This window comes from Nicotiana tabacum, chromosome 23 (assembly GCF_000715075.1).
Source record: "Nicotiana tabacum cultivar K326 chromosome 23, ASM71507v2, whole genome shotgun sequence".
Classification (NCBI taxonomy): Eukaryota; Viridiplantae; Streptophyta; class Magnoliopsida; order Solanales; family Solanaceae; genus Nicotiana; species Nicotiana tabacum.
Genome location: NC_134102.1, coordinates 113,259,482 through 113,331,570, shown reverse-complemented (window position 1 = coordinate 113,331,570; position 72,089 = coordinate 113,259,482). Strand labels below are relative to the sequence as shown.

At 37.9% G+C, this 72,089-nt stretch overlaps 3 protein-coding genes, 1 non-coding gene and 3 pseudogenes across 6 annotated transcripts; 1 reads left to right on the top strand and 6 right to left on the bottom strand.

The window, feature by feature from the left end:
- Positions 1 to 25,595: 25,595 nt before the first annotated feature.
- LOC107787135 (receptor-like protein 7) lies at positions 25,596 to 26,764 on the top strand (annotated as a pseudogene).
- Positions 26,765 to 26,776: 12 nt separating this feature from the next.
- LOC107787134 (receptor-like protein 7) lies at positions 26,777 to 29,119 on the bottom strand (annotated as a pseudogene).
- A 369-nt stretch (positions 29,120 to 29,488) lies between these two features.
- LOC107787139 (CO(2)-response secreted protease-like) lies at positions 29,489 to 36,594 on the bottom strand (annotated as a pseudogene).
- A 1,687-nt stretch (positions 36,595 to 38,281) lies between these two features.
- On the bottom strand, positions 38,282 to 38,353 carry TRNAE-UUC (transfer RNA glutamic acid (anticodon UUC)). The gene has a single exon. It is a non-coding gene; the product is annotated as a tRNA-Glu (tRNA).
- A 1,049-nt stretch (positions 38,354 to 39,402) lies between these two features.
- LOC107787138 (la-related protein 1C) lies at positions 39,403 to 44,819 on the bottom strand. Its single transcript, XM_016608663.2, has 6 exons — positions 44,130 to 44,819; positions 43,388 to 43,928; positions 43,153 to 43,315; positions 42,901 to 42,991; positions 41,539 to 41,610; positions 39,403 to 40,222 (listed from the first exon to the last, which is right to left on the bottom strand). Exons 1-6 carry the CDS (start codon positions 44,607 to 44,609, stop codon positions 39,917 to 39,919), a joined length of 1,653 nt encoding a protein of 550 aa, XP_016464149.1. The 5' UTR covers positions 44,610 to 44,819; the 3' UTR covers positions 39,403 to 39,916.
- Positions 44,820 to 45,740: 921 nt separating this feature from the next.
- Positions 45,741 to 47,766, bottom strand: LOC107787136 (peroxidase 64-like). Its single transcript, XM_016608661.2, has 4 exons — positions 47,247 to 47,766; positions 46,936 to 47,124; positions 46,526 to 46,688; positions 45,741 to 46,356 (listed from the first exon to the last, which is right to left on the bottom strand). Exons 1-4 carry the CDS (start codon positions 47,466 to 47,468, stop codon positions 45,959 to 45,961), a joined length of 972 nt encoding a protein of 323 aa, XP_016464147.1. The 5' UTR covers positions 47,469 to 47,766; the 3' UTR covers positions 45,741 to 45,958.
- A 1,672-nt stretch (positions 47,767 to 49,438) lies between these two features.
- LOC107787137 (expansin-A11-like) lies at positions 49,439 to 54,092 on the bottom strand. 3 transcript variants are annotated; one of them, XM_075245224.1, is made up of 5 exons: positions 53,937 to 54,092; positions 52,755 to 52,800; positions 50,989 to 51,133; positions 50,537 to 50,858; positions 49,511 to 50,092 (listed from the first exon to the last, which is right to left on the bottom strand). In XM_075245224.1, the coding sequence occupies exons 3-5, from the start codon at positions 51,128 to 51,130 to the stop codon at positions 49,783 to 49,785; spliced, it is 774 nt and encodes a 257-aa protein (XP_075101325.1). In that variant the 5' UTR covers positions 51,131 to 51,133; positions 52,755 to 52,800; positions 53,937 to 54,092; the 3' UTR covers positions 49,511 to 49,782. The 3 variants fall into 3 exon arrangements, with proteins under 3 accessions (NP_001312358.1, XP_075101325.1, XP_075101324.1); XM_075245223.1 differs by lacking the exon at positions 53,937 to 54,092 and having other exon boundaries at positions 52,755 to 52,832; NM_001325429.1 differs by lacking the exons at positions 52,755 to 52,800; positions 53,937 to 54,092 and having other exon boundaries at positions 49,439 to 50,092; positions 50,989 to 51,181.
- Between the last annotated feature and the right edge of the window lie 17,997 nt (positions 54,093 to 72,089).

The window sequence follows — 72,089 nt, the reverse complement described above, 5'->3', positions numbered from 1 at the left end:
ACCTCGATTTGTAAGGGACCTCGATTTGTAAGGGACCTCGATTTCTTAGGGACCTCGATTTGTAAGGGACCTCAATTTGTCACGGACCTCGATTTGTAAGAGACCTCGATTTGTTATGGACCTCGATTTGTTATGGACCTCGATTTGTCATGTACCTCGATTTATTAGGGACCTCGATTTTGTCAGGGACCTCGATTTTTTTTGACAGCATTTCCAGCAGAAAAATTGCAGCAATTTTTGCAGCAGCTAAGTCCCACTTTTGATTCGTTAACCATCTGAAACTCACCCGAGGCCCTCGGGACCTCAACCCAAAACACCAACAAATCCTAAAACATCATACGAACTTATTTGAAACCTCAAATCACATCAAACAACGCTAAAATCACGAATCATACTCTAATTCAATCTTAATGAAACTTAGAATTTCCAACTTCTACATTCGATGTCGAAACCTATCAAATCAAGTCCGAATGACTTCAAATTTTGCACACAAGTCATAAATGATATAACGGAGCTGTGAAAATTTTCAAAACTGAATTCCGAGCCCGATATAAAAAAGTCAACTCCCCGGTCAAACCTCCAAACTTTAAATTCCTATTTTAGCCACTTCAAACCTAATTTTACTACGGACTTCCAAATAAAATTCCGATCACGCTCCTAAGTCCAAAATCACCATACGGAGCTGTTGGAATCATCAAAATTCTATTCTGGGGTCATTTGCACATAATTCGACATACGTTCACTATTTAAAATTAAACTTTAAATTTTTCATCAAAATTTCATATCTCGGGCTAGGGACCTTGGAATTTGATTCCGGGCATACGCCTAAGTCCCAAATAACGATACGGACCTACCGGAACTGTCAAAATATTTATCCGAGTCCGTTTGTTCAAAATATTGACCAAAGTCAATTCAGTTGAGTTTTAAAGCTCTAATTCACATTTTAATCCATTTTTCACCTGAAAACTTTTCGGAAAATTTTATGGATTGCACACGCAAGTCGAGGAAGGATAAATATTGCTTTTCGAGGTCTTAGAATACAGAATTAATTATTAAATTTAAATATGACATTTTGGGTCATCACAGTATCAATATCACAATATATCACAATTTGCACCTCAAGTGCTCAAATAATTTAACTTGCCAAAATAATTCAATAACAATATTTTTCCACAATAAAGAGCTCACAGCTCATGCCAAAATAAATTATCAATAATAGTTTTCCACAATAAAGAGCTCACGGCTCCCTCACAATGAGTATAAAAATATTCAGGAGTAAATAATTTAGAAAAATAATATTTCAAAATCTTTACTACGTTGCTTCAATATCAAGTTTTAAAATGTCAAATACTTCATATTAATAATATTTAATTTAAAGAAAATCAACCTTCAAATAATGAACAGAATAAAAGAAACCAAGTTTCAACTAAACAGGTAAAACAGTTAGTAAGAAAAGATCAAATAAATTTGAAATATATATCTCAGATCAATGATGAAGAATATAACAAGATAAAATAATTTAATAAATACGCAACAGTGATCTACACAATTTAAAAATATAATCTTTCGTAATTTAGCCCGTGTACACACTCGTCACCTCGTGCACACGACTTTAAACACATTTCAATAATCACATCAATACCAATCCCAGGGGAAATTTCCCTCACACAAGGTTAGACAAGTCACTTACCTCGACTTGCTCCAATTTAACCAAGTATTATGCTTTTTTCTCGAATTTCCGACTCCGATCGACTCATATCTAGTCATAATTAATTCGATACAGTCAACAAAAATTATAGTAATCACTTTCATAAGAAAATATTACATTTTCATTAAAATCCGAAATTAGCTCCAAATTTGCCCGTGGGGCCCACATCTCAGAATCTGGCAAAATTACAAAATCCGATAACCAGTTCAATTACGAGTTCACCCATACCAATTTTATCAAAATCCGATAACAACTCAACCTCCAATCTTAAATTTTCGTTTTTGGAAGATTTTGCAAAAATCTTGATTTCTTCCATTTAAATCCGAAATAAATGATGAATATGACCATGGATTTATGAAATATAATCACATTTGGATATAGGACACTTACCCAAGTTGAAGTCTTGAAGAAATCCTCAAAATCGCCCAAGAACCGTGCTCCAAAACTCCAAAACGAAATGAAGAAAATGACCATTTTTGGTCCTTAAGTTTCTGCCCCAAAAATACTATTCCGGTCGCTAAAAGTCCAATCCCGTCGCTAAAAGTGTCACATCTGGTCGCTAAAGGTGCACACCAGGACTATTTACACCAACAATTTTATTTCACTAAAAAGGCTCTAACTCCATCATACGAACTCGGAATTCGACGATTCTTGTTCCTATGAGTCACAAATAAAACTATGAACCCATTCGTTCAATCGAAACTCAATTCAGAACTCATTTGCTCTATGTGATACCAATTTCGCTCGTTAAACAATTAACTCATATTTCGCACTTAAAACCCAATCGCGACTTGATGAAATTAGACCAAACTTTCCAGATCACTCCTATAATTCATTATCAAAATGTCGAAAGTCTCAAAATCGAATTTCAATCTCTAGAACTAAAAATGGACTTTTGGATCATTACATGCTTATGTTGAAAACATCAAACTCTTCCTCGACAGCCTGTAGCGTATCAATCATAACTTTTTGTACTCAACTCCAACTGCTAAAAGGTTTAAAGTTCTGCAAACTAGATACAAAGTACTACAACTTTCATGTTTTTCTCATCGCCCAACTCCTTATAGATTGCTAGATATAAGCTCCCAAAGTCAGCCCTGTGCAGCAGAAATTTCTGGCGATGCACACTGCTGTAGCAAACATCTGCAGTACAAGCTTCAGTCAATCAATCATAACATTTTGTATAAATGTCTGAATGATAAATGGTTTATCATTCTGGAAACTAGAATCAAAGGGCTACAACTTTCATGTTTTGATAATATTCATATTCCTTATAGATTTCGAGATATAAGCTTTCAAAGTCAGCTCTGCGATTGCACCGGTTGCTGTCCAAAAATAGCTTCTGCAGCAGAAATATTTCAGCAGTTCCTTTTTGTCCGAAATCCATTCCGTTAATCTTCTGAAATCCACCCGAGGACCTCGGGACCTTAACCAAATATACCAACATGTCCCAAAACAACATGAACTTAGTTGAGGCTTCAAACCATGCCAAACAACGCCGAAATTACGAATCGCGCATCGAATCGAATTATGAGTTTTCAATTCTTCCAACTTCTATATTTTGCGCCGAAACATATCAAATCAATTCTGATTGACCTCAAATTTTGCACACAAGTCATAAATGACATAACTGAGTTATGAAAATTTTCAGAATCGGATTTCGACCCCAATATCAAAAAGTCAACCCCTCGGTCAAACTTCCCAAAAATTCAACTTTCGGCATTTCAAGCCTAATTCTACTACAGACTTCCAAATAAAATTTTGATCACGCTCCTAAGTCCAAAATCACCATACGGAGCTGTTGGAATTATCAAAATTCTATTCCGGGGTCGTTTGCACATAATTTGACATCCGGTCACTATTTGAACTTAAACTTTTAATTTTTCATCAAAATTCTATATCTCTGGCTAGGGACCTCGGAATTTGATTTCGGGCATACGCCTAAGTCCCAAATTACGATAAAGACCTACCAAAATTGTCAAAATACTGATCCGAGTCTGTTTTCTCAAAATGTTGACCAATGTCAACTTAGTTGAGTTTAAAGCTCTAATTCACATTTAAATTCATTTTTCACCTGAAAACTTTCCGATTTTTTTTTATGGACTGCACACGCAAGTCAAGTAATGGTAAATAGTGCTTAGATTATAAAATTAATCATTAAATTTAAAGATGATATTTTGGATCATCACAAAAAGTGTTATAGGTTGCATGGGTTCCCCCTGATTTCAAGTTCACATAGAATAAGAAATATGTTGCTTATGTTCGAATGGAGGGAATTTCCCATGAGAATCTCATCCCTTCCACTACTATATTCAATGACTCATCGGCCCATGGTTTTCAGAATCCATAGCAAAAAGGAGAGAAAAGCTTGGAGTCCCCCCCCCCCCCAACCAATAATGCAAGTAGTAGTCTAGCATAGAAAGATTTCTACATAACCACTTTAGCAAAAATCGGCACCGACGGTGTTTGTGATTTTCCAAAACCAATAGATGTGTTAATATTTATGCGGCAATATCATAGAATACTACAATACTACCAAGTCTTTGCGTGGCCCAGCTCATCATCATCTTCTTTGAAAGCTTGAAATGCTTCCCCGTTCAGCTTGAGGGGGGAGTGTTGGCCTTCTGAGGCCCAATTGTATATTTTTGTAATAGCTAGAATATTTATTTTGTATAGTTTAGGCCCAATTATTCCTGTTATATTGCATATGTAGTTTTTACTATGACTCGGTCCACTTGTACATATAAGGGTATTCTGATATTTCTAGAGACAACTGGTCATATTATAAAAAGATGAAACAAAATAATATTCTCTCTCTATTTTCTTCTCTCATTTTAATCTAAGGTTTTCGTTCAAATTTTCATCAATTCTTGGCCGATTTCAATCTTGACATGGTATCAGAGCCAAGCATTGGATCCATGTTGTTTGACGCTTTTATCCTATGGTAGCCATGCTCAAAGTTTCGTTCTCTGTTCAAAGTCGGTCGTCCCGACATTCGAAGTTTTGAGATTTTCTGTATAATTTTCTATTAAAAGTCCTTACTTTTTCAGGTTGCGAAGAAGACTGGGGACGACTCGACATAATTGGGGGCCTAAAGCATAACTACAATTAGAGTCCCAATTTTTTTGTAATCGATTTTTTTATGTAATTATTTTTCAATTAATAATGTAGCTAACCAATTTAATCACTCTTGAGACGTTGATCTGATTATATTTTTATTTTGAAATGCTTCTTTCTGTTGAGAAAACTATTAAGTATTTGAAAAAGAATCAATCTTTTTTATGTAAATAAATATATCGAAAGAAGTATTATCTTCTATATACTGTTTTTCTTAATATTAGTTCGAAATATAAGTCTAATCCATCAATATTATAGTGACTATTATGCTTTACAGATCATCAAAGGTTAACACAATTTTTTTTAAAAAAGAATTCTAATCATTTAGCAATATCTAAATTTTAAAATAATAATTATAGGTTTTAGTTGTCAGAATGCAAAAAATACAAAATAAAAGTTACATTAAGTTTAAGAAAATCATAAAGATATGTTTACTATATCCTATAGGACTTTCTCATCCCTCAACAGTCACATCAATTTCACAATGATAAATTTTTACTATAAAATATTTAAACTTTCTAAGGAAAATTTAACACTAACTTATTCCTTTTGAAATTGGGGCCCTTCAAAATTGGGGGCCTAAGGCATATGTGTCACGGCCCCAAATTCCCTCCGTAGGATGTCGTGATGGCACCTAGTCTCTAAGACTAGGTAAGCCTATCAATGCGAAATAATAATAAATATCTAAAATAAATAAACTACAATTCAAACAAATTCAACTCCCAAAACCCGGTAGAAATAAGTCACAAGCTTCTAAAAATTTATTCTCAATGTCTCTATATGTCAAGGTCTAAATAAAATATAAGGAAGTAACATAAAATGATAGAAGGGGACTCCGGAGTCTGCGGACGCTGGTAGATATACCTCGAATTCTCCGTGCGCAGGTAACTCACTAACGTCTAGGCTGGTAAAATGTACCTGGATCTGCACAAAAAGATGTGCAGAAGCGTAGTATGAGTATACCACAGTGGTACCCAGTAAGTGCCAAGCCTAACCTCGGTAAAGTAGTGACGAGGTCAGGTAAGGCCCTACTGGAATATAATAATGGCATGGTAAAATGTTTATCAATGTAGTAAAATAAAATGACATTGGAAATGAATTAAATAGTATGTCACATTTAATGACACCAAATAATTGCAAATAATATCTCATGGAATCAAAACAGAATTTCCTTCAACTTTATGAAAATCACAACAATTAATCAAAAGCAACTATGGCCATAAATCAATATCAACAAGGGCACTACCGAGGTACCGCCTCGTAGTCCCAAGTTATAAATAATTTCACAATATCTCAATTCCTTATATCACCGCGGGAGCCTTCACAATTTATTTAAAGAAAATATTTTTTCCGAAATAGCATCCCGTGTTTTAGCCACCCTTATCACACCGCATGACTTCTAGTAGTTCCCCTACTAGCCACGCGTATCAAGCCACCCTTATCTCACCGCATGCGTTTCAACACCCAGACCTTATATCACCGCATGCGTATCAATATCACAATTTGCACCTCAAGTGCTCAAATAATTTAACTTGCCAAAATAATTCAACAATAATATTTTTTCACAATAAAGAACTCACGGCTCATGCCAAAATAAATCATCAATAATAGTTTTTCACAATAAAGAGCTCACGGCTCATGTCAAAATAATTCATCAATAATATTGTTCCACAATAAAGAGCTCACGGCTCATGTCAAAATAATTCAACAATAATACTTTTCCACAATAAAGAGCTCACGGCTCATGTCAAAATAATTCAACAATAATATTCTTCCACAATAAAGAGCTCACGGCTCCCTCACAATGAGTATAAAAATATTCAGGAGTAAATAATTTAGGAAAATAATATTTCAAAATCTTTACTACGTTGCTTCAATATCAAGTTTAAAAATATCAAATACTTCATATTAATAATATTTAATTTAAAAAAAATCAATCTTCAAATAATGCACAAAATAAAAGAAACCAAGTTTCAACTAAACAGGTAAAACAATTAGTAAGAAAAGATCAAACAAATTTGAAGTATATATCTCACATCAATGATGAAGAATATAACAAGATAAAATAATTTAATAAATGCGCAACAGTGATCTACACAATTTAAAAATATAATCTTTCGCAATTAGCCCGTGTACACACTCGTCACCTCGTGTACACGACTTTCAATACATTTTAATAATCACATTAATATTAATTCTAGGGGAAATTTCCCCCACACAAGGTTAGACAAGTCACTTACCTCGACTTGCTCCAATTTAACCAAGTATTATATTTTTTCCTCGAATTTTCGACTCCGATCGACTTGTATCTAGTCATAATTAATTCGATACAGTCAACAAAAATTATAGTAATCAATTTCATAAGAAAATATTATATTTTCATTAAAATCCGAAATTAGCTCAAACTTTTCCCGTGGGGCCCACATCTCGGAATCCGGCGAAACTTATAAAATCCGATAACCCATTCAATTACGAGTTCACCCATACCAATTTTACCAAAATCCGATAACAACTCGACCTCCAAATCTTAAAATTTTATTTTTGGAAGATTTTGCAAAAATCTTGATTTTTCTTCCATAAATTCACGGATTCATGATGTAAATGAGTATGGAATCATGAAATATAATCAATATAGGATAAGGAACACTTACCCCAATGTTTTTCCGTGAAAATCACCCAAAAATTGCCCAAGAACCGTGCTCCAAAAATCCAAAACGAAATGAATGAAATGACCATTTTTGGTTCTTAAGTTTATGCCAATCCGTCACTAAAAGTCTATTTTTCGTCACTAAAAGTCCACCAGAAACAGCTTTACCAGTCTTACTTCAATTGATCATAACTTTATGTACAAATGTCCAAATGATAAATGGTTTAACTTTCTGGAAACTAGAATCCACCGACTACAACTTTCATGTTTTGTCATTATTCTGATTCTTTATGCATTGCGAGATATAGGCTCCCAAAGTCGGCTGCATGCATCAGAATTTCTGGCGAAACTGCTCTACCAGCCTTCATTCAATCCATCATAGCTTTCTGTACAAATGTCCAGATAATGCATAGTTTAACTTTCTGGAACCTATAATCTAACGACTACAACTTTCATGTTTTGCACATTTTCTGATTCCTTATGAATTGCGAGATATAAGCTTCCAAAGTTGGCTCCACGCACGAAATTTCTGCAACAGAAATTTCTGCAAACAGAAATTTCCAGCACTTTGTCCGAAATCCATTCCGTTTACCTTCCGAAATCCACCCGAGACCCTCGGGACCTTAACCAATTATTCCAACATGTCCCAAAATACCATACGAACTTAGTCGAGGCTTCAAACTACATCAAACAACATCAAAACGAAGAATCGCACCTCAAATCAAAATCAATGAACTTTGAACTTTCAAATTCTATATCTTGTGTCGAAACACATCAAATCAATTCGGAATGACTTCAAATTTTGCACACAAGTCATAAATGACATAACTGAGCTATGAAAATTTTCAGAATCGGATTTCGACCTCAATATCAAAAAGTCAACCCCTCGGTCAAACTTCCCAAAAATTCAACTTTCGGCATTTTAAGCCTAATTCCACTACGGACTTCCAAATAAAATTTTGATCACGCTCCTAAGTCCAAAATCACCATACGGAGCTGTTGGAATCATCAAAATTCTATTCCGGGGTCATTTGCACATAATTTGACATCCGGTCACTATTTGAACTTAAACTTTTAATTTTTCATCAAAATTTCATATCTCGGGCTAGGGACCTCGAAATTTGATTCCGGGCATACGCCTAATTTCCAAATCACGATACGGACCTACCAAAACTATCAAAATACTGATCCGAGTCCGTTTGCTCAAAATATTGACAAAAGTCAACTCAGTTGAGTTTTAAAGCTCTAATTCACATTTTAATTCATTTTTCACCTGAAAACTTTCCGAAAAATTTTACGGACTGCGCACGCAAGTCGAGGAATAATAAATAGTGCTTTTTGAGGTCTTAGAATACAAAATTAATTACTAAATTTAAAGATGACATTTTAGGTCATCACATTCTCCACCTCTAAAACAAACGTTCGTCCTGGAACGGAGTTAGAAAAAGTACCTAAGCTGGTAAATAAGTGTGGATAACAGCTGCGCATATCATGCTCGGTCTCCCAAGTCGCCTCCTCGACCGGATGACCCCTCCACTGAACCTTCACGGAAGCAATGTTCTTTGACCTCAGCTTTCGAACATGCCTATCCAAAATAGCCATTGGTTCCTCAATATAAGATAGATTCTTGTCCAACTGAACCGAACTGAAGTCTAACACATGAGACGGATCGCCGTGATATTTCCGAAGCATGGAAACATGGAATATCGGATGACCGGCAAAGAGACTAGGTGGTAGTGTAAGTTTGTAAGCCACCTCTCCAACTCTATCAAGAATCTCAAAAGGTCCAATATACCTAGGGCTCAAATTGCCCTTCTTCCCGAACCTCCTCACACCCTTCATAGGCGAAACCCGGAGCAATACCCGCTCACCAACCATGAATGCAATATCACGAACCTTTCGATTCGCATAATTCTTCTGTCTAGATTGGGCTGTACGAAGTCAATCCTGAATCAACTTAACCTTTTCCAAGGCATCCTGAACCAAGTCTGTACCCAATAGCCTAGCCTCGCCCGGTTCGAACCAACCCACTAGGGACTGGCACCACCTACCATACAAGGCCTCATACGGAGCCATCTGAATGCTTGACTGACAACTGTTGTTGTAAGCAAGCTACGCAAGTGGTAAGAACTAATCCCAAGCACCCCCAAAATCCATCACACACGCACGAAACATATCCTTCAGTATCTGAATAGTGTGTTCAAACTGCTCGTCCGTCTGAGGGTGAAATGTTGTACTGAACTCTACCCGAGTACCCAACTCACGTTGTACTGCCCTCTAGAACCGTGATGTAAACTGCGTATCCCGGTCAGAGATGATAGATATCGGTATGCCGTGAAATCTGACAATCTCGCGAATATAGATTCGAGCCAACTGCTCGGAAGAGTAGGTAGTCATCATAGGATTGCAATAAGCTGACTTGGTCAATCTATCCACAATCACCCAAGCTGCATTGAACTTCCTCTGAGTCTGTGGGAGCCCAACAATGAAATCCATAGTGATCCTCTCCCATTTCCATTCTGGAATCACTAACTTCTGAAGCAATCCACTAGGTCGTTGATGCTCATATTTCACTTGTTGATTATTTAGATACCGAGCTACATACTCCACTATGTTTTTATTTATCTTCCTCCACTAATGATGTTGCCTCAAGTCCTGCTACATCTTCGTAGCACCTGGATATATGGAGTACCATGAACTGTGAGCCTCATGGAGAATCAATTCATGAAAACTATCTACATTAGGCACACATAGCCTGCCCTGCATCCGTAATACATCATCATCTCCAATTGCGACTTCTTTGGCATCACCGTGCTGAACTGTATCCTTAAGGACAAGAAAATGGATGTCAACATACTGACGCTCCCTGATACGATCATAAAGAGAAGACTGAGAAACCACACAAGCCAAAACTCGACTCGGTTCGGAAACATCCAATCTGACAAACTGGCTGGCCAAGGCCTGAATATCCAAGGCCAAAGGCCTCTCTGCTACCGGTAAATATGCTAAGCTTCCCAAACTCTCCGCCTTACGACTCAAGGCATCGGCCACTACATTGGCCTTCCCAAGATGATAGAGAATGGTGATATCATAATCCTTAAGCAACTCCAACCATCTTCGCTGCGGCAAATTAAGATCCTTCTGTTTAAACATATGTTGTAGACTTCGGTGATCGATGTAGACCTCACAATGGATACCGTACAAATAATGCCGCCAAATTCTTCAATGCACGAACAATAGCTGCTAACTCAAGGCCGTGGACCAAATTTTTTTTTCTTTCTCATATACCTTTAACTGTCTAGATGCATAGGCAATCACCCTACCACCTTTTATCAACATCGCGTCGAGACCAATACGCGACGCGTCATAATACACAGTATAAGACCTTGAATATGTAAGTAATACCAATGCGTGTGTCGTAGTCAAAGTGATCTTGAGCTTCTGAAAGATTAACTCACACTCGTCTGACCCTGTAAATGGGGCACCCTCTTGGATCAATTTAGTCTTAATAGTTGTTCATAATCAATAACAGAATCGTCATTTAACCTCATGTTAACAAAACTCTCGTTGCAAACCTTCACAATACTGATAACTAGATGCGAGGCATGAAGACTTCATAATTATTTACCCAAATTAACGAGTCACATTTAACGCCACCTAGGCGGGCACCTACCTCGTAGGTTAAAAATTAATAATTACAACACGAATTTGACAACTATGCACAGAGAATTTCATATAAGAATTTTCAAATAAGCCTAACAGGCATGACTCCCTATTAGTACTATAGTACAAATTTAATTTCACAAGGGAGAACTTAAACACAAGAATTTTTCTCACAAGGATCTCGTCCCTATATAACTTCCACCACAGCTCGTAGCCCGGTTTAAACATATCAATTTACATAAAAATGTGAGCATCTCGTCCTCAGTTCTGAATCATAAGTAATATGCACATCGTGCCAATTGAAAATTTCCATTTTCTCCTTTTAAATAATTTCGGTTACACCAAATCACAATACATAATGAACCCCACACTGGTAGGGCATATAATTCATAATTTGCAATTAATTATTTGGAATTTACATCAAAATTTACCGAAATGAGTAACAGAAAGCCACATTTAGCCTCGCAGCTCTTATTAGTGACCAACGCGAAATGATAGGCATAGTTATCTCCATAAAATCTCCCAACAGGGGTAAACACATAAGTAGATTATAGAATTATGAAGCTCACACATAAGTGGAGCACAATAGGAAGACTCGTTTTGATATTGAGAACCGAATCAACTTAAGAAAATTATTCCTTTATATTAAATCGAGGTCGTACCTGTAACGACACCATCTGATGTAGCGACCTCCGCCATACCGTAAAATAAATATATCAACGGCTGGGTCTCCACCTCTAGAAAGCCTTTTACCCGTCTGTCCTCCACCCCTAACTGGTCATGTAGGTGGTGTAGTAACTTCAATGGGGCACGTAGCCTGAGTTCTTTGATGAAATAAGTCTCTCCCAAGTTTTTGACAATTTTTCTCATGCCCCATCAAATTTTCTTCGGTACAACGTCCCGTCAGAAGCCAACGTGAATCGAGTAGCTTTAGTCCGTAGGGTCCTAGAATCTTTAGGGTAGGATTGGAGCTTTCCGCTTTTTTAGTATTCAATATATTTGTTTCTCCAATCCCAGGTTAAGCTTGTAGAATTTATTTCGGCGTGAACTTCTTCGATTACCAATCTCGAAAGTTAAACAACATTCCCCGAACCCAAGTCATCTACCTCGACCGACGATCCCAAATTCGCAAGTGCATCGGCCTCATTATTCTATTCTCGTGGAACATGTCGTAAAGTCCATTGTTTGAAATGGTGCAAAGTGACGATCAGTTTATCTAAATACCTTTGCATTCTACCTTCTCGAACTTCGAAGGTTTGTTTACTTGACTCACCACTAGCAAAGAGTTACAATTGGCTTCAATGACTTCTGCTCCTAAGTTTTTAGCTAGCTCAAGACCTGCAATCATGGCTTCATACTCGACCTCATTGTTAGTCAACCTGATAGTTTTAATAGATTTCCTAATAGTGTTACCCGTGGGTGGTTTCAAGACTATGCCCAGCCCGGACCCTTTCATGTTCGAAGCCCTATTCGTAAAAAGGATCCATACCCCCGATGAAGTACCTGATTTCAACAGGAGTTCTTTTTCGACTTCGGGTATGAGGGTTGGCGTGAAATCGGCCACGAAGTCTGCTAAAATTTGAGACTTGATGGTCGTACGAGGTTAATATTCTATATCGTATCCACTGAGTTCGACGGCCCATTTGGCCAGTCGGCCTGATAACTCGGGTTTGTGCAAAATATTATGAAGCAGGTAAGTGGTTAATACGCATATGGGATGACATTGAAAGTATAACTTTCTAGAGGAGCTTATCAGTACAAGTGCCAATTTTTCTAGGAGCGGATATCTAGTTTCCGCTTCTCCAAAGGTTCGACTCATATAATAAACGGGGAATTGCGTACCTTGCTCTTCTCGAACTAGGACACCGCTTACGGCGACTTCCGATACTGCCAACTACAAACAAAGTTTTTCGTCTATTTTTGGAGTGTGAAGTAGTGGTGGGCTTGATAGATATCGTTTTAGTTCCTCTAATGCTTGTTGGCACTCCGGGGTCCAAGAAAAATCGTTCTTCTTTTTTAGTAGAGAGAAACATTTGTGACTTCGATCAGATGATCTTGAAATGAACCGGCCTAAGGCTGCAATCCGACCCGTTAGCCTTTGTACGACTTTCACACTGTTCACAACGACGATGTCTTCGATGGCCTTGATTTTATCGGGGTTAATCTCTATTCCCCGATGTGACACCATGAAGCCGAGGAACTTGCCCGAGCCGAACCCGAAAGCACATTTTTCGGGGTTGAGCTTCATGTTGTATTTCCTCAAAATTTTGAACGTTTCTTGCAAATGGGTCAAATGGTCCTCTGCGCGCAGGGATTTAACTAGCATGTCATCAATATAAACTTCCATTGATTTTCCTATTTGTTCTTCGAACATTTTATTTACTAGGCATTGGTAAGTAGCCCCTGCATTCTTTAGCCCGAAGGGCATCACATTATAATAATACGTTCCATATTTGGTGACAAATGAAGTCTTTTTCTGGTCCTTCACGTTCATCTGGATTTGATTATACCCGGAATAGGCATCGAGAAAAGTGAGGATCTCGTGGCCGGCCATGGCATCGATCATGCGATCGATGTTGGGCAACAAAAAGGAATCTTTGGGGCATGCTTTGTTCAAATCCTTATAGTCTACACACATTCTAAGTTTGTTCTCTTTTTTAGGCACTACAACTACATTGGCTAACCATTCAGGATATTTCACCTCCCGAATGGACCCTACTTTGAGAAGCTTGGTTACCTCGTCCTTTATGAATGCGTGCTTTCCCTCGGACTGGGGTCTTCTCTTTTGCTTCACTGGTCTGAACCTGGGGTCCAAACTTAGCCGATGTGTCGTTATGTCCGGCGGGATCCTTGTTATATCTAAATGGGACCAGGTAAAACAATCAATGTTATCGATAAGAAAATTGAATGAGTTTCTTCCTGAGTTCGGGGCCCAACCCCATTCCGAAATATACCTTTCGCTCGGGCGCAACCCCGTTCCAAAACAATCGATGTTGATTTGGTGGCGTCGGAGTCATCGGGAATCATGAAAGATCGAGGGACCCTTTAATCATCATCCTCTTCGATCTTCTGGTTATTTGGCTGGGTCGAAGCCGATGTCTGTGATGGCTATTTGGTGTCCCGTTCTCCTTCTGAGCCTGATCCTTTTATCGGAGAAGGTGAGGACATCGGTTTAGCTTCCTCGACGGCGAACATTTCCTTTGCGGCTGGTTGTTCTCCGTACACCATTTTGACACCTCTCGATGTCGGGAATTTGAGGGCCTGGTGTAGGGTCGAAGGTACAACTCTCATGTTGTGGATCCATGGCCTGCCGAAAAGGGCGTTGTATCTCATATCACCTTCGATCACGTGAAACTTTATTTCCTGGATGGTTCTGGCCACGTTTATTGGTAGGATTATCTCACCTTTGGTGGTTTCACATGCCATATTGAACCCGTTTAGAACCAGAGTTGCGGGTACGATCTGATCTTGTAGGCCGAGCTGCTCTACTACCTTCATTCGGATGATGTTGGCCGAGCTACCTGGATCGATTAACACACGCTTAATTTTAGTTTTATTCATGAGTACGAATTTTACCAGTGCGTCGTTATGAGGTTGGATGACCCCTTATGCATCATCATCATCGAAGGACAAAGTCCCCATGGGTGCGTAATCTTGAGTCCGAGATCGTTTTTCCCTCACAATCGATGTTTTAGTGCGTTTAAGCACCGGTCCCTGAGGGGTATCGATGCCGCCGATGATCATGTGAATGACGTGTTGCGGTTCTTCTTGCTCGTTTTGCTTGCTGAAATCCCTATTTTTAAAATGGTTCTTCGCCCTATCACTCAAACATTCCCGAAGGTTCCCCTTGTTAAATAAGCGGGTTATTTCCTCTCTTAGTTGCATGCAATCTTCCGTTCTGTGGCCATGAGTACCATGATATTCACATGTTTGTTTGGGATTTCCTTGGGCAGGATCGGTCTGCATGGGTCGAGGCCATTTAGTGTCTTTGATGTGTCCGATGGCCGACACGATAGCAGATGCACCAACGCTGAAGTTATATTCTGATAATCGAGGTGCTTCTATAGGATCGGCATATTTATCGAAGCCGCTCTTACTCATAAGTCCTCGAGAATTTTGCCCTCGGTCATTCTTTCGATTGTTCTGAACTGTATTGCATGCTGAACCATTGTTCACCCGATTTACGACGTACGGTCGATATCGGTCTCTGTCCGACCTTAGTTCTCTGTCGATCTCCTTTTGGTTTTTAGTAGCTGTCCTGTTCTGGTGCACGGGTCCATAAGGAGCTCCCAACTGATCATCCTCGACCCAAATTTTTGATTGGTATCGGTTGTGTACATCTGCCCAAGTTATCGCTGGATACTCGATCAAATTTTGTTTCAGCCGATGTGATGATGTCGAACTTAGCTCGTTCAACCCTTGGGTGAAAGCTTGTACGGCCCAATCGTCTGTGACCGGTGGTAATTCCATGCGTTCCATTTGAAATCGGGATACGAATTCCCTTAGCATTTCATTCCCCCTTTGCTTTACTTTGATGAGGTCTGATTTCCTTGTTGCAACCTTTATGGTACCAGCATGTGCCTTTACGAATGAATCTGCTAACATGGCAAAAGAATCGATGGAATTTGGTGGTAAATTGTGATACCAGATCATCGCTCCTTTCGAGAGGGTCTCCCCGAACTTTTTCAACAACACAGATTCGATCTCATCGTCCTCCAAATCGTTACCTTTGATGGCACATGTGTAAGAGGTGACATGTTTGTTAGGATCGGTCGTACCGTTATATTTGAGAATTTCGGGCATACGAAATTTTTTGGGGATTGGTTTCGGTGCCGCACTCGAGGGAAAAGGTTTTTTTATGAATTTTTTCGAATCAAGCCCTTTTATCATTGGTGGAGCCCCCGGGATTTGATCGACCCTGGCATTGTATGTTTCCACTCTCTTGTCGTTGGCTTCGACTCATTTTGTGAGTTCTTCGAACAATTTAGTAATTCCGGGAGTAATCCCCGATTCTTGCTCGTTTGATTTCACTATGGCGGGCTTTGTTTTGGGGGTGATTTCTCGAAGTGGATTGGAATCCGGCCTGCTTTGTGCGCGAGTTTGGCTCTGTAATTGAGCTATCGCTACTTGTTGGGCTTGTAGCATCTCGAAGATCATACGTAAGCTGGCCCCGATTTTCCCTGCATTTTGGGTGTCTCGGGCTACGGATCGAGTACCGCCCTGAATGCTTCTTTCTGGTTTGGAACACTGATTCGCCTCCAAAGCTATTTGTGAATTGACATCCAATGGTATTTCGGCTCGAATTTCGGGTACTTCGATTTGAGCCTCGGTGCCATTGTTAATTGGCCTTCCGGCCCCGGGTGCCAAGTTGTTGGTTTCATTCCCCTGCGTTAGATTTGTATCAAACGATCATTGTTACCCTTGGCCCCACAGTAGGCGCCAAACTGTTTACCGAAAAAATCGGATAACGTTAGATTTTGTGTATGGTTCTAAGGATATGCGATACAATTCGATATAAATCGTGTAGAGAAATAGAGATACGTATATTCTTGACTATGAGAATGCAAATAGTGGGCAATAAGAATGAATGAGATAAAATAAAGCAAACACAAAGGGATATCATTCAATCTAAGAAGTGATTTTTTTTTTGTCTCTGCCCTTTAGCTTACAAGGATTCCCCCTTTTATAGAAGAGGGTCATTACAAAAAATAATAAAATAAAACATATAGTGGAAGGCTCATGATGACTTGTCTCTTCCTTGATTCCCGCCAAGATTCTCTCTCTTGGTGCGATCGCAACGGCTCTTGTCTGTGATCTCGATACTGACTCGAACTCATTACTGGGTCGGGTCCTCCGGTCTTGGTTCGAGTTCGACCTTCGAGATGGGCGTCGCGCATTTCCGACCTCAAAGCAGTGCCTTGCGGATCGATTCGGTCACGGGCTCGATAGAGTTATCGAGCCGACTCCTCAAGCGACCTTCGGGCTCGAGGCTCGTTAGTACCGACTTTAGAGCTCATTCCCAAAATTTCATTCTGACTTTTTAACACTCGAACTCGATCGAACGTAAGAAGATCGAAATCTATTTCGACAGTATACAGTGTCTTAGGTATATTCTTCTTATCAACTGCAAATGTATTGGTTGTAGATTTCTAGTGCAGAGCCCTATCAAGTGTTGTGTTCAACTCTAATCACTGTTGTAATATAACAAAGTCAGTGCCAACTTTTGTATTGTATTACTTTTCGCTCCAGAGTAAGTTCTTGAATTGTTTTTGTTATGTTATTATTTTCATTCATAAGGCAGTGCTAGTAACTTTAATTTGCATTAGCTGATTATTTATATAACCAATGGTAAGGTTAATTTATTGCTTATCAGTGAAAGGTTAAATCTTTGCATACGAAGTGGTGACTTGTAGCTTTGCGGTTGCTTATCTTTTCTACTAGTTGAATTATTATTGCATTTGTATTTATTTAGCAGACTTTTAAGACTTTTAGCCCTTAATTAACTGCAGAAAATAAGCTTACTAAACATGTCTAACATCAAAGTGAGTATTATATTTTTGTAGCTATCACTTAGCATTTCCATGGAAAGACTTGTGCATTGACTACTATATATCACTCATTTGGAATTGTCTTTCTTCACTAAAAATTCTATGAATGTGATGTAGAAATTGGAAGGAACAAGTAGCCCCCAGTCCAAGACATGTGCATTGACTTGAGCTATATGTGGCCAGTTCACTAAAAGCTTTCGTTTGAAATTTCCATGGAAAGACTTGTGCACTGACTTGAAATAAACATTGGCCTATCTATTTCTTATTGTAGTAATTAGATCAATATTGTTACCCTGATGATGAAACCAAATTCAAGAACATTAAACCAATTAGTGTTTATCTATTTGAAAGAAAAAAAAACAGGCATTTATTCTTATAATATTAATCAAACAGTCGCAGCAACTTTGACAAGTCAAAGAAAACTATCCTCCTATATATATTTGCGTAGCTTTTTCTTAATTTCCATAAACAACTTTTGAACTCCTTTTATGCAAACATGATCTCAGTTGTGCTTTTAGTTTCTCTATCATGAACTTGCTTTTTCTTCATCCACATTACCTCAATTGTGCCACAAAGATCAAAGCATTCCCCTTCTAAAATTAAAGCAAACGCTCTCATATAACAATTCTGATGCTTTACCTGACAGGATTGCACGGGGCATTACCTGAGAGTACTTTTCACTTGTCAAACTTGCAAGATCTTAACTTAGTTGTCAATGATCAGCTCAATAGTTATTTTCCTAAGACCAAATGGAACAGCAATGCATCTCTCAGGGAGTTATATCTCTCTGAAGTGAATTTTTCTGGTGATTTTCTGCCCGAATCTCTTGGCTATCTAACTTCATTGCAGAGTCTGGAACTTGATTCTTGCAATCTCTCGGGGCCGATTCCGGAATCTCTTTGGAATCTCACTCGTATAGTGTATATGGACCAATTCCTTTGTTTGCAAGCGGAATGCAGAATTTGAAGGTACTTTACCTATCAAATAACTCCCTGAATGGAGAAATACCATCCTGGATATACACGCTTCCATCACTAACTGAACTAGACTTGAGCTATAACCACTTTTCTGGTCAACTTGATTATTTCAAGTCCAATTCAGTAGTCACTATTGACTTAAGTGGCAATCAGTTGCAAGGCCTTCTTCCCAAGTCAATTCAAAACCTTGTGAATCTAGAACAACTTATTCTTTTCTTTAACAATTTTAGTGGCAATGTAGGCGTCAGCATCTTTTCAAACATCAAACAACTTCACTCGTTGGGTCTTTCATATAATAGTATTTCGCTGACCAATGAGAACAAAGTCAAGTCTACCTTGCCCGAATCTCTTACAGCCTTATCCTTGTCCGGTTGTGAAGTAAAATAATTGGATTTTTTTAGATCAGCAAAGGAACTTTTTGTTAGTCCCGCCAATATTGTTGTATTTGTAAATAATAATTCTGAAAAATATAAGTTATCGTAATGAAACAGTAATTAATTCGAGCCCACTGAATTCACAGTATTTCCTTAAGGAATTTAATCCCCTCCTAGTACCCAAGGTTATGGATTATTTCCTCCCAGGATAGAACGAATCACACACTGGTGTAGCGGTACTTCAAACCCCAGTATTTCAGCGAACACAAAGTTTGGTAGTAAATCACACTTACAGTTGCTTTGTTTGATGTTAAAACAATGCAGAACAAAGGAGTAGAAACTCAAAAAATCGTATGGAAATGCTGAGAGGAAGGAGTGCAATGTATAGCCAAAGTTGAGCGTTTTCAGTTTGGTGTTTTTTTGTGTTTCTTCAACAGCTGCTGCACATATTTATAGCAGTCAGCTTTGAAGATGAACGACCCTCCACCCTCCATGGTGGAGCATGCACTAGCTTGTTTGTGGAGCAAGCACTTGGCCATGGTGGGAAGAGCATTAGGCGGCTGCTATTGCAGCTGGTGGTCAATACACGGATTGAAACATATCCGTTACAAAAGCGGATAATCTTACATTAATATTTACTATTAACAAATAAATTTGTTCCAAAAAATTGATCAATCAATCATTTGACCAAATCCGAATCCGAAGCCGAAGCCGAAGCCGAAGCCGAGCCGAGCGAGCGAGCGACGACGACGGCGCGAGACTTGCTTTCTTCTTAACTCTTTAAGAGCTACAAAAAGAGCAATTATATATATATACCCACCAAAAATCTTTTCCTCTTCCAATATGGGACAATGTCTCATTGTCAAGAGGGGGAAACTTAAAATTTTACTCAAAAATTTTATTTTTTCCCTCCATTTCCCATTCACCCTCATTTTAAGACTATTTCATCTTAAATAACAAAAATCTCAACAATCCCCCACATGAATGGGGAATGGCTATATCACGGAAGTATGCATGGAAAAATTATGTGATTTGCAAGTAATGATTAATCGCATCTAGATAAGTAGGTTTCCCTTTGAACTTTTCGTAGTAAACTTATGTCGGATATACTCGATCAATCGGTAGATTTGATATCTTTGAACCGTCGATCTTTGGTGTATACCTAGACAACCATAAGTCACACAATCAACACTTAACCGTCTTTGGTTCTCATTGTTGTGTTCGTTTCAGCCATGAACACTGCCTGGTTTCATAAGTGCGTAGAGAACTGGCCTTACAAAGTTCTCCTTGAAGCGGCTAACACTTCACACTTACATAGGTGATTCCTAAACGTGTCATCCTGTAGATACACTATTTGATATACCCCGTATCAAATTTAGAAATCATTAAAAAGCCTTAATACTTTATCCTTGGTACTGAACATTGTCTCATTACGAAAACGGACTAAAATTTTATTTGACAATGTTGAACCGTCATTAATGACTTTGTTTGATCTCCTTGAACCTAGATCTTGGGATCTCCAGTCTTCTAGGTAGAGTTACCGCCACATGACTTGTTCTCGGCCATAGCCTCATTCCCCTTGATGATTTCTCAACTACCTCTCTAGTTAGGCCTTTTGTAAGTGGATCCGACACATTATCACTTGACTTTATATAGTCAATCGTGATAATTCCTCTAGAGAGTAATTGCCTAACGATTTTATGTCTTCGTCGTATATGACGAGATTTACTGTTATACATAACGCTCCCAGCCCTTCCAATTGCCGCTTGACTATCACAATGTATGCATATTGGTGCCAACGGTTTGGGCCAAAATGGAATGTCTTCCAAGAAATTCCGGAGCCATTCAGCTTCTTCACCGGCTTTATCTAAGGCTATGAATTCAGCCTCCATTGTAGAGCGGGCAATACATGTTTGTTTGGACGACTTCCAAGATACCGCTCCTCCACCAATAGTGAATACATATCCACTCGTGGACTTAGAATCAGTTGAACCGGTGATCCAATTTGCATCACAGTATCCCTCAATCACCGCAGGGAATTTACTGTAGTGCAAGTCAAAGTTCTGGGTATGTTCTAAATATCCCAAATCTCGTTTCATTGCCATCCAATGAGATTGGCCTGGATTGCTCGTATATCGACTCAGTTTACTTATAGCACAAGCTATATCTGGTCGTGTACAATTCATGATATACATTAAGCATCCCAACACACGGGCATAATCCAATTGTGATATGCTTTGGCCTTTATTCTTTGCTAATGCAAGATTCACGTCAATTGGAGTCTTTGCAACTTTAAAGCCCAAGTGCTTGAATTTTTCAAGTACTGTCTTAATATAATGAGATTGTGACAATGTCAGACCTTGAGGAGTCTTATGGATCTTAATTCCCAGAATTAAATCAGCAACTCCCAAGTCTTTCATATCAAACTTGCTATTGAGCATACGCTTAGTAGCATTTATGTTGGCAATGTCATTACTCATTATCAGCATATCATCCACATATAGGCAAACAATGACTATGATTTGGAACATTTTTAATGTACACACATTTATCACATTCATTTATCTTAAAACCATTTGACAACATTGTTTGGTCAAATTTTGCATGCCATTGTTTGGGTGCTTATTTTAGTCCGTAAAGAGACTTAACAAGTCTACATACCTTCTTTTCTTTACCTGGAACCACAAACCCTTCAGGTTGTTCCATGTAAATTTCTTCCTCCAACTCTCCATTTAAGAAGGCCGTCTTAACATCCATTTGATGAATTTCAAGACTATACACTGCAGCTAATGCTACTAACATCCGTATGGACGTAATTCTTGTAACTGGAGAGTATGTATCAAAGTAGTCTAGACCTTCTCGTTGTCTATACCCTTTGACTACGAGTCTTGCCTTGAATTTATCAATAGTGCTATCATCTTTGATTTTTCTCTTAAAAATCCATTTAGAACCCAAAGGTTTATTTCCAGGAGGAAGATCAACCAATTCCCATGTATGGTTGTTCAATATGGATTTTATTTCACTATTGACTGTCTCTTTCCAAAACAATGATTCCGAAGAAGTCATAGCTTCTTTAAATATTTGAGGCTCATTCTCCAATAAAAAAGTCACAAAATCTGGTCCAAATGAAGTAGACGTTCTTTGACGTTTACTACGTCTTGGATCCTCCTGATTACATATACTTTCTTTTGTTTCTTCCCGAGGTCGTTTAGATCCTTCACCAAACGACTCACATTCCTTTTTATACGGATATATATTTTCAAAGAACTCAGCATTATCTGATTCTATAACCGTATTATTATGAATGTCGGGATTTTTTGATTTATGAACCAGAAATCGATATGCTTTACTATTTGTCGCATATCCTATGAAAACACAATCAACGGTTTTCGGTCCTATCTTTATCCTTTTGGGTTTAGGAACTTGTACTTTTGTCAAACACCCCCACACTTTAAAATAATTAAAGTTGGGCTTCCTTCCTTTCCATTTTTCATATGGAATGGATTGTGTTTTGCTATGGGGCACTCGATTTAATATTCGATTAGTCGTAAGGATGGCTTCCCCCATAAGTTCTGTGGCAAACCAGAACTTATCAACAACGCGTTCGTCATCTCCTTTAATGTGCGATTCTTTCTTTCCGCAATCCCATTAGATTGGGGCATTTAAGGGGCTGTTGTTTGATGAATAATTCCATATTCTAAACATATTTCTTCAAAAGGAGATTCATATTCACCACCCCTATCACTTCTTATCATTTTTACTTTCTTGTTAAGTTGCGTTTCAACTTCATTTTTGTATTGCCTGAATGCGTCTATTGCTTCATCTTTACTATTCAGTAAGTAAACATAGCAATATCGAGTACCATCGTCAATAAAAGTTATGAAATACTTCTTTCCACCGCGAGATGGTATTGACTTCATGTCACAAATATCTGTGTGAATTAAGTCTAAAGAATTTGAATTCCTTTCAACTGACTTATAAGGATGTTTAACATACTTAGATTCCACACATGTTTGACATTTTAATTTTTCGCATTCAAACTTAGGCAGTACTTTCAAGTTAATCATTTTTCGCAAGGTTTTATAATTGACATGACTCAAACGTACATGCCATAAATTATTTGACTCAAGTAAGTAAGAAGAAGCTGAAATATTATTATTGTTTTCCACAACCATTACATTTAGATTGAAAAGGCCCTCGGTGAGGTAACATTTTCCTACAAATATTTCATTCTTACTTATGACAACCTTGTTGGACACAAAAACGCACTTAAAACCGTGCTTAACAAGAAGTCCAGTAGAGACTAAATTCTTTCTCATTTCGGGAACATGAAGGACATTGTTCAAAGTCATGACCTTGCGAGAAATTATTTTCAGAAATATCTTCCCATATCCTTCAACTTTTGCTGTTGAAGCATTTTCCATATAAACTGTCTCTCCGGGTCCAGCATGAGCATAAGTAGCAAATGCTTTTCTAACTGCACAAACATGGCGAGTGGCTCCAGAATCAAACCACCACAGTTTAGGATTTTTCACCAAGTTACATTCAGAAAGCATTGCACACAAGTTATCAACATCATCATGCTTTACTACCATGTTTGCTTGACCCTTTTTCTTGTCTTTCTTCGGAGCACGATACTCCGTAGATTTGTGTCCGATTTTCCCACAGTTGTACCAGTTTCCACTTAACCGCTTCTTGCTTGGGTTGTATTTTGGAACAGAAGCCTTCTTCCTCTTTTTGTTATCTTCAACAATATTTGCTCCCATTATTGTTGAATTTCCACGGCCTCTCCTTTCAGCAGCTTTATTGTTCTCTTCGATTCTCAACCGAACAATGAGATCTTCAAGGGACATTTCCTTTCGTTTGTGTTTCAAATAATTTTTGAAGTCCTTCCACAACGGAGGCAACTTCTCAATCATTGCTGGTACTTGGAATGCTTCATTGATGACAAGACCTTCAGCAAGTAGATCATGAATAATCATTTGCAATTCCTGAACTTGGGTAATAACAGACTTGCTATCTACCATTTTGTAGTCCAAAAATTTTGCGGCAACGAATTTCTTCATCCCGGCATCTTCAGTTTTATATTTCTTTTCAAGCGCATTCCACAATTCTTTTGACGTCTCCATGCCACTGTATACATTATACAGATTATCATCCAGTCCGCTACAAATATAATTTTTGTATAAAAAATCAGAATGCTTCCACGCTTCAATCACGACAAAGCGTTCATTCTCTGGAGTTTTATCTGGCAGATCAGGAACATCTTCCTTGATGAACTTCTGTAGACATAACGTAGTTAAGTAGAAGAGCATCTTCTGCTGCCAGCGCTTGAAATCAATCCCGAAAAATTTTTCGGATTTTTCTGCCGGTGTTCGGCTTGTCGATGCGTTGGCAGTCACCGTCGGAACAGCTTGGTTTTCGCTTTCAGTCGTCATTTTTTCTATAAAAGAATGACACAAATAAACGTTTGATAAACGTTTTCAAACTGGAGTAAAAATCACGTAGATTTTAATCTCCAACAAAACGCCACGAAGGCTTTACTCTCCAAAACGGGAGTACACAAAATCACAGAGGTTTTAGTTTGCAGAATAATAAGAATAACACAAATACAGAAATAAATATTAAATTTCTTAAGATTGTTAGTCCCGCCAATATTGCTGTATTTGTAAATAATAATTCTGGAAAATATAAGTTATCGTAATGAAACAGTAATTAATTCGAGCCCACTGAATTCACAGTATTTCCTTAAGGAATTTAATCCCCTCCTAGTACCCAAGGTTATGGATTATTTTCTCCCAGGATAGAACGAATCACACACTGGTGTAGCGGTACTTCAAACCCCAGTGTTTCAGCGAACACAAAGTTCGGTAGCAAATCACACTTACAGTTGCTTTGTTTGAAGTTAAAACAATGCAGAACAAAGGAGTAGAAACTCAGAAAATCGTATGGAAATGCTGAGAGGAAGGAGTGCAATGTATAGCCAAAGTTGAGCGTTTTCAGTTTGGTATTTTTTTGTATTTCTTCAACAGCTGCTGCACATATTTATAGCAGTCAGCTTTGAAGATGAACGACCCTCCACCCTCCATGGTGGAGCATGCACTAGCTTGTTTGTGGAGCAAGCACTTGGCCATGGTGGGAAGAGCATTAGGCGGCTGCTATTGCAGCTGGTGGTCAATACACGGATTGGAACATATCCGTTACAAATGCGGATAATCTTACGACAACGACGAAGGCGCGAGGCTTGCTTTCTTCTTAACTCTTTAAGAGCTACAAGAAGAGCAATTATATATATACCCACCAAAAATCTTTTCCTCTTCCAATATGGGATAATGTCTCATTGTCAAGAGGGGGAAACTTAAAATTTTACTCAAAAATTTTATTTTTTCCCTCAATTTCCCATTCACCCTCATTTTAAGACTATTTCATCTTAAATAACAAAAAACTCAACACTTTTTTCTTTGGATCTTTCAAATAACAATATTCAAGGAACAATTCCTTATTGGGCATGGTCTAGCTAATTGGATACATTCAGTGTATTATCTTAACTTATCCCACAACATGTTGACAAGTATTGACCATATTTCATCATTTTTTCAACTAGGTACTCTAGATTTGCGATCCAATTTTCTTCAAGGATCGCTACCTATTCTACCGTCCTCTCTAAGTTATTTTTTCATATCAAATAATAGTCTCAGTGGGAAGATCCCTTCTTATGTTTGCAATTTGACATCATTAATAGTTCTTGATTTGGCAAGAAACAATTTGAAGGGAGCAATTCCACAGTGTTTGGGTAACATGAGTGACCAACTTGAGGCTTTAGATATGCAACACAATTTTCTTTCTGGGAATCTCCAAACAAATTTTAGAGTTGGAAGTGGACTGAAAAGCTTCAACTTGTATGGCAATAAGGTAGAGGGAAAAAATCCCAAAATCTTTAGCCAATTGCAAACAGCTGGAAGTTCTTGATTTGGGAAACAATCACATCAATGACACATTCCCTATGTGGTTAGGGACTCTTCCAAAGCTACAAGTTTTAAGCTTGAGATCCAATAAACCGCACGGACCAATTAGAACTTCGGGGAATTAAAAGCATGTTTTCTCAGCTTCGGATATTAGATTTCCCATGCAATACATTTACAACAGAGTTGCCAACAAGTCTTTTCACCATTTGAAAGCCATGACGAGTATCAATCAAGCAATGAAGACACCAAGTGATGGATATTACCAAGACTCTGTAGATGTCGTAACAAAAGGATAGGAGCTTGAAGTTGTTAGAATCTTGTCTTTGTACACCACTATGGATCTTTCAAACAATAAATTTGAAGGACAAATTTCAAGTATTATGGGAGACCTCATTGCACTTCGTGTGTTGAACTTATCTCATAATGGATTGCAAGGTCATATATCGAAATCACTTGGAAATTTATCTGTAGTTGAATCACTGGACATTTCATTTAACCAGCTTTCAGGACAGATACCACAACAACTTGCTTCTCTTTGGTCTTTTGCATTCTTAAATCTCTCCCACAATCATCTCGTAGGATGCATTCCTCAAGGACCTCAATTTCAAACATTTGAGAATAAGTCATATGAACGTAATGATGGATTACGTGGATTCCCAGTTTCAGAAGGTTGTGGAAGTAGCAGGATTCCCGAGAAAAACAATACCTCGCGTTTTGGATGAAGAAAGCAATTCTACATTTTTAAGTGAATTTAGGAAAGCAATTCTAAGATTCCAATTACATTGAAGACGATAATGCATGCAGAATTGCTTTCCTAAATTCACTTGGAAATGTAGAATTACTTTCTTCATCCAAAATGCGTGTTGTTGTTGTTTGTCTCTGGCATCTTGTTACTCCCACAACCTTTTGAAACGGGGAATCCACGTAATCCATCATTACCTTCATATGAATTGTTCTCTAATGTAGAAAATTGAGGTCCCCTAAGTTAAGCAAGTTTTCTTGGTATCTCCCCTAAAAGCTGGTTAGATGAAAGGTAACGATTCGACTAGAGATAAATTTCCAAGTGATGGTGGAATATGACCCTGTAATACGGATTATGAGACAATTTCAACACCCAAAGCGAAATGAGATCTCCCAGAACACTAGGAATATGTCCTTCAAATTTGTTGTTTGAAAGAACGATCGTGGTGTACAAAGACAAGATTCTCACAACTTCACGCTCCAGTCCCTTTGTTACAACAGTTACTGTGTCTCTGCAATATAAATTCCCTTCATTAGTAATTGGTGGATTTATTGGTTGATCAATTCTCCACATGGCTTTTAATTGTAGAAAAAGACTTGTTGGTAACTCTGCTGTAAACGCATTATCAGAGAGATCTAGTATCCGAGGCTGAGGAAACAAGTTTTCAATGCTTGAAGTTATAATGGGTCTATGCAATTTATTGGATTTCAAGCTTAAAACTTGTAGCATTGGAAGAGTCCCCAACCACATAGGAAATGTATTATTGAGATGATTGTTTCCCAAGTCAAGAACTTCCAACCATTTGCAATTGGCCAAGGGTCCTGGGATTTTTCCCTCTAGTTTATTGTCATGCAAGTTGAAGCTTTTAAGTGAATTCCCAGATGTACAAGTTATTTGGAGATTTCCGGAAAGACAATGTGTTGCATATCGAAAACCATGAGTAGTTCACTCATGTTACCCAAACATTGTGGAATTGCTCCTTTCAACTTGTTTCTTGACAAATCTAGAATTATTAATGATGTCAAATTGCAAAAAGAGGAAGGGATCTCCCCAATAAGATTATTATTTGACATGAAGAAAAATTGTACAGAGGGTTATGGAATAGGTAGCGATCCTTGAAGAAAATTTGACTGTAAATCAATAGCATATAGAGGAAGAAGATGAATGTGGTGAAAACTTGTCAACATGTTGTGGGATAGATCAAGAACTGACATGGAATGCATCCAATTAGACCATGCCCGAATCCCAATCAGGAATTCTTCCTTGAATCTTGTTATATGAAAGATCCAACTGCTCAAGATTCTTTGCTGATCTCAAAAAATCCAATTCATTTACTTCACAAGCAGACAACAATAAGCTTGTCAAAGATTCAGGCAAGGTAGACTTGACTTTGTTCTCATTGGTCAGTGAAATACTATTATATGAAAGATCCAGATCGGTAAGTTGTTTGAGACTTGAAAAGATGCTGACATCTACATTTCCACTAAAATTGTTAAATGAAAGATAAAGTAATGTTAGATTCACAAGGTTCTGAAGTGACTTGGGAAGAGGACCTTGCAATTGGTTGTGTTCTAAATTAATCTGGACTAATATATTGTGCTTGAAATCCTCAAGCTGACTAAAAAAGTGGTTAAAACTCAAGTCTAGTGCACTTAGTGATGGAAGTGAGGATATCCATGATGGTAATGCTCCATTCAGGGAGTTATTTGATAGCAGAAATGTGTTTAGATTCTGCAGTCCACTATTAAAAGGAGGAATTGGTCCTTCAAGATGGTTATTTCGAAGATCCATAGACTCTATACGGATGAGATTCCAAAGAGATTTTGGAATAGGTCCAGTGAGATTACAAGAATTAAGTTGCAAGGACCGCAAGGATGTTAGCCAAGAGATAGAGGAATTGGCCCTTCAAGATGGTTATTTGAAAGGTGCAACAACTCTAGACGAGCGAGATTCCAAAGAGATTTTGGAATTGGCCCCGAGAGATTGCAAGAATTAAGTTCCAAGGGCAGCAAAGAAGTTAGATAACCAAGAGATTCAGGCAAATCACCATAAAACTTAACTGAAGAAAGATCTAACTCCCTGAGATATGCACTGTTGTTCCATTTGGTATTTGGAAAATAACCAGCGAGCTGATTATTGTCTAACAAGGTAAGAACTTGCAAGTCTGGCAAGTGAAAAGTAGTCTCAGGAATTATCCCATACAATCCTGTGGATCCCAACCTCAGAGTTGTTATATAAGAAGAAAAATTTTGAGGTATGGCTGAAGAGATGTCTAATTTAGTAAGACGAGTCAGGATTTGAAGTTTATGGGTTCCAAAATAATTACGGAATCCATAGCTCGTCTTACTTACTGGTTTCACAATTAAATATTTATACATATTTAATGAATTTTTTAATACAATAGTGTTTAAGCAAAAGTGATTGGGTTAGGCCGAACCCGCACCTAATGGACTAGCTCCGCCTCTGCTAATGCACATGGACACTTCAACTTGTGCCAGGGTAGAGGTAGATATAGCCAAGTGGATTAAAGACATAATTGTCGCTCACCCATGGTACATGGACTGTTTGTTTTGAAGACACAAGACAAACCTAGAAAATCTAGTGATGCTACAATATGTTATGGCCCCCTTAATATGTACAATAAATATTGTCTTTGCAACCAAAAACTAGGTAAAAAATAAAAAGTTAAACCCTAGGGTGCGCCACAGCTGAACTTTCTATGTGATAATTGCCCTACAATCTAAAGAGAAAGTAAATAGCGATGGTTGATAACATAATTGTGCTCATGGATGAGTGATACTATAATATACAAACTTTCTAGATTACTAATTAGTAGCCTACAGTTCTCAAATAAATACTCCAAGATTACTAATAAAGTTACAGTGATGTGTTGCTAACATAATTGCCTTTATGCATGTATGACATTGCATACAAACTTTCTAGACTAGTTAATAGTCTACAGGTCTGAAAATGTTAGCAATAGACTTATGTTAGTCACTCTTACTTACAACAAATGGGCTTCGGACTTTGTACTTACCATTTGTCCAAGTAATTGAGCCAAACAGGTCTTCCTTTGTTGTAGATGAAGCTCTAAAAGACACTTCATAGCTTAATTTCTTGCTATTATTTGTAAACTCCAGTTTACTCGGAATCACTTGGACTCGCAATCCAGTTGGTGCCTCAACAATCGCAATATATACCGATGCTTCTTCTCCCAACATTAGTAACAATTCTAGTAACTTTCTTGGTTTTATATTTTTTGAGACTAGAAATAGCAATTGATGGGTAATTCATATTAGAAACCAATTCAGAGCTTGAGTTTTTTGGGCATGAAAAGTCTTTAGGAACTGTACTTGAGATCAGCTTTATCTTTGATTTGTCATAGCCAACAGAACAGAGGAAGTGCAAGTAGTCGGCAACATCTGTCGCGTAGACTAGACCTGGTTTTAATGGACCTGAAGTGCTTGCTTCTCCTGCACCTATGTCATATGGTGTTGCCTTGGATCCAAAGTTTGTAGTGATTGGAGCCTTCAAATTGTTTGTCTGAATAGCTGTTGGAACAAAGTTTGAAATAAGAAAGGATATCAGTGAAAGAATGTTGACTAGTTTACTACTCCCGTTTCATTCTATGTGTCTTAGTTTGATCGTGCACGAAGTTTAAAAAATTAAGGAAGGATCTTGAATCTTGTGGTCTTAAACTAAAGATGTTCGTAATACACCAAAATGCTCTTGAATCTTGTGGTCTTAAATATGCCACGTGGAATGTTGGAGCAGGGGCGGCTCAAGCACATGCGGGCCTAAGGCCAAAATTTAATAGGAGGCCTAAATTTTTAAAATGAAGTTATAAGATATATTGTTATCTGAAATCTAATCTTCTGGCATTTTGAGATAGAAAGTTGTTAATGATCTTTTTTATAATCAACTTTTTCTAATAATTCTTTTTCAATTGATATTATAGACAACTCATTTAGAGAGTGTTTGGCTAAGCTTATAAGCTGGTCAAACTGGCTTATAAGCACCTTTTGACTTATCTATGCGTTTGGTAAACACTCAAAGTGCTTATAAGCCAAGTGCTTATAAGCTAAAATCAGCCATAAGCCATAAGCTGGTCACCCCTAACTAATGGCTTTTCAGCTTATAAGCACTATTAGTTTGACCAACACTTTTACTAGTTTATCCTTAATAATATTTTCTAATTCACAAAATATTTTTCCTAAAATAAATTTCTTGACTTTCTCTTCATTCCATATTCGTTATTAATTCTTTTCTTTACAAAAAAAAAAATTAATTTATAATCTTTTGAAAAAAGTTCAAGGGTATTTTAGTCATTTTAACAAAAGAACAACTTATCAACACTTTTTAATCAAACACATAAACTGTTTATTATCAGTTTTAGCACTTCTATCCAAACACGTAAATGCTTATTTTAAAAATCAGTTTCAGCACTTTAAAAATTTTTTTAGCACTACAAGCTTATCAGCTAATCCAAACGGGCTCTTAGTCTTTCTTCATATATTGTTGATTTTAGATAAGATATTATAGAGCAATAGAAGTATAAAACTATTGAAAGTTTAAAAGTATTGTTGAACACTTAAACTAATAAAATCTTGGAGAAAGAATGTGAGTAAGAATAATAAAGAGAAAGACCAAAAATATGTATTTGAAATATGAAGAGATTGGTAAAAAAAAAGATTGACTTGAACAAATTAAGAAAGGGAGAGTAAAACTTTTACACGTTCTCTAATGAAGGAGTAAAAAGTAAAAAATTGGAACGTTGGAAAACTATTCATCTACCCATTTTTAAGTAAGTCAAATTATTACTTTATTTTTATATATATAAAGATCTTTCTTTCTTTTATATTAAAAACTCTACTTTTGTATTAAAAGTATTAAATATTATTTTTTAAACACTTATAAACCTATTAAATTTGGGGGTCTAAGGCATAGGCCTTACCTCTTATAACATTAGAGCCGGCCTTGTGTTGGAGTTAAAGAGTTACTAAATATAGAAAGAGACATTTTTTTTTAAATCAGACTAATATGTAAAGTAACACACATAAATTGAAACAAATGGAGTGTTATTAAGTTCCTTACCAGTGGTCATAATAGCTGACTTGATAGCGGAGGGACCCCAGGTGGGATTTTGCGCCTTGACAGTTGCAGCAATGCCGGAAACGTGAGGGCAGGACATAGAAGTACCTGAGAGTATGTTGAACATTGGTTGTTTATTTCCAGGCCAAGCAGCAAGAATTGTTACCCCTGGTGCTGTAATATCCGGCTGCAAGGACAAATTAAAATCCATTTAGCATGTGATTTGTTGTATCTGTCTAGAAAAAACTTGTATTTAGAAAACAATCAAACATATCAAATATATTTAGCCTTACTTTGAGTAGGTTAGGGGTGTTTTCTACAGGGCCCCTTGATGAAAAGTAAGGCACAACAGGAGCTGGTTTATACTTTGTTGTGGAAACAGTTGGTAGAATTGATGCAACTGGATTCCTTCAGAAGTTTGAAAAATCGTTAACTGCTTGCGCACTTAGCAACAATATAAGATCAATGATATAGGATAATGTTTTTTGTACACATTACAGAAAATGGCTATGAGTAAAATATTGTCGCACTTTAAATCATAAGTTCAGTGATCATAAATAAAAAATTTAGGATTGAGTCACCTTGGCTTTTTTGTTGGATTTGCATGCCTATTTGGTTTTCCATTGTCGAGTGTTGGACCTTTCAGGGATTTTGATTTTCTGAGGAAAATAAGAAAAAATCTATTTATTTTTAAGTGAGAAGTAGTTTATAGACTCTAGTGCAAAAGAAGGAGAGCTTTGTCGCAACTGGTAAAGTTATTGTCATGTGACCAGAAGGTCAGGGGTTCGAGCCGTGGAAACAACCTCTTGCAGAAATGCAAGGTAAGGCTGCACACAATAGATCCTTGTGGTCCGCCTCTTCCCTGGACCCCGCGCATAGCGGAAGTTTAGTGCACCAGGACTCTAATGTAAAAATCTTTAAGTTGGATTTCCACAAATCGAATATAGACAGAGATTACCTTGTGGATTTGATGTAGGAGAGGATTTCAGTACCATCTTTTCTAGAGATTACAGCTGCTGGGAACGATTCGAATTTGGGTGCCACTGTTCTCAGATCATCATCTATTAGTATAAATCCAACTCCACCTCGGCTCTTTACTTCGAGTAGCCTGTCATTGGGTGAAAATCCATCGTTCTGATGGTTTTCACATACAACAATTTTCCCCTTGACTTTGTTTTTGTCTAATGAATCAGGAACGCAACCCCTGAAACACCATCATTTTTAGTTACAGTACATATTAGTGTACTATTTCATATCTTTGCGAGGCACTAGAAAATGTGGCCTGACATTCTTGACGCATATATATACCTTGCCTCTTCCTCAGTAATACGCTTGTTTAGTTTAGCTGAATTGCCTTGAATCAATGGGTAGACCGGAGATTTTTTCATATTACCAAAGTTTATACCTCCACCCTGAAATTCAACAAGGATATTCAAGCAAATGTTGATACAAAACATGAGAAGAAAGCAAAGGATTGACGAATAGTACTGTAGGCACAAATGATTAGTACAGTAGCATTTACCTTAATCAGCTTGTTTCCACCTAAGATAATATCTGTCTCGAAGTCACGGTCAATGGTGGTAGCTGCAACAGTGAGAATCCAAGGAGCTGTATTGACAACAGTTTTGGGATCAGGGCCACCATTTCCAGCAGAACAGATAACAACAATGCCCTTTTCCACGGCATGAAATGCTCCTATGGCAATAGGATTTTTTGATAACTCTTCAACTCCAGGTGATGAACCAAGTGATAGAGATAAAATATCAACCCCATCTGCAATTGCATCATCAAATGCTTTCATGATAGCTGATCCACGGCATCCATTAGACGTGCACACACGATACATGGCGATTCTTGAACTTGGAGATCCGCCCTTGGCAGTTCCTGCAGCAAGTGGCATACGTAAGTGGTGTCAACATTTGAAGAAGGGTACAAATGAATAAATTACTATAATGTCAAGCAATATCATATTTTATATTTATATCTAATATTTTTATTTTCCCTATTTATCTATATAGACTATTTAATAAAAAAATTCAATGAAGCGCTTGGGACAAGGTATATCTGCCACTACCTGCAGCTAGTCCATTGTAGGATGCACCTGCAACATGGCTCCCAGCTGCAGTGGATGCAACATGAGTACCGTGTCCATTCTCGTCCCTAGCTGTGCCATTGATTTTCATTCCACTGTCATCAAAGTCCTCATAAAATCTTGCACCAACTATCTTCCTATAGAAAATTTCAATCATCACAGAAAGATGAACAGATATTATATATCCTTGTTATATGAATTTTTGAGGAAGGGAAGACACCTGACTAACAAGGAACTGACATAAGAGAACGTAGAAAAGTGAAACCATATACGAACAAAGGCTGATCCGGGATTTTAATTTTATGGGTTCAACACTCGAGTTCAACTAGTGAATCCATCAACTTGTTTGAGTTATGTTCATAGTTCAATATTTTCAACAATTTCAGTGGATGTTACATAGATAAATCTTGATCTAGACTAAAAATTATGGGTTCAAATGAACCCATAACTATACTACTGGATACGCCCCTAATCAGGGGCGAAGCTATGTTGACCCAAGGGTGGTCAACTGACCACCTTTCGCCGAAAAATTATACTATGTATAAGGTAAAATATTACTTGTTATTGATTAAAAATAGACTTTGAACACCCTTGCATAACCCACTGGCAAAGGAATTTTCTGGTTTCGCCATTGCCCCTAATAACGGGAATGGGAAATATTTACGTAATCATAGCAAGGTAAGTCACAAGTTTCATCTATACAAAATGCAGAGCTGAAAACAAAAGGTGTAAATATGAGGAGGAGAAAGTTAGTTACTTGTTGCATTTGGAAGCGCCAAAATCATGACCTTCCATGCAAATTCCTTTCCACCGGGCTGGAACTGAACTCATACCCTTGTCGTTGAAACTCGCTGATTCTGGCCATATTCCTGAATATGATTTCAGTGATTTTAAATAACTACTACAAAGAAAATGCAATAAGCTTGCATTATAATATTTATGATATTAATTAGTAGGAAATATTAAAATGTCCTACCCGTATCTAAGATTCCAATTATGGTGTCAGCTACATTTGGTGATGAATCAGAACGAGAGCTTGGACTTGAATTGGTTTCGTCACCGGTTTGATACTTCAAGAAATCCCATGAACGTGTAGTGTGGAGTTGCAGCACTGGATCAGGGAAAACAGAGACAACTCCAGGTCTTTGAGCAATGGATTGGGCTTCAGATTCTGATAAACGCGCCGCAAATCCTGAGAAACCATTTTCGTAGCGATGTATCACTGCATTCTTGTTTCTAAAACAAAACAAAGCAAAAATTTATGTTTGTTTATTTCATGGTGGTAAAGAGCAATGAGAATTTCCGGAAACAACAAGTTAGTCTACCACAACTTAAGTTTCTAGCCTGGTGACAAATTCACCTAAATAACTTACACAGGAGATGTTCAAATTTACCCATCAATTATACAAATTTCTCAATATTAAAAACTTTTGTCATTAGTAAATCGTCTCGTGTTTTCCTTAATTTTAACGAAGCTCCAACATAGACAGGCTGGATTCCATGTGTCATAATATTTCAGGAGAAAGTCTATATTTACCCGTCTGCTTTAGCTATACTTTAAAACTATACTCTGTTATATTGCAGATAGGGGCTGCAAATCTGAGCTAATTCGCTAAGGAAAGAATATAACTGAGGATACAATAAAGATATCCCCTATTTAATTAGTAGAGCGGTATTTTTGACCATTTTTCATGTTTTATATATGGACAGCAGGGGCGAAACTCACGCTACAACCTATCAAGGGTGGTCAATTAACCATCATTTATTGAAAATTTACATTGTGTATATTAGTAAAATATTAGATTTTAGAGATATATAACATATATTGAACACCCTTTATTATGATTTTTTTTTCATTTCTTTTATGTTTGAACATACTTGAAGAAATTGCTGAGTTCGCTACAGATATACAGTGTTTGACTAGCTACACAAAAATTTAAAATAAAGAAGTTGGGACGTAAACAAAAAAGAATAGTATAACATACCAAAGGTTTCCTAGCTTCCGTTTGGCTATATCAAATTTGTTTTCAAATATCTGTTGGTTTATAGATTTTTTGGCAGATTTTGAAAACAAAATCTTCAAATTCCAAAAACAGCTCTAGAGTAGTTTTTGAAAATTTTCAAAGTTTTATACTCACAAAACTTCAAATTCTTTTCAAGTAAAATGTATATCCAAACACAATTTCAACTTTTAAAAACTATTTTTCCTCATCTTCAAAAACTCATTTTTTTCAAGTTTTAACCAAATCTATATTCAAACGCTAGCCTAGTATCTAGTTGTTTTCATCAGTTCTTAAAAGAGCTGGTCACTGAGGGACGAGAGTAGTGTTAGAATTAAAGAATTTCCAAATATATATAAAGATTTTAATCTTTTTGAAAATGACAAAAAAGTAAAGATAATAAACCAGCCTTTTAATCAATGAGCTGATAAGCTGCGCTTGATCATTTCTTGTGCCACCATTAGATGAAGCAGCAGCACCCATATAAACGATATAAATTCCATTGCTTTGTGCTTGAGAAGCTGACTCGGCTTCTCTAATACAAGAGACAATCATGAAAAGAGAAAAGCAGAAAAACAAAGAAATTTCTTTCATTTTGCTGCTGGTAAATGTTGATGAGAAGTCCGTTTAAAGGTATAGAAAAAAGCTTAATCCCAACAGTCATGTTCTATATATAAATAAATAGAATAAACAAAGCACTTAAGTAATGGCAATTTTTGTTGGTGCATTCATATGTGTACGCACTGCCCATCAGTCATCCTCTCAAAGTGCGTTTATTGCTTTTCCAAATTAAAACGCCCACTGACTGATGACTAATAGTCTGTTGACTCCCTCTTTAATTTTACTATTTTAGCAGGAATACTTTAATTTCTTTTTTTCTTTTCTTTGTATCTCATTTGGTGTTATGTCCTTTCTATTTCATTTCTTAAAACATACATTTGCAGATGGAGACAAGGTGCCTTGTTTCCTTTGAGGAGTAACAGTTAGTAATAATAACAAAATGAAGCTTCTCCATGTGAAGTATTAAGTGGGGGTGTGGACATAAGAGTCGTGAAATTAAGTTGAGAATTATTTGAAAATTAGAGAATACAATTTGGAGCTGTGTTTTGAATTTTTATGAGTATTTTGAAGTGAAAATTTTGAAAAATACCTTTTTGGATTTTTTTCAAATTTTGAAAAATACAGAAATTCAACTTCAAGTGAAAATTTGAAATTCTCGTGGCCAATTTGACTGATTTCGAAAAAGTAAAAAAAAAAAAGGAAATCTTTTTTTATGGCCAAACGGACCCTAAAGATTCAAGGACTATTATTTATAAGCAGATTGTCATAAGTCTACCATTAAAATTGTATGCATATGATAAAAGCCCATGGGTTCAAGTCGTCAAAATAATCTCACGTAGAAATGCAAGATAAGATTGTGTACAATAATTCGACCCAACATGATCCAACTAGCTCTTTCCCGAATCCAACACATAACTCGATTTTTGTATTGTTGTGCACTAGGCTGCCCTTTAATGTTCATCGTGATCATATTTTTAGTGTGTGGGATCGCGTCCTAAGTGCACGCCTGTAATACTCAATCCATTATTCAGTTTCTTGAGGGAATGATGACATAAACACCAGAACTTGATATCGCAATAGATAAACCATTAAACTTAATAGAGTGGGTGTCTGAACTTACGTACGCAATTGCTTTATATATAGTCATCAAAGATCTGTTAGTGCCCATCTATATTCATATTTTCAAGAGGTGATGAATGGAGTAAAATAAAATGAGAAAATATATATAAGTAAACAGAAGTTTTGCATTTTAGAAGTAAGCTTGTTATTTTTATTGCACAGCTTCTCACTTTTTATTTTTCTTTATGTATTTAAGTTGACTGCCGTGCAAAGTTCAAGTCAAAACTAAAATGTAGTTCTTCAATACACAATACAATACATATATGTAATTTTGTCAGGCCACAACAGATTTCAAAGAGTTAGACCACCATTCCTTCTACAGATTTGACACAAGCAAACTCACTCCTAAGATATCTTATATAAGACTTGTGAACATAGTGTCCAATCTTCCTAAAAAGTGGAACAAGCACATAACTATTAAGATTGTTTAGATTTTATATAATTAATAAGTGCTTTACTTGCAACCTGATAATTTTATATCGTTTAAAAAAAAAAAATTATATTCAAGAGGTTATAAAGACTTATTCACTTTATTTTTGCTGCTACGATTGTATTGTAATTCGTTTTAAGTTTCTGTTTGGAGCCCCTGCAAAAAAAACATTGGTTTAGTTTGGTAAAAAGGAATAGAATATAGTGGAACAGTAGCAGGATATTTGTTTGCATTTCAAAAAAATGAATTCCGTTGCCGGGAATCGAACCCGGATCTCCTGGGTGAAAGCCAGATATCCTAACCGCTGGACGACAACGGATGGTTATTATGATAGCTTCGTGTAGTTTTTATTTAAATGTTTCTGATTGGGCGATGTCACACTTACTTCTTAATTACTACTCCCTCCGTTCCAATTTATGTGAACATGTTTGACTAGGCACGAAGTTTAAGAAAAAATGAAGACTTAAAATTTATGGTCCTAAACAAGTCAAAAAGGGACCTAGAGTATTTGTGTGGTTATAAAAGTTTCTCATTAAGGGTAGAATTGTAAGTTTAAGCAAAATTGTTTCCAAATTTAGAAAGAGGTCATTCTTTTTGGAACGGACCAAAAAGGAAATAGGTTCACATAAACTGAAACGGAGGTAGTATACATTAACATGTTAGCTGAATACTAATACTCTCTGCATGATGGCTTCAGTGATACAGTAACCATAACAATATTGAAACAAATTGTATAATAATGAAGCTACAAAAAGACCTATTTCTCTCAATGTCTAATATAATCTAAGGGTCACATTTTAGTAGTGTCGCCTACATAACTTATGTCGCATTAAGAAGACTTAATTACTAACGTACATAGCTTCCAGAAACTTAGGGGACAAATCTGTTAGTCCTTCTAACATTTCAGCAACCATTTTGCATCTCAAAGTCCAAATCAGTTTGGTTCGATAGGAGAAGCCATTTCCCCTTTCACGATTCAACATGAACTGAACCACTAATGGGGAGCAAGTTTTCTTTGGTATTCTGATAATATTACAGCCATAAATTTCATGAATTCAGACTCTTCTAGAGAAATGGTCAAAAACCACATAGTTTGTTTATTCCTTTTCACTTAAAGGCAACCACAACTCATGCAAGCAATCGGGTACATAACGGAGCAGGAAGATTAATTAGGGATAAAACAAACCATATAGCGTTATTAAGTAATAGTACTAGAACTTGGAAGGAATTGAACATTCTATTCCATGTTCAATACTTCAACACAGATTTCTCCCACGCTAAGAGAAATTTTGCAATAAGAAGAGCAGAACACAAGAGCTGTATAAAAGAACGAACTATGCTAAAGCTTGATCATAGGAGGCGCAAAAGGAGGCAAAGTGAAACTTAAAAAATATCAAAATACAAAAATAATTGAAGCAGATATGCCTAGATAAGTATAACAAAATCAGTAGAGCTCAACTGCTCTCTTTAACAGCCAAGAACTTTTTACATTTCAGTAACTTTCTACTGATTTCCAAGCACACAGGAGACAAATTACCCCAAAAAATTCCTCACTTCAGAGCACAAAACAAATCCACGTCATTGAATTGCAATGGAATCCCACACTGCATCCATATTGCAAGTGTACAAGCCAAAAAACTAATAACTTCAGGCCAATCAACTTTGTATCCTTTTTATGTCCCCCTTCTTTTCATTCTCTATACCAGATAAGTTATACGTTATTTGTTTTCCACCTACTCACCTCGAAAGGTGCAAAAATCTGGCCTCAACAGGGTCAAAATTGAAGCAATGATGTACCTGTCAATTTTCCAAAGACATGTTTCCTTCAAGACAAGAACTATCCAACATAGTCCAACAACCATGACTGAAGATGCAAAAACTTTCAACAAACTTGACTGCTTCCTGCGTGGCTGGAACAGATTTCTTCAGCATTACCTTCCTGAACCAATTTTGACTGGCTAGTCAATTCCTCCGACAAGCCACTGACAGCCACCTCGACCTGAACATCTCGCCTATCCACATCATTACTTTTGTCGTTACCTGATTCATCCAAAGAGATCTCCTGGAACGAACTCATTAGGGCATTTTCCGTCGATTCACCAGGAGTTTGAGAGCCTGAATCAGCTGTAAGATGGCCAGAAGTATGTATCCATTTCTTCCAATCATCACGTCTCCTTACCTTATCATCCTGAAAAATAGTCATAATAAGAACATGCAACATCAGAGTTCAATTTTCAACAGCTCAACAGCCCACTACATGTGAATCCAGGAATACAGTTCACAGCGCATGCTCTTGCTACATCACATTGGAAATTTCTTATGAATATATGACAGAGGCAAATCCAGGATTTTAATACAATGGGTTCAGGACACGTGTTCCAACCATTGAATCCAGCATCTTGTTTGAGTTACGGTTCATAGTTCAGTGTTTTCAATAATTCCAGGGGGTAGTGGGTTGGTTTACACAGATAAATCCAAGTCTAGGTTAAAAGTTATGGTTTCAAATGTATACGGATATAAATAATTGGTTCATTATAAAATCTCTGCAAGTATATCGTCAACCACATAACACTTAAAAACAACAGCTCTCGAAACAAATACAGGTTGTTAGAATCAAACAAGCTTTTTAACTGCTCCCTAGTCCCCAGTTACTTAATCCCAAAACCGGTTGTGACGTCATAAGATATGATTTGAAGAATTAATAAAGGACTTGGCACTGCCATTTTTTTTAAAAGAGAAGCCCGGCGCACTAAGTTCCCGCTATGTGCAGGGTCCGAGGAAGGGCCGGACCACAAGGGTCTATTGTACGCAGCCTTACCCTGCATTTCTGCAAGAGGTTGTTTCCACGACTTGAACCCGTGACCTCCTGGTCACTCACATAACAGCAACTTTACCAAAAAACTAATTAAAAGGGCAAAAGAGACGAAGGCCAAAGCATTGACTGAAGAGGGGGGCAAAGAGATATTCGCCTTTGACTTCTTCTCCGCCTACTGACTGCTACTCGGCTAGATGCTCCTATTTCTTATTCGTAGATCGTAGATTAAGATGTTATTAGGTAAGGAAAGTCAGTCCTTTCATTCCTTCCTGAGAATAGATCCCCAATAGCTCGCAGATGAGGAATTCTTCCGCTACGACCCTTAGGCGAGCTAATCAGTCTTGCTTTGCCAAAAAATCCCTCCTCACTCTTCTATTTATTGACTTTTGGGGTAAGAAGCATCCAATTCCATGTCTTAAACTCAAGCTGGACAATTCAAAGACAAATAACGTAAGCAACCTTTACGCATCATCGGTGCCATAGTATATAATAATGGACAAAAGAAGAGCAGGGTAAACAGAATGATCGTGTTGTAAGCCTGCAACTACCATAATTTTCCAAAAGGCAAGTGATATTAAATGAAGTACTAATCAAACTGCAGGAATTCCCACAATTTTCCAAGGCATTAGTTGCCTTCTCCAATATGATAACAACCAGAGTTGATTTAGAATTTTTATTTCACATAATACCTGCACTTCCACAAGCGTTGAAGCCCTCAAACAGTCCAAGATAAACTGGATGTTGTTTGTCAAATGCCTAACCTGAAAAAGCAAACGATAGAGCAAAACCTTGATCTGTGCATGGGCAATACTAACACAAAAATGAAAAACACCGAGAAGGCAAGAAAATGTTGCCCTGTTGTCAAAGCTCAGCATACTGTACAGAAGAATAATTTTCAAAAATATAATTGCAATTTCAAGTCAAAACTCCTATATTTAAAAAAAAAATCAATATCTCAAGGCAGAACTCGCTAAAAGTCATTAAAGTCTTTATCTAGTTGACACGATGAATACTAAAAAAGTTTAGAAACTTTCAATGATGGAGCAGTAGCTTTAGTCACAAGATCAAACATAAAACAAGAAAATAGAAATAAATAAGTTGGGTTTCATCATTTGATCGATAATATATGGAAAGTCCTACATATCCCTTTGATAATAGCAAAAAATCCGTGACTTAGATGTATAATTACATCAATTTTAGATCAAATAAAAGTAGCAAAAAGCCAAACATCCATTATGAAGGATTGGTACAAATTGAAATTGGATATAGACACAACAGGATATAGACACAATGCTCCTGGAAACAGTTGGGTGAAAGAAAAGGCAATGTTAGATTTTTGGTAAATTTCAGAACTCAGAAGAGGTTGGCAAAATTTAAAATTTGGATGTCGAGTTTGAACTGAATATAGGAGCGGGAAATGAACTTCCATTTTGACCTTAGATTTCAGAAAGAGCAAGAAATGTAACAAACAAAAGAAAGTTATGAATGGATCTGCAAGATAATTAGTTTAGTTTAAATGAAAGCTACTTCTGTCAATTGCCATAATATCTTTCATTTGACACACTAATCAAAAAAGAAATTATCCTTGAGCAGACAGTATCAAAACTGGTAATATAATGCTAAAATCAACAGGAAACACTGACATGAAATAGGAAGATATTACAATCCAGCAAAAATCCTTTTTAAAGTAGGTTTTCTTTTGCTTCAATGCCCTCCAGAACTACAATTAACAGATACGCTGAAACTAGACTGAGTAAAACACTTCCTAGAGATATTACTCCATAATCAACCAATGGAATCCTCAATGAACAAGGTTCAAGAAATTATGTATCTAATAAGTATCAGTATTCACTGCTAAACAATTTACGTCCTAATAACAGGAAATCAAGAGGAAGGAAGAGGAGACATGAAGCTACTTTTCGTGGAGGTATCTGAGGTCTCAAAACAATTTATATCTAATAGGACCATAGGAGGTAAAAATCTCAAGACTTCTGAAGCAGTGATCAAACACCTTCCCATTAAAATCGAGAGCCAGGTTAAATATCACTTACACGAGGAAAGTTAGCAATCAATTCAATAGGAACCCAGCCTTCTTCATCCATTTTTGACCTCAGAAAGTCATCTTTCACCAGATTATCATCACTGCAACAAATAAAAGATTCTGTCAGCAGATTCTCTTAAAAGAACTCAAGATTAAGGGGGAAGAAATTGAAAGGAATCACAAAATTGGCTTTCATAAGGGAGGGAAGAAAAGACAAAAAGAGAAGAAAAAAGAAGGAAAGAATAGTCCCAATCACAAATACCTGAAGTAATATTCGATCTGTTTAACCAACAAGGCAGGTAAGTTTGGATCCACGACTGGAAAAAAGAAAGGTGGTGGTGGTGGAGGAGGTGGCGGGATAATTGGAACACCCCTAAAGGACTCTGGAGGCATTGTGGGGACATATATGAATTGAGGTGGCATATCTGAAAGGAACCAAAGAAATAAGTGAAAATTTTCAGCCTCTAGATAATGAACAGATGCTAAGGAAGACTTACCATATCCCACTGGACCAGCAAAGGGTCTCAAAGGTGCAGGCATAAATGGGGCAGAACCAGGGGACTGGGGTGTTATAAACCCTACAGGAGGAGGGACAAATTGAGGGGCTTGGTGAACATCTCTCCGATCTTGATCACGCCTACTATGATAAGATCCATCTCCACGGGGTCGGCCCCCAAAGTTGCCCTTCCTGTTTGGATTTCTATGTGAAGATTGATCACCTCCATGTGGCTGAGAAGGAACTCCTCCAACGGGTCTAGGACCTCTCACACGAGGATCAAGAACAGGAGGTAACAGATTCCCATAAGGCATCACAGGAAATGGTGGTGGCAATGGCGGTGGGGGTGGAGGTGGAGGTGGAGCTCGACTAAAGCCGCTCTGATTAGATCCACCACCCGGGCCACTACCAACACTGCTACTGCTGCTGCCACCGCGATGCTTCATTGATCTTTGTCTAACCGGCATTGTATGATTTGCATTTGAATGTGAGTTTGCATTACTATTAGCTTGTTTTTGCAGTAACGGTGGAATGACAGGTCCCTATTCATAAAAATACCAACATCAATCAAACATACAGCTAAAACAAATCCTAATTCCTCTACCTCAACAGAAAAACCAATGCAGCCATTTTTTTAACTCGATTTCATAAAGCCTAATTATACACATAAACATATACGAAACAACATACTCGGAGCAATAATAAAAAAAATAAAAACATTAGAAAATCCAGAGAAAATGAACCTGAGAAAGTGTGTTTGATCCATCTGCAACTGGTTTCGATGAATCCGAAGACGATTTCGGAATGGCCCGAGTAGACTCAGAGAGAGCAGGCCAAGCAACAGCACCACCCATAACCGAACCGACTTCAACGACGCCGTTTAAAGGTTTGTTCCAAGCAGGCTTTTTCGGAGGACCTAAAGCATCATTAGTACCACTGGAGTTCTCAGGCTGACTATCGGAAAACTCATTCTCCGGAGAAATTTTCTGAGCCGAGCTATCGGGAACCGAAACTTTCTCCGGCGGTAATGGTGATGCTGACGGGGAGCGAGGAGCGGTGACCGTGGTTGCTTCAGCGTCGCTGCCACCGCGGACGACTTGTGCCCAAGGCGAGGTTAAACTCCGGCGAGACTGAGGACTGTTGACGGCGGAGCTACCGTCGGCGGTGGTGGCAGGCGAAAGCGGCGAGTTGTTCGATGCTGAAGAATCGGCCGGCATGGCCATCAAAAAATAGGAATCTTCTGGAAACTTCAGCTGGAAAATTCGAGAAGAGAAAGCGAAATGATCAGAGGAAAATGAGGGTTCAGGTGAGAAGCTGAACGGGAAAACTAGGGTTTTCAGTGATCAATGCGAGTGTTTCCCTGTCTTTCCAAAAGTTTTATTTTCCTACTTTATTAAAATTTTCGTTGTCGGAAGAGAAAATGTAATTTACTTACTAAAAAGGCTCAAACATCATACTTTTGACCAAAAGTAATTACCCAATATTGCCCTTGTTGTTGAATTAAACAACCCTAAATATGCTAGGTGGTAAAGGACAATTTTTGATCAACACCAAACATAAATGAACATTTTTGTAATTTTATCACCCTAAACACACGGCGAAACCTTTTTTTCTTATAAACAAAGTAAATTATGGAGTATTAATGAAGTAATCCAGTCATAGGTACTAAAGTAGTGTAAGCCTCGTTTACAAGCCAATTAGGAAATATAATTTTAGATTGTAAGCACTAGATTTTAATTGGATTTTCTAGGTCCACTTACACATATGGATTTGAATTAAATCTAATCTCATTAGGGTTGAACAATTAATTTGGATAATAAATGAGTTTATTTTATTAGTTTTAAGGCCAAGGTCCATTTTATATTGAGATACAAACTCATGCCATATGTCACGATAGAGTGTCTAATGACATGGTCTAACCAATTAAATACAATCTTATATAAAGTTCTTGATCGGCTTAATTAATCACATGAGACTGCTCGTAATCATTTGGATAAATTGTTTTAATATATTATCCTTTTGAACCAAAAAAACAAACTTATATTGGTCTGGAATTAAATAAAGATCGCACTATATTTGAAATAAGTCAAAAAAATATAAAATGAAAGGAAAAAAGAAGGGTTCTTCCTTATTTAAAGTTCTAACTAACTCTCCCATTGATGTCAGTCCTTAACTCATTATAACCTTATCTAGTATTTGAGGGGTGCATACCTTCCAAATAAAACACTTTTTTGCATTTAATTGTTTCATTGTCCAAAATAAAGAGATGCTAATTTTGGACTTGACTGTTGACAAGGTTCAGTTTGAATTCTAAAATCAAAACGTATAAGACAATATTCTCTGCTCGGACGAAGTGTGCAATTTCTTTCTAAAGTTTATAATGCAGTTAAATCAAGTACAAACAAACCATGCTTAAACAAATCTTACATCAAATCCTTTCAAACTTGACCACAAAATACACACAATATGAGCTTTGTTTTTTTCATTTGATCCTTAGCTCTTCTGAAAAAATTAATTATCACTACACAAATGAAGAGAGTCCAATTTACAGTAAAGAAATCATGCTTATCACCTAATTAACAAATCTACAGTTTAGCCTAACCTCTTGTCCACCACCCCTGATACTACTCATCTTGATCATAGAATTGGCAAATGCTTTAAAGAACTCATCTTGGGAGTTGGCATACTTTGAAACTAGTGTTTTGGTTTTTGAAGAAGTGAGCAAAGCTTCATCTGAAGAAAAAAGGCTTTTGCCCTGCATTAGTAATTTGTAGTAGGCGTTGTCGAATAACGTTGTAGTAGAATCCATGGTAGCTCCTGCATTCTTGACTTTGTTGTGCATGGGGCAAACGTTCTGCAAACTGGCTGCAAATGATGCTTGTAATGTTGGATCAACAATGTGACTATTGTCGAAGTTGTGGATTCTGTTTTGAAAGGAAGAACAATGAGAGAATCCGAGAGTGTGCCCTCCTGTAAGTGAAACAAGAAATATCTTGAATCATTTCATTAACTAGCATGATAAAAATTCCACTAAATAGAGCACATGCAATGGATACAGAGGTTTCATATGTCCAACGCCGACTAGTTTAGGATTGAGACATGGCGTATTAATTAGTTGACTTAAGTGTAGTTTGTTTACCTGAAAGTGCAACCAAATCATCCAACGAAAGGCCTCTCTTAGAGAAACTCTGTTTCAGTTGAGAAATGTTGAAGGTGGGAGCAGGTAATTGTCGCGTTTCAATGGCCTTTGAGATTCTACCATCTTTTCTTCCTTTTGGCACATCCCAAGCAGGACCTCCCGACTAAAATTATATTTTTCAAAGTATATGTGTTAGTCTTTAAAGCCAAAAATATATGAGTTAAAATCTTCAAACGGACTAGTACTCAAAAAAGAACATATGGAGTAATATGTGTGTATGTTAGGCTTATCGTGGAAGGGTAATAATAACACTATTTTTTCATATTTCCCTTTTGAACAAAAACTCATGTTGCACTATTATTACTCTATCTTCTTTGCATGGGGTAAACTGTAGTTGAAGTAAAACTTACAAGAGCAACAGCATCTCTAGCAGCAAGAGCCACAATATCAGAACAAGAGACAACTCCAGGACATAGCTCCTCAATTTGTTTCTTAGCAATGTCAATTACATAGAACGCGTGCAATGAAATGTTAGCTGGTCCATCTTTTTCTGCTTTGTTGTTTCTTGTCGAATTCAGCAGCACAGACCCGTCACAACCCTTTCATATACATAATAAGTATGCCACAATAAGTTACTAAAGAAAATATGTAACTATTGCAAAATAAAGAAGATGATAAGTGCTAATGTATACTCCATATAGCAAGAAGAGTAGAAGTTTACTCTGATGAAGCAATCGTGGAATTGCATCCTTAAAAGCGCGGCTGGTACTGTTTTGTCATTCAACATAGCTTTGTTGACAACTTTGGTGATGGTTGATTCGGCCATGGGGCATGTCTGATCATAGTAATCGGAGCTAAGGGCGATCACCGCAGGCTGTAGAGAAGTTGACAAGAGTACAATAACAGAAACTAAAGCAATAAGAGAGCTAGGTAATGTCATCATAATGATTGAAATTTTCTAAACTTGTGCTCAATCTAGACTTGGCAGTTGATTATGAGAGCTAACGAGCTAAGTACGATAGATATTTAAATGGTAGGGACTGAGAGAGAGGGCAAAACACTACAAGGAGAGTTGTTATAGGGGATTGGATATGTTCGTTAGTAAGTTTGTTGAACTAGAACAATTATAGGGAAATGAAACAAGACTTGTTTAATTAGCACATTTTTACTAGCTAGCAAATATTGTCAATCAATTCATTCTAAACAATTGTGTACTTATACCAAGAAATAAATAGTTTTAAAAAACACAGAATAAGTTGGTTATAACAAGATTAACCACAAGCTTAAACTTAAGCGTTATTTTTAGGTTTTGATTAGCAGTTGTAAAGTGCGTTTTCTGAGGTAAGCAAAACGACCAAACTTTTTCCACTTTGAGGAATATTATTGTTGCATTGCATTGATGGACCAGCTGAACAAATAAAGGGAAGGCCATTTATTAAAGTAGCCGAAATTGTGGCTGAGGGTATTATTCTTGAATTTCAAATTCTACTCCCTCCGTTCACTCTTGGTTGTTCACTTTTGATTTCATGCACCCTTAAGAAATAATAAATTAATGAAGTGCGTAATATATGCATATTAATTGATGCATATTTTTATGAATTTGAGAAAATAATTTAAAATGAGTAACTAATACTGTGGGTATATGAAAAAAAATTGTCTTCTCTTGATATGCTAAAAGTAACAAGTAAAAGTGAAAATCTATTTTTAAAATATTGGACAAGTAAAAATGAACGGATGAAATAGTTTCCAACGACAAAGGTTTGCCGGGCAACTAAGCAAGTACTGTTAGTTTTGCTGGCCAACTACTTTTGTCATCTAACCTACTTCAGCGTAAAAGCCGAGTAAGGATTTAAAGTTAGTGGATTTAATTTTTTCATCTCTCATGCTTAATCTCACTCGAACATTGTCGAAACAGATTTGTATTTATCTTCTCTCTTATGCTGATGACAAAGTAAAAGAGAAACGAATTAAGGTCATCAAAGAATTTATTTGAATCTCGAATATGTTCATCTAGATATTTTACCAAAATGAGATTTACTGTTGTAAAATCTGAGCACAGTCACCAAAATTACAAACAATAGCAACAAACTCATTATAGTCCCAACAAGTAGGGTCAGTGGGGTCGGGAGGGTAGATAGTATGCAGACGTTACCCCTACAGTGAATGTAGGGAGGTTGTTTCCCGTAAATCCTCGACACGAGAAAAAAATGAAAAAAGATCGACAATCACCAAAATTACAAAACAGAGAATTCTCGGTTGTGGCAGACAGTGGCGGAGTCGGATCTCCGCGAAGGGGGTTCAAAAAGAAAAAAAGTTAAAAAAGATTGTAGTTAGTGGGAATTGAACCTATGATCTCCGCGGCAGAATGTTTTTGCTACATAAAAATCTAAAGCAACTTCTTATAGTACCTAACTATATTAAAAGGCACAAGTCACTGTACAAGTATTTTAGCACACTTATAGTATGTTTGGCCAAGTTTATTTTTTGGCCAAAAGCACTTTTTTTTTTTAGTCAAAAGTATTTTTTTGCCAAAATTAAGGTGTTTGGTCAAGCTTTTTGAAAGAAAAAAATGTTTTTGAGTAGAAGCACAAGCAGTTTTAGAGAAGCAAAAAAAAATAGTTTCTCTCCAAAATTATTTTTTTGAAAAGCGCTTTTGAGAAAAATACACTTAAAAGCACTTTTTAAAAGTTTGGCCAAACATGTTGCTCAAAAGTATTTTTCAAATTAATTAGCCAAACACAAACAACTTCCCACCAAAAGTACGTTTTTGATAAACACTTTTGACAAAAGCACTTTTCAAAATAAGCAAATTTTAAAAGTTTGACCAAACAAGCTATTAGTACGTATAATGCAAATATGGGAAACCAGAGCAAGTTCACACGTACTACTACCACTATATGGCAGAAAATACAGTAGGGCAATTGGTACAATATGTATAACATGAAAACTATCATATTGTAAAGTTACAAATATAAAGCACATGTATTCAGCTTGAAGATTGCAGCTGAGGCAAAATGTCTTATTGATCTTCTACTACAGAGAAATGCCAGTAGTCTACATACAAAGAAATAAGTATTTCAACAACTCCTGTTACACCAACTTTGGACAAGAGTTTATGGGCTTATTTACCTCTAACTCCTCAACAATCAAGACTCCAGAAAACAAAAAAAGAAAAGCAAAGGTCAGGGTAGGGCTGCTTTCGTTAAAATGTAAGCACACCACTGCCTGTGAATCCAAGAACTCTAAAATCCTTTGCTTTATGAGAACTGAGTGGGGCTTGAAAATGTCTGCCCAAATCGCCAATTGGCGGGGACAATGTTTAAGAATGTTTTTGTGACACCATCTGTTGTAGTGACCCTAAAGGAAAGTGATTGTCCATTGAGATAAGTGTTGGATTGAAAATTGGCTCCCCAGTTGTTAGACATTGTCATCCAATTTGTTCTTGACCCTTTGATTTGAACTGATCGAACTGATCCAGCCCCTCCTACATTGCTTACCAATACTAGCTCAAAATAGTCCCTTCCATTGATTGTGAATCTAACTCCACCACGTTTCTTGCATGGAACCCTGCTCCACAAAATTAACAAGAAATTTATAAACACCCACTTTGTCAAATTTACTTGCCTAAAAAGTTAGTATTAACTGCCAAGAATCTTATTCATAGTTGATGAGCTATAATAAGTAATTTATAAGTCATTGAATGAGCAAGTGCTCATGTTTTTTTTTGTAGGATTTAGCTTATATATACACGTACATTGGAAAAGAACTTTTACGCTATCAGTATTTTAACATGTTATAGCAGGTAACCTGTCTTATTTTACAGATCGCTAAGGAGTATCGTTTAGGTGATTAGATGGTGCAAAATCTTTTATACAATTTGAGTGTATAGAAGCTCAAGTCATTTTTAAGTACTACTATTTCTTGTTGAACCCTGTGGATTGCGTGATATAATTAAAGCCAAGAACCTTGAATCAAAGCAAAACTATTTTCTTTAAGAAGATATTACTCTACCTTTGGTAGAATACAGGAATAATGCCACCTCTGTAAACGCCAATCTTTTCCCAAGCAGGTTGAGCCATATCGAAATGTTGTCGAGGAGGGTTACACCAGCCTCCATTGTCACTAGGAAGTGCATAATTTGGTGGGCAAAAGTTCGTAGCAGTTATGGTAACAGATACTCCCTTCTTGCACCATCGCGGTTCTGCATAGAAATCACAAATGATCTTGTAGCATTGCCCACAAGATCCTCCACTGTTGAATAGGGCAGTGCTCAATGCAGCACTTCTAGTTCCATACCCTGTTGAATACAAGTTGCCATATCCACAAGCACCCCCTGTCGCACGTTACACAAAAATATTTAAACTATATTCATATGGTCGAACTAGTTTGGGGTTAAAGATACTTGGTTGATATAATGATATAATAAAGGTTGAGTAGTTTGTTTGGAAAATATTGGTACTTACCCATTGTACCAGAAGCATCAGCCCCACCATAAAAAGTGGCATGAGCTCTCATCCATCCTGAAGCTGTGAAAGCATTTGCATTGAAGAAAATGCTAAAGAAACCTATTATGAAACCCAGTGCTAGAATGCCACATTTGGCCATTTCCTTTGTAGAAGCAAGTAGCAGAAGTAGAAATAAGATTGAGGAAATGGAATTGGGATGAGTTTCTAATAATTTGATGGGTTAACCAAGAAAAGTAGCTGCTACTTAAATAGGTGTGCAGTTTGTTTAATGCAACCACCTCACATGCCCAATCACTGCAAGTGGGGGGTGAGGGGGGCTAGGAGAAAAACAATATTTTATATTGAAAATGAATTCTCTCTGCAGAATTAAATCAATTATTCCCACGTTCGTTACCTTTCCCTCAAAGTCCACACTGTTTTCCCAACAGATAAGCCGTGAATTAATCAGTTCTGTTATTGAAACAAAAGACTAGCATCTCACTTGCAACATAAAATATACTTTTTCCCTTGAATTTGTAGGCAAACTCACATGCCTTTGCTTTGACCTTACATTCTTTAGTCCCATCACTTTCATCTATTAGCACATGCATGTTGGTGAATTCGTTTTTACTTGTCTTCCAAGTCTAATAATATGCAATTCTTGTACCTTATGGCTTATACTATGTGCTCATTCTTTTCTATATCCGATATGACTTGTACCTAAATGTGTCTCGTTTTGCAGAGTTTAAATTCTTGAAATAGCTAATGTATGGAAATGTTGTATCATGATCATGTTCTTGGGAACCGTACCCTACCCGCACCTTACCTCCCTGAGATTTATTTTCTAACTTTATTACTATTATTATCATTATATATAGGGAAAAGGGTAGGGATAATAAAGTAGAAATCGAATATTCACCAGCTTGGTGAACTTCAAGTAGCCAATCGATTGGACTACTGAGATTCTCCGCTTTTTCTGAGATAGATGAAGAAGGTTTTGCGAAACAAAAAGATAAAAATTTCTTTGGCAGTACTATAAACAAGGAATTCAAAAAATGCTGAAATAGCACTGCTAAAGTTGAACTCACGATCTAAAATATTTTTGGACCTCTTTGCTATTACGCTTGAAACTTAATTACGTTGTATTATAATGGGATTAAACAATCAAAATATATTCAAGAAAAAAATAAAACCTATGCATAGTATATATGATTTTGTGACAAAGCGGAACTTCTTCAGCCAATGTAGTTCCTCCATAAAGGGAGGATGTGGGGAAAGGACTGAAGGTCTAGGTCTCGAATTCGTTCTAGTGTTAGATTCTAGTCATTTGGTCGAGCTAAAATCATTTCTTAATGAGCTTACAATTAATAGTTTTGTACTACAAAAAATTATGGGATTCTGTCACGACTCATTTTCTGAACAAGCCGAGACCGGCACCCGATCACTAAACGTGACCGAGCGAACCATCTGCGCCTATCAAATCTATTAAAACTTCAAACTTTATATTCAACCAGGCAATACTTTAACCAAATACTTATAATTAATTTAAATATCTAAAATAAACTAACTCCAAAACTTTATTCGTAGTAACTAATGAAATATTGCTAAGTTATTATTAAAAACATCTGAATCTTAACCTACCGACTGTGTCTATGAAGTCTCTACTGATAAACTGACGCACTGCTCAGGACATAAGATTTCCTGACCAGTTTTCTAAGTAAACAAAGAAATAGCTAAATAATGACGACTCAAAGGAGTACTCCACGAACAAAAACGGAGCTCACCAATAGCACTGGAAGTGAGGGAAGTCCTAACCCATAGCCTGCCCGCCTGCAAAATCGGTGCATACGTTGTACCACAGACCAACGTAGGTTCCCAAAAGAGAACGTCAGTACCATCCATTGTACTCAGTGAGTCTCAACGACAGGTGACAAAACTTTAATAAAATATACATTACGAGCAAATGTTCTAAATGCATAGAAAACGTAAAGCTTCTAAAAACAATTCTAAAATAATTGTATAACAACAGTTTATGAATATTCTAAAAGAAATTCTTTTCTTTTTCTTTCTTATAAAAAAAATACTTCACTTTATACTTCGGGAGTTCCAACTATCCTAACTTATTTCTGTCTTAGTCACCGTGTGATCGGCACGGGTTCGATCCCAACCTGATCGAATAGGCCCAATCCATGAGGTGTCACTCATTTCATAGTTCTCAACGCTCATATATCATACCTTAGCCTGGCTAAGTAAATTCTCAGCAACGAGACCCTCGGCTCGTGTGCTCCCTACTTTGGCACAAGTAGTTTCAGGAAGTCAACGCCTTGATTAGGACCTTCGGCCTGGACGATCACCCCTTCTCAGAATAGAGGATACTCCCAAAAAAATTTTCTTTCTAAAACTTCTTCTTGTGACTTTTTAAGTCTAAATCTTTTAAACATACTCATATGGAATCCTTAAATGTAAGGTATGGCATAAGAATGAAATAAACATTCAAAAGTATTTCTAAAGATTCTTGCTTCTTCATGAAATTTTCTTTTTCAACATGAAAATGGCCTATAAGAATTACACAAAAATCTAAAAATTTAAGGACATATATCAGAATAAATCATCTAAAATTTAACTAAAATAATTCTAAGCTAATAGGTACTCACTCAGTCCAATTAAGTACATATTAACTCTTTTAAGCAATTAATCAAACATCTTGTATGCGTGCTTTTGTGAGTTAAACCACTTTAGTAAAGGGTTATATCAATTTACCTCAAAACTCCTTGAGCCAATACGTAGGCCCCAGTCCAATTTATACCCGTCAAATAATTAATTCTACAACAACCAGTGCATTTGAATTAATTTTAAAGTTTCACACCTAAACATAGAACTGTTGATACAGAGGAAGAGGGGAATTAACTATTCAATTCCTACCTATTACTACTGTAGGATAATTGACAATCGAGAATTTTATATACCTGAGTTCTAGAATTAGTGATTTGTAAAGAGCCTTAGAATTTTTCGTTGCCTGCGTGAGTAAGCAGCCTCTGTTTCGTGGCTCTCTGTTTCGTGAGGGAAAAGAACACTAGTTCTGTTTTTCGTCTAAGATTTTTGCCTTCTGCCTTTTGCGTGAATGTCAGAACTTGATTCTGTTTTGCTTAAGGCCTGAAGCCTTTTTGTTTTCCAATAGTCCATTTTATGGGCTTTAGGCCTTTTTTTAATTTAACTTAACTAATAATTAATAATATTCACTTTTAATAATTAATAATATTAAAATTATTAATATTCCCCTAATTGTATATCCAATTATTTATAACTAGAAAAGTAACTCAAAAATCAATCACAAGGGTTTAAATCCATAATAGAAGTATAATTTAAGATTTAAAAAAATATTAAATTCTATATTTAGCGTGTCTTGAAACTTTTATAGACTTGAGGAGTTTTACAATCTTCCCTCCTTAAAAACATTCATCCTCGAATGTTGCTAGGGCCTTATTCTTAAGCTAACAATCATTCCTTAGGTCCTTGAACTTCTTAAATTTCTTAGCACTACTCACTTTCCCAAGGGACTCAAAATTTTGGCTAACTCCCTAAATTTTTAAAAATTTCAGCATAGTCTTCCTTGTAAATTGGACTATCCAAAAAAAAAAAAAATCCCTATCACCAATACCACAACTACACCAACAACAATCAAATATACCATAACAGGCCATTCGTAGGCACCATACACAGCTCATAAACTAATTACTCATGCTCCGGCAAGGAGATACCACATAACCAACCAAAATCTAAAGCACAACACTTCAACAAAAAGTAAATAACTTTAATGAATTAAATGTACTATGGCATGATACTAAATTATTTAATAACTAAATATACTTTGACATAAACTAAATTACTTCAACAACTAAGTACAATCTAGCAAGTGCATAAACACTTGCTAACTTGTATTTAATAAATGAAATATAAATGTCAAGCCAAACCTAGGTTCACATACCATTTTCCCCAAATAAATAAGGATACTTCTTTCTTGTATCTTCCTCAACCTCCTACATAGCCTCTTTTGAATCATGATTACTCCACAAAACTTTTACCGATGATATATCTTTTGTTCTCAACTTTCTTACTTGCCTATCAAGAATTTCTATAGGTACCTCTTCATAAGTCAAGCCTTCTTTAATTTTTATGGTATCGGCAGGTATTATATGTGACTCATCATGAATGTACTTCCTAAGCATAAACACATAAAAGACAGGATGAACAGAGGATAACTCAACGGGCAGCGCTAGCTCATAAGTCACGTTTCCTTTCTTTTCTAGAATTTCATAAGGTCCGATAAATCTAGGACTAAGTTTCCCTTTCTTACCAAACCTCATAACTCTTTTCATTGGTGAAACTTTCAAAAACACCTTGTCACCAACCATGAACTCTAAGTCACGATGCCCCTTATCAGAATAGGACTTTTGACGACTCTGAGCCGTTTTCAGTCTTTTTCTGATTAGCTGGACTTTCTCTAACGCCTCACAAACAAACTCTAGACCAATCAATGGCACCTCTGCTGGTTCAAACCAACCCATTAGAGACCTACATCTTCGCCCATACAACGCTTCATAAGGAGCCATACAAATGCTGGCCTGATAGCTCTTATTATAAGCAAATTCTATAAGTGAAAAGTGATCATCCCAATTACCTCCAAAATCTATAACACATGCTCGCAACATATCTTCGAGTGTCTGAATGGTCCTTTCTGCCTAACCATCAGTCTGTGGATGGAAACGGTGCTTAAATTGACCTTGGTACCTAATCTTTTCTGAAATGCCTGCTAAAAATGCGTCGTGAACTGAGGGCCTCTATCAGATATGATTGAAACTGGAGTACCATGCAATCGGACTATTTCTTTGATATACAACTACGCATACTGCTCTGCGGAATCTGTCGTCTTTATTGGTAGGAAATGCGCGGACTTTGTGAGTCGGTCTACAATAACCCAAATTGAATCATGCTTACGGTATGTGCGAGGTAGACCTACTACAAAATCCATATTAATCATCTCCCATTTTCACTGTGGTATCTCTATATCTTGAGCTAGGCCACCAGGGCTCTGATGCTCGGCTTTGACTTGCTGGCATTTCAAACATTTAGCCACATGATCTGCTACTTGCTTCTTTATGCCTTTTCACCAATACAACCCTTTCAAGTCCAGATACATTTTGGTAGCACCTGGGTGGATAGAGTACATTGAGCTGTGAGCTTCTTCCATTATGGCCTTTCTAAGACCATCTACATCAGGCACACATAACCGATCATTCAACTTTAAAACTCTATCACTTTCTAGAGTGAAAACATTGATTTCTTTGTTACTGACTCCTTCTTTTAACTTCACTAAGTACGGATCTTCGTCTTGCTTAGCCTTAACATGCGCAACAAAAGAGGATTGTGCTAAGGCATAAGCAGTTATACCTCATTTTTTTGGTCTCATCCAATCTAATTCCATCATTTGCTAGTTTTTGAATTTCTCGACCTAAAGTTCGCTTTTGTACTGCAAGATGGGCCAGGACACCCATTGACTTCCTGTTAAGTGCATCTGCTACCACATTAGCTTTGCCCGGGTAATAAAGGATATTGATGTCATAATCTTTCAATAGCACGAGCCACCTTCTTTGTCTCAAATTTAATTCTTTTTGCTTGAAAATGTACTGGATGCTTTTGTGATCTATAAACACTTCAGAATGCTCGCCATAAAGGTAGTGTCGCCATATCTTTAATGCAAACACCACTGCTTCAAGCTCCAAGTCGTGTGTGGGGTAGTTCTTCTCATGATTCTTTAACTGCCTGGAAGCATAAGCAATAACTTTTGCATCTTGCATAAGAACACAACCGAGACCAACTCTGGAGGCATCACAATACACTGTGAACCCACCCGAACCTGTCGGCAGGGTTAACACAGGTGCAGTGGTCAACCTCTTCTTTAACTCCTGAAAACTCTGCTCACTAGCGTCTGACCACTGAAACTTAACTGCTTTTTGAGTCAACTTAGTTAATGGAGCTGCAAGTGAGGAAAATCCTACAAACCTTCTATAGTAGCCAGCTAACCCCAAGAAACTCCTGATTTCAGTTGGCGTTGTCGGCCTAGGCCAGTTCTTTACTGCTTCTGTCTTCTGAGAATCTACTTTTATGCCTTCACTAGATACCACATGGCCTAAGAATGCCAGTGATTGCAACCAGAACTCACATTTTGAAAACTTGGCATATAGCTCATTCTCCTTTAATGTCTGCAAGGCTATCCTGAGGTGTTCTGCATGATCTTCCTTGCTCTTAGAGTATACTAAAATATCATCTATAAACACGATAATAAAGGTATCAAGGAATGGCTTGAAAAATCTATTCATGAGGTCCATGAATGCAGCTGGAGCATTCGTCAACCCGAAGGACATCACTAGAAATTCATAGTGCTCGTAGCGAGTTTTAAAGGTTGTTTTAGATATATCCTCTTCTCTAATTCTCAACTGATGGTACCCTGACCTCAAGTCTATTTTAGAAAAGTACTTTGCACCCTGAAGTTGATCAAATAAATCATCAATTCTTAGAAGTGGGTACTTGTTCTTAATGGTAACTTTATTCAACTGCCGATAGTTGACGCACATTCTGAGAGACCCATCCTTCTTCTTGACAAACAGGACCGGGGCACTCCACGGTGAAACACTCATCCTGATGAAGCCCTTTTCAAGAAGGTCTTTCAATTGTTCTCTTAACTCATTAAGTTCTGCTGGAGCCATCCTATAAGGAGGTATAGATATGGGCTGAGTGCCTGGCATGAGATCGATGTTGAAGTCTATGATTCTTTCAGGAGGAAGTCTGGGAAGGTCATCTGGGAAAACTTCTGGAAATTCTTTAACAACTGGCACAGAGTGAAGAGCTGGTGGTTCTGATTCTGGATTAATGATGTGAGCCAAATAGGCAAGACACCCCTTACTGATCATTCGTTGTGCCTTAAGGTAAGAAATACACTTACCTACAAGCGATGCTGAACTTACTTCCACTCTAAGACTTTTTCATTTGAAAATTGGAACCTGACTATCTTAGCACGATAATCTAACATGGCATAGCAGGAAGATAACCAATCCATACCCATGATCACATCGCAATCCACCATTTCTAACTCTATGAGATCGGCCTCGGTGTTGCGACCTTGGATTGAAACTATACAACCTCTATAGACTCTCGTGACTTTCACTGACTCGCCAATTGGAGTAGATACTAGGAATGGCTTACTAAGTTGTTGCGGTTCTAGCCCTAGGTTAATTGCAAAGTATGGAGTCACGTACGAAAATGTTGAACCTGGATCAATTATGGCATAAGCATTATGTGAGTAGACTAGAAGTATACCTGTAATAACTTATGCAGATGCCTCTGCACTCTGACGATCAAGTGTAGCAAACAAACGGGGTTGTCCCCCTCCCTGAGTAACTGGATCTGCACCTCTGCCTGCTTCATGCCCTATCTGATTATGAGAACCACGAGCCTTAGGTGGTGCAACTGTAGTAGCTGAGGAACTAGAAGGACGAGTTGATTCCCCACTGAAATTATGTCGTAACTTTGGGCAGTTGGCCTTTATATGACCAATGTCTCCGCAATGATAACAATCATGAAACCCGAGCTTGCACTAACCTGAATGTTACCGCTTACATGTTCCACAAAGACCTTGTTGTTGTGAATGTTGCTCAGCATGACTCTGGCTATGTGAGGATGATGTCCTAAAATTCTGATTCTGGAGAGACTGATTTCCATAACTTTGAGTACGTCTGAATAAAGATCCACCACCTGATTGATGACTGGACTGAGCTGGGGCTAATGACTCCTTATCATAGGAACCCCTTCCACCTCCGCTGGATGTACCATTAAACCTGCCCGTTATCCGGGCTTTCTTGTTATGCTCTTTTTCTTCTCTCCTTTGTTGTCTGCCTTTTTCTAAGTGCTTGGCGAATCTAACAACAGAGGAGAAAGCTGTCATTCCTACCGCTGCAGCTGATGTCATATCCTTAATGTGGTAAGTCAAACCGCCAACAAACCTGAGAATCTTTATTTTTTCTGTCTTAACCATGTGAGGAGCATGCTTAGCTAACCTTATGAATTCCATGTAGTACTCTTGCACACTTTTATTCCCTTGCTTGAGCTGTTCGAACTCTGTAGACTTAGCTTCCCTATCCTCTTCCAGGATAAACTTAGCCATGAAGGCCTCTTCAAATTCTTCCCAAATAGGCGAACAATCATCTTCATCTCTTTTATTTTCCTACATCTCAAACCAAGCGCCAGCCACATCTCTAAGTTGGTAAGCAGCCAGCTCCTCAGCTTTATCATCAAATGCCTTCATCGCTCGGAGGGATTTCTTGACACCCTCCAGCCACAACATTGGATCTTCATCAGCTATAGAACCGTGGAACAATGGAGGACTCAACTTCAAAAATTCATTCACTCTTGAGGACTCAGAATTGTTCTGTCTATTTGATTGAGGTGGAATCTCATCTCTTCTCTCGTTCTAGTTGGCCATGAAGGATTTAAATATCTCCATAGCACTATTGACAACATTAAGCATCGGACCCACCTCTGGAGATATAGTTGTCTGAGCCGGAGCTGTTGTTGGGGGCGGTAGTGGATCCTGAGGTACTGGATCATCATGCTCCACCCCTTCTTCATGTTCAACCCGAGGTACTTGGACCTCATTTGTGGATTTAATCCCCCCTCCCATTTCTGAGTTGAAGCCTTCTTAGTTCTACCTTGAGCCACTATAGTAGCAATAGTTTCTTGAGCAGCATCATGAGTGTCGGTGTCAGAGTTACGAGTACGAGCCATCTCTGCGAGTTTTGGAGAAACGAATACATTAGATAATTTCTTAGAGGTAGGCTCTACTGCACAATCTAAAGTATGAAAAAAATAAGACTTTTCCTAAATGCTTTGCTTCATGTTTATAAGTATGGCGCGCTCCATACCCATAAACAAGACTCTACTAACACAGCTTCATAGACCCCTAGGACTCCAAAAATCTGAGGCTTTGATACTAAGTTTGTCATGACCCATTTTCTGAACAACTCGAGACCGGCACCCGATCACTAAACGTGATCGAACGAACCATCTGCGCCTATCAAATCTATTATAACTTCAAACTTTATATTCAACCAGGCAACACTTTAACCAAATACTTATAATTAATTTAAATATCTAAAATAAACCAATTCCAAAACTTTATTCGTAGTAACCAATGAAATACTGCTAAGTTATTATTAAAAATATTTGAATCTTAACCCACCGACTGTGTCTATGAAGTCTCTACTGATAAACTGACGCACTGCTCAGGACATGAGATTTTCTGACCAGTTCTCTAAGTAAATAAAGCAATAGCTAAATAATGAGAACTCAAAGGAGTACTCCACGAACAAAAGCGGAGCTCACCAATAGCACTGGAAGTGAGGGAAGTCCTAACTCGTAGCCTGCTCGCCTGCAAAACCGGTGCTTACGTTGTACCGTAGACCAACGTAGGTTCCCAAAAGAGAACATCAGTACCATCCATTGTACTCAGTGAGTCTCAACGATATGGGATAAAACTTTAATAAAATATACATTACGAGCAAATGTTCTAAATGCATGGAAAACATAAAGCTTCTAAGAATAATTCTATATAATTGCATAACAGCAGTTTATGAATATTCTAAAAGAAATTCTTTTCTTTTTCTTTCTTATAAAAAAAATACTTCACTTTATACTTCGGGAGTTCTAACTATCCTGACTTATTTCTGTCTTAGTCACCGTATGATCGGCACTGGTTCGATCCCAACCTGATCGAATAGGCCCAACCCACGAAGTGCCACTCGTTTCATAGTTCTCAGCGCTCATATATCATACCTTAGCCTTGCTAAGTAAATTCTCAGCAACGAGACCCTCGTCTCGTGTGCTCCCTACTTTGGCACAAGTAATTTCAAGAAGTCAACGCCTTGATCAGGACTCTCGGCTGGGACGATGACCCCTTCTCAGAATAGAGGATACTTCCAAAAATCTTTTCTTTCTAAAACTTCTTCTTGTGACTTTTCAAGTCTAAATCTTTTAAACATACTTATACTGGAATCCTTAAATGTAAGGTATGGCATAAGAATAAAATAAACATTCAAAAGTATTTCTAAAGATTCTTGCTTCTTCATGAAATTTTCTTTTTCAACATAAAAAATGGCCTATAAGAATTACACAAAAATCTGAATATTTAAGCACATATATCAGAATAAATCATCTAAACTTTAACTAAAATAATTCTAAGCTAATAGGTACTCACTCTCTCCAATTAAGTACATATTAACTCTTTTAAGCAATTCTTCAAACACCTTGTATGCGTGCTTTTGTGAGTTAAACCACTTTAGTAAAAAGTTATATCAACTCACCTCAAAACTCCTTGAGCCAATACGTAGGCCCCAGTCCAATTTATACCCGTCAAATAATTGATTCTACAACAACAAGTGCATTTGAATTAGTTTCAAAGTTTCACATCTAAACATGGTAATGTTGATGTAGAGGAAGAAGGGAATTAACTATTCAATTTCTACCTATTACTATTGTAGGATAATTGACAATAGAGAATTTTATATACTTGAGTTCAAGAATTAGTGATTTGTAAAGAGCCCTAGAATTTTTCGTTGCCTGCGTGAGTAAGCAGCCTCTGTTTCGTGGCTCTCTGTTTCGTGAGCGAAAAGAACACTAGTTCTGTTTTTCGTCTAAGGCTTTTTCCTTTTGCCTTTTGCGTGAATGACAGAACTTGGTTATGTTTTGCTTAAGGCCTTAAGCCTTTAATAGCCCATTTTATGGGCTTTAGGCCTTTTTTTTTTAAATTTAACTTAACTAATAATTAATGATATTCACTTTTTAATAATTATTAATAATAAAATTATTAATATTCTCCTAATTGTATATCCAATTATTTATAACTAGAAAAGTAACTCAAAAATCAATCACAAGGGTTTGAATCCGTAATAGAAGTATAATTTAAGATTTAAAAAACACATTAAATTCTATATTTAGCGTGTCTTGAAATTTTTATAGATTTGATGAGTTTTACAGATTCAAACTATGGAGGCCATAAGTTTTGCTATAATTGGTTTATTTTTATGTTAGTCAAATAAATATTCTGGATATGACGCAGTCTGATATGCAATTGTATTTATCAACGTTAAAAGAAAAGTAACGTACTCAAATTCATTTATCAAATAAATGAACTTGATATTCGGTCATAATTGGTTGGTTGATGATATTCCTTTGATGATTGATGCCATGTTGTTTCCTTAAATCATGGTATGCGTAGAAAAAAGGAGGAGGGGGGTGTCTTTATTCTTTGGTCTTCAGATTATATAGTAATAATACTTAGAATAATAGTATCGTCAAACAAGTACAGAACCAATCATCTTTACGTACGTAACTTTCAGGAAAGTGGCCATGTGCTCATGCATTCTCTCCACCGTCAAGCATAAAAGCAAGTTAATTAATTATTCAGAAGTTAATTTACTCTTACATAGATGCGGCTAAATGTACATATAATCGTGTTGTTTTACCCTGTTTGTGTGTACATGTTACGAGACTTACGAGTATATTGAAATGTATATCTTAACTCTATATATATGTTTATTTTTGGCCTCTATATATATGGTTTAATTCCGAGACACTGGATTTTGCCGTAGCAGCTAACAATTTTTTAATCCATATATAACCGCAAATAAGGAATTTATGCAGAATGCTTCCAAATTAAGCAAAGCAAAAGAGTTGACCGTACAAAGTCATTTTAACAACTGCCAACTAAACCAATCAATTAGAAGATACTCCACTATATATATATATATATATAAAGTAGTAAATGCCAATCATTAGGAATCATACGTTGTTAATTAAACTAGGAATTGTTCAAGGCCTTATAGTACGCTCGACTTCATTTGCATAGAAGAACGAAACTGTACGTAAGTGCGTCAGGAATGATGAGATTAATAAAGAATTATGATTATAGGGTGCGGTGCGTCAGCAAAATATTTTTCAAATTTTTTTTTTTATTCACCAATTAAAGAGAAAATAAATAATAAAATCACTCATTTTCCATACAACTTCTCTGAAGCATTAATTAAGACATTCATTTAATTAATGGCGCTTTCTCACCATGATATTCTTCTTTATAATTACTTAGTCGATCGCCTATAGATCAACCTCTCAATATCTCAAAGCCCTGAATTCTTTTGCATTTAACTCCTTTATATATATATATATAGGCATGCATTCCATATCAAAAATTATAGATTCAGAATAGATAATCAGAACCTCTAATCTCCTTTACAAATGGATAATCAGAATCAATAAGATTACAAAAAGATTGTGCATATATACATACCTAAGGTACATAAAAGGTATAATTCGAGCTTAATTAATTTGTCTAATTCTGAAGGTGGACATTTGCATCTTATCCATGTTGAAGTGCTCTAGCTTCCTTTGATAATTTGCAAGCTAGAAGCCGGATTTCAAATGTAGGAATTTTTCTTCAAATAGGATTTTCCACATAATTAGGGAGGAGCACACTGCATGCTACAAGTATTACGAGCCCGGAACCAAAATATTATTTTTTTGGACTCAAAGCACAAAAATAGATGAAAAAATAACTGATGACCAATTTATATATAATGCATGTGTTCATTGCGCTATACCTTAACGGCACATTTGTCCGTTAAGGTATAGCGCATGGGTTGCGTGCGCTATATTTGACTTATAAATTGATGCATGCACTATATTTGAATTTTAAATTGGCGGGCAAAATATATATATATAGCGCATATACAGGATGCGCTATACCAGAAGTTGAAAAGACAGGTAGGTATAGCGCATTTTATATATGTGCTATACATATATAAAATATCGGGCCAATCTTCTTCCCCGACCAGACAGAATCAAAACTCAAAAACGGTCCCCCCACCCATTTTAACAAAATATCTCCATTGGAGCCCACCCGTCCCCCAAAAATCGTGTCCTCTCCGTATTTTAGCAAGCTAACACCGGATCCAAGGCGTTGTCGTGTAGCGGATCTCGTCTATTGCTCGTTTCGTCTCCCAAATCATCAATTTTTCACATTTCAAAAAATTTTAAATCGAGGTATTCCGACTTACTTTTTGGTAAAACTCATGTATATAAAATTCTTATTACTTATTTTTACTATGTTGTATGTTTTTTTGTGATTGTTTTGTGATATAATTAATTTGTTATTTTTTATCCGAATTAGTTTATTTATGTGCTAAACAATTAGTAAAAATATATATTGTTATTTTATGAATAATTATTATTGTATGTGATTTTATTGTTGTACGTATATTAATATGTGACTTTATTGTTGTTTAATATCAACTTTGAAATAAATTCTCAGTTATCACCAGAAAATTCGTAAACATGATAAGAACGACCAATTTAACAACACCAGTATAAACACGTAGCAATTAGGCATAGGAAAGGGACAATATAAGAAAAACGGAAGAAACATGGAAAATAGGTAAATTGGCGGCGCATAAGTACTCGTCACCTCACATATACGCCGCTCACATGAATTTCACATAGCAAATAGTCTAAGGTTCCTAATTCCCTCAAGTCAGGGTTAGACACAACACTTACCTCACTCCGAAGGCCACTTAATTCTCAATCACAACTTTTCCTCTAGAATTCACCTCCAAACCACTTGTATCTATTCAAAAATGACTTAATAATATCAAATATTGATAAAGAAATCAATTATATTGCATAAATTAAATTTCTCAAATTTTCCTCCAAAAAGTCAAAAATCGACCCCGGGCCCGCTTGGTCAAAACTCGAGGTTCGGACCAAAATTTATTTACCCATTCACCCCCGAACCCGGATATATAAATGATTTTGAAATCCGACCTCAAATTGAGGTCTAAATCCCCAAATTTTCGAAATCCCTAGTCTCTACCCAAACCTCAAATTCTACCATGAAAACTCTAGATTTTAGGTTAAAAATTCATGAAATGTAATGGGTAATTGAAAGAAAATGGTTTAGAATCACTTACTAACACTTTGGGGAAGAAAATAACTCTTGAAAATTGACTCTAGCCCGTTTGGTTTTTGAGAAAATGATTTTATGTCTAATTCCCGTTTTTGGATTCTGTTAAGTGATGGGCGACAGTGTTCATCGCGTTCGCGAGAGCACTGTCGCATTCGCGAGACCGTGTTCGTGTTCGCATAGGCTACCCCCGGCCTTCGCATTCGCGAGACATTGCTCGCGTTCGCGATGAAGGAACGGCCAACCCTCCCCCAGGTGTGCCTAACACTACGCGTTCGCGATGAGCTGGTCGCATTCGCGAAGGGTAACGCCCCCATCGCTTCGTTTTCGCGACCAAGAAAATTCCAACCTGACCAGCTTACTCTTCGCGTTCGCGGGAGTACTTTCGCAAACGCGAAGAAGGACATGCCAGAACACCTGCTGCAGCAAAATACCAGATTTTCCCAAGTTCAAAACATCACGTGGCCTATCCAAAACTCACCCGAGCCCTCAGGGCTCCAAACCAAACATGCACACAAGTCTAAAAATATCATACAAACTTCCTCGTGCGATCAAATCGCCAAAATAACACCTAGAACTACGAATTTAGCACCAAATCAAATGAAATTCTCAAGAACACTTTAAAATTTTTAATTTCTCAACTGGACGTCCGAATCACATAAAATCAACTTCGTTTCTCACCAAATTTCACAGACAAGTATTAAATATTATATTGGACCTATACCGGACTCCGAAACCAAAATACGGACCCAGTATCAACAAGGCCAAACATCAACCAATTCTTAAAAATAAATAATTTTCAGACTTTTAATTTTCATCAAAAATTCATAACTCGAGCTAGGGACCTCCGAATTCGATTCCGGGCATATGCCCAGGTCTCATAATTCAATACGAACCCACCGGGACCATCAAATTACGGATCCGGGCCCGTTTACCAAAAATATTGACCGAAGTCAACTAAGATCAATTTTAAGGCAAAAATTCTTATTTTCATCAATTTTCAACATAAAAGTTTTCCGGAAACACGCCGGACTGTGCACGCAAATCAAGGAGGGTAAAAATGAGATTTTTAAGGCTTAAGAGCGCATATTCGAGTTTTAAAATATAAAATAACCTTTTGGGTCATCACATTCTCCAACTCTAAAACAACCGTTCGTCCTCGAACGGACATAGAAAAGTACTTGAGCTGGTGAAAAGGTGCGGATATCTACTCCGCATATCGGACTCAGACTCCCAAGTAGCTGCCTCAACAGGCTGACCTCTCCACTGCACTCGAACTGAAGGATAACTCTTTGATCTCAACTGGCGAACTTGCTGGGCTAGAATAGCCACCGGCTCCTCCTCGTAAGTCAAATCCTTGTCCAATTGAACAGAGCTGATCGCTGTAATACTTTTGAAGCATGGACACATGGAATACCGGATGAACAACTGCTAAACTAGGTGGCAACGTAAGCCTGTAACACACTTCTCCCACTCTCTCCAGAATCTCAAAAGGTCCGATATACCTAGGGCTTAACTTGCCCTTCTTTCCAAACCTCATTACACCCTTCATGGGTGATACCCGAAGTAACACTCTCTTCCCGACCATGAATGCAACATCACGAACTCTGTGGTCTGCATAACTCTTCTGCCTAGACTGAGCTGTGCGAAGTCGATCCTAAATAATCTTGACCTTACCCAAGGCATCCTGTACTAAGTCTGTGCCCAACAACCGAGCCTCTCCCGGCTCGAACCACCTAACTGGCGACCAGCACCGCCTACCATATAATGCCTCATAGGGAGCCATCTGAATGCTCGACTGTTAGCTGTTGTTATAGGCGAACTCTGCAAGGGGCAAGAACTGATCCCACAATCCTTTGAAGTCTATAACACATGCATGAAGCATATCATCCAAGATTTGAATAGTGTGCCCGGACTGACCGTCCGCCTGAGGATGAAATATTGTGCTCAACTTAACCCGCGTACGCAAGTCATGTTGTATTGCCCTCCAAAAGTGAGAGGTAAACTGCGTACCTCGATCAGAAATGATAGACACGGGCACACCGTGAAGACGGACGATCTCACGAATATAAATCTCTGCCAACCGCTCCGAGGAATAAGTAACTGCCACAGGAATGAAATGCGCTGACTTAGTCAGCCTGTCCACAATGACCCAAACTGCATCGAACTTCCTCTGAGTCCGTGGGAGTCCGACAACAAAGTCCATAGTGATACGCTCCCACTTCCACTCAGGAATCTCTAACCTCTGAAGTAAACCACCAGGTCTCTGATGTTCGTACTTTACTTGCTGATAATTTAGACACCGAGCTACATATGCAACTATGTCTTTCTTCATCCTCCTCCACCAATAATGCTGCCGCAAGTCCTGATACATCTTGGCGGCGCCCGGATGAATAGAATACCGGGAACTGTGGGCCTCCTCAAGAATCAACTCATGAAGTCCATCTACATTAGGCACACAAATACGGCCCTGCATCCTCAAAACTCCATCATCTATAACAGTAACCTGCTTGGCACCATCGTGCCGCACTGTGTCTCTAAGGACAAGCAAATGAGGATCATCATCCTGCCGATCCCTGATGCACTCAAACAAAGAAGATCGAGCAACTGTAAAGCTAGAACACGGCTAGTCTCAAAAACATCCAACCTCACGAACTGATTGTCAAGGGTCTGAACATCCAATGCAAGCGGTCTCTCACCAACTGGAATATAAGCAAGGCTACCCATACTAGCTGACTTTCTACTCATAGCATCAACCACCACTTAGGCCTTCCCCGGATGATACAATACAGTGATATCATAGTCTTTCAATAGCTCCAACCACCTCCTCTGCCTCAAATTGTGTTCTTTCTGCTTGAACAAATATTGCAAGCTCCAATGATCCGTGAATACCTCACATGGCACGCCGTAAAGATAGTGCCTCCAAATCTTCAGCGTGTGAACAATGGCTGCCAGCTCTAGATCATGAACAGGGTAATTCTTCTTGTGAACTATCAATTGCCGCGAAGCATATGCAATAACCTTGCCACCCTGCATCAATATCGCACCCAGACCAATACGAGATGCATCACAATATACTGTATAAGATCCTGAACATGTGGGCAACACCAATACCGATGTTGTAGTCAAAGCTGTCTTGAGCTTCTGGAAGCTCGCCTCACACTCGTCTGACCATTTGAACGGGGCACCCTTCTGGGTCAACCTGGTCAACGGGGTTGCTATGGATGAAAACCCCTCCACAAATCGACGATAGTAGCCCGCCAAACCCAGGAAACTATAGATCTCTGTCGCTGATGTGGTACTAGGCCAGTTCTGAACTGCCTCAATCTTCCTAGGATCTACCTAAATACCCTTTGCTGATACAACGTGACCCAAAAAAGCAACTAAACTCAACCAAAACTCGCATTTTGAGAATTTAGCATATAACTGGCTGTCTCTCAGAGTCTGAAGAACGATCCGAAGATGCTGCTCATGCTCCTCTCGGCTGTGGGAGTAGATCAAGATATCATCAATAAACACAATCACAAAGGAATCCAAGTAGGGTTTGAACACTCGGCTAATCAAATCCATGAATGCTACTGGGGCATTGGTCAGCCCAAATGACATCACTAGAAACTCATAATGCCCATATCGAGTCCGTAAAGCTGTCTTAGGAATATCGGATGCCCTAATCCTCAACTGATGGTAGCCATATCTTAGATCAATCTTCGAAAACACCTGGGCACTCTGAAGCTGATTAAATAAATCATCAATCCTTGGCAATGGGTACTTGTTCTTGATGGTGACTTTGTTTAACTGCCGATAATCTATACACATCCTCATCGATCCATCTTTCTTCTTCACAAACAATACAGGTGCACCCCAGGGCGAGACACTAGGTCTAATGAATCCTTATCAAGCAAATCTTACAACTGTTCTTTCAATTCTTTCAACTCCGGCGGGGCCAGGCGGTATGGCGGAATGGAAATGGGATGAGTGCCCGGAGCCAAATCAATACAGAAATCAATATCCCTATCGGGTGGCATTCCCGGCAGGTCTGCAGGAAACACCTCTGGAAACTCACAAACAATTGGCACTGAATCTATGGAAAGAACCTCCGCACTAATATCGCGGATATAAGCCAAGTAAGCTAGACACCCCTTCTCGACCATATGCCGAGCCTTCATATAAGAGATAACCCTGCTGGTAGAATGGCCAAGAGTCCCTCTCCACTCTAATAGAGGCAACCCCTGCAAGGCTAAGGTCACCATCTTGGCATGATAATCTAATATAGCATGATAAGGTGACAGCCAATCCATACCAGTATGACATCAAAATCAACCATATCGAGAAGTAGAGGATCTACACGAGTCTCAAGACTCCCAATGGTGACCACACATGAACGATAAACACAATCTACAACAATAGCATCCCACACTGGTGTGGACACATACACAGAAGCACTCAAAGAATCACGGGGCACAACCAAATATGAAGCAAAATAGGATGACACATAGGAGTAAGTAGACCCCGGATCAAATAGAACTGAAGCATCTCTACTGCAAACTGAAACGGTACCTGTGATAACAACGTCAGATGACTCAGCCTCAGGCCTAGCTGGGAAAGCATAACACCGAGGATGGGCCCCACCACTCTAAACTACATCCCTGGGACGACCTCTAACTGGCTGGTCTCCACCTCTAACGGCCTAACCTCCACCTCTAACAGTCTGGCTTCTACCTCTGGCTGCCTGACCCCTGCCTCTGGCTGGCTTAGCAGGTGGTGCAGCAACTAGTGCCGGAACCATGGCACGAGAACTCTGATGTTGTGAGCTACCCGTTGCCCAAGGGAAAAATCTAGCAATGTGCCTCGGATCACCACAAGTATAACATAACCTCGGCTGTTGTGACTGCTGACCCTGAAACTGACCCTGTCGACCTGAATAACCACCCTGATAACTCTGGAGTGGAGGTTCACTAATAGGAGCTGGTGGTGCACTGTTAGTTAGCTGGTCGGAATAAGGCATATGAGGACCACGACCACCTGAGGCACCGTGGGATGCTTGGAGTGATGAATGAAATGGCCTGAGAGGATGGCCTCTACCGAAAGTACCCCTGCCTCTAGATGAGGCACCGCTGAAATCACCGGAATGACGAGGTCTTTTGTTAGACCCCTGACCGCCTTGAGCAAGAACCATCTCGACTCGTCTGGTGACATTAGCAGTCGCCTGAAAAGAAATTTCACTCCCAGTCTCCTTAGCCATCTGCAATCTGATAGGCTGAGTAAGTCCATCAATAAACCTCCTCACCCCCTCTCTCTCGATGGGAAGCAGAAGAATAGCATGATGGGCCAAGTCACAAAATGGGTCTCATACTAAGTAACAATCATACTGCCCTGCTGGAGACGCTCAAACTGACGACGACACTCCTCTCTCAATGTGATAGGCAGAAACTTCTCTATAAAGAGCTGAGAGAACTGGTCCCAAGTAAGAGCAGGCGACCCAGCTGGTCTGGTCAGCAAATAATCCCTCTACCATTTCTTGGCGGAACTAGTCATCTAAAATATAGCAAAATCGACCCCATTGGTCTCCACTATACCCATGTATCGTAGAATCTCGTGACAGCTGTCAAGCTACTCCTGGGGATCCTCTAAAGGAGCACTACTGAAGTGAACTGGGAAGAGCTTGGTAAACCTGTCCAATCTCCATAAAGCCTCAGAAAACATAACTGACCTATCACCGGTCTGTGGCGCAACAACCGGCTGAACTAATCTGACTGGATGAGCTGCTGGAGCCTGATACTGGGGAGATATCTTCTCCGGAGCAGGAGTAGTGGGAGTCTGGGCCTCTCCTCCAACCTGAGAGACTGCTGGTGCCATGGGAAATGCGCCAGTCTGGGCCACACTCTCCATAAGGACCACCAAACGGACCAAAGCGTCCTGAAGTACTAGGGTGGCAATGAACCCCTCCAGAACCTGAGCTGGTTCGGCAGGAATAGTCTGGGCTGGAATCTCCTCATCAAGATCTAATCTGAGGCTCCACTGTTGGGGCTGCTGCTCGGGCTCTAGGCTGAGCCCTGCCCCTGCCTCGGCCTCTGGCACGGCCTCGGCCTCGACCTCTGCCCCTCGTAGGAACTGCCACTGGAGGCTCTGGCTGCTACTCAGCTGAGAAAGTGGTACGTGTTCTCGCCATATGCGAGAGAATAAGAGTAGAAGAGTTAAATCAGTATTGAGAAAACAACATCGCACGACAGAGGAGAATAGAAGTGAAATATGTTCCTAAATTTCATAGCCTCTAGAAGATAAACACAGACGTCTCCGTACCGATCCACCAGACTCTACTAAGCTTGCTCGTGAATCGTGAGACCTAGGCAACCTAGTGCTCTGATACCAACTTGTCACGACCCGAAATTCCCACCATCGGGACCGTGATGGCGCCTAACATTTCACTTGCTAGGCAAGCCAACATTAGAGAATCATTAAACCAAATCCTTATTTCCATTCAGTAAATAACAATAATTAGCTAAGATGAAATATAATAAATGCGTAATAATATAAAAACTATATTAATTACTACCACTCGGATGTGGAGTCGCAATTCACGAGCATTCTAGAATTTACTACAAGTAATAGTCTGAAAGAAATATAACTGTATGAATGAATGAAACAGTAGAACAGAAAAGATAGACGGGGACTTCAAGATCTGTGAATGCCGACAGATTTACCTTGAGTCTCCGGATAGCGGTCCAATAGCAAAATCTCGATCAACCCGAGCTGGTACCAAAATCTGCATAGAAAGTGCAGAGTGTATTATCAGTACAACCGACCCCATGTACTGGTAAGTGTCGAGCCTAACCTCGACGAAGTGGTGACGAGGCTAAGGCAAGGCACCTACAAATCAAACCTGTACAGTTTAACAATGTATATACAAATAACAGTAATGACGAATTAGACAAGAGATATCAGGAGGGGGAAACATGCCGGGGGAAATACGAGATAAAGAGCTATAGCAGAATGATAACTGGAACAACCAACATATTATAAATCAACAGGAACACGAATACAATAAAGGAAAAATGCA

What these genes read in the sequence shown, in the direction of transcription:
- LOC107787138 (XM_016608663.2), bottom strand. Translation starts at nt 44,609, where the DNA reads ATGGCCATGCCGGCCGATTCTTCAGCATCGAACAACTCGCCGCTTTCG. An exon ending in CAGATCGAATATTACTTCAG is followed by an intron (nt 42,992 to 43,152) that starts GTATTTGTGATT and finishes TATTTGTTGCAG; the next exon opens with TGATGATAATCTGGTGAAAG. An exon ending in CAACGCTTGTGGAAGTGCAG is followed by an intron (nt 40,223 to 41,538) that starts GTATTATGTGAA and finishes ACTATTTTTCAG; the next exon opens with GATGATAAGGTAAGGAGACG.
- LOC107787136 (XM_016608661.2), bottom strand. Translation starts at nt 47,468, where the DNA reads ATGATGACATTACCTAGCTCTCTTATTGCTTTAGTTTCTGTTATTGTA. An exon ending in TCCACGATTGCTTCATCAGA is followed by an intron (nt 47,125 to 47,246) that starts GTAAACTTCTAC and finishes TGTATATGAAAG; the next exon opens with GGTTGTGACGGGTCTGTGCT. An exon ending in TGATTTGGTTGCACTTTCAG is followed by an intron (nt 46,357 to 46,525) that starts GTAAACAAACTA and finishes TTTCACTTACAG; the next exon opens with GAGGGCACACTCTCGGATTC.
- LOC107787137 (XM_075245223.1), bottom strand. Translation starts at nt 52,817, where the DNA reads ATGCACCGATTTTGCAGGCGGGCAGGCTATGGGTTAGGACTTCCCTCA. An exon ending in CCTCACTTCCAGTGCTATTG is followed by an intron (nt 51,134 to 52,754) that starts GTGAGCTCCGTT and finishes GCTTCTACAAAG; the next exon opens with GAAATGGCCAAATGTGGCAT. An exon ending in TGATGCTTCTGGTACAATGG is followed by an intron (nt 50,859 to 50,988) that starts GTAAGTACCAAT and finishes AACGTGCGACAG; the next exon opens with GGGGTGCTTGTGGATATGGC.